Source organism: Lissotriton helveticus, chromosome 2_1 (genome assembly GCF_964261635.1).
Source record: "Lissotriton helveticus chromosome 2_1, aLisHel1.1, whole genome shotgun sequence".
NCBI classification, from domain to species: Eukaryota; Metazoa; Chordata; class Amphibia; order Caudata; family Salamandridae; genus Lissotriton; species Lissotriton helveticus.
The window spans coordinates 1,726,242,972-1,726,315,060 of NC_136059.1; positions in this window are offsets into that span (position 1 = coordinate 1,726,242,972).

The following is a 72,089-nucleotide window of genomic DNA, read 5'->3' on the forward strand; positions in this document are numbered from 1 at the left end:
AATATAAACCGTCCTACAAATAGTGTATGTGGTGTTATCATCCGTCATCATGACAGAAGCACATAGAAAATAACTCATGTAGATAACCATGCTCATTACTACAAAATAAAGAATTTCAAGCATCTGACATTTGAGAGACACTTTGGGGCATTTTAGCAAGGGGAAGTATCGCCGCTGTTTCGGCGATTTGTGCCGAGAAAGCGGCGATACTTCTAGAGCCCTATCCACAAGGGCATTTCAACGCCTGGCTCAAGCACACTTTGCATGTCGGCGACAAACATCGCTAATGACATGCAAAGTGGGCGTTTCCACGTCCAACCACATGTGAAATGTGGTTGGAGGTGGGAATACCCTATTACCCTATTACCAAGGCAGGCGTTGGGAGAGTGAGACCTGCGATAAACTTGTTTATCGCAGGTCTCCCAACGCCTGCTCTGACCAGGTGTTAGGGCATTGATAACATGGGGGTGTGGATCATAAAGCTGAATCCACCCCCCCATATTATCAAGGAGCACATTAGCGCGTGAAAACAAAGTTTGTTTTCATGTGCTAATGTGCCATATTGGCGACTATCGCCGGATTTCATTTTGCCTACGTGATGCGCATAGATAATTGCGCGCTATCACGGCGATGGAATCTGGCGATAGCCGGCGATGTGGGAATGTGCGTTGTGCGTTTCCTAACGCACTTCTAGGTAATATGCCCCCCATACCTTTATGTCTGTGTCATAAACACCTAATATTAAAGTTCAATAATCAACTGTTCAATCTTTAACAATAATAGCTAATGTACACACATATGTCATGGACTACCACCGCATTTTCGAAATTGGACTCTCTGAAGGATGAGCACAAAAATATTTAACTCCTCACCTCTCCTTTTCTCTCAGCATGCCTGTCATATTTTAGTGATATGGTTCTCTTACCTATGCAAATCAATTATGAAATAATTTGCAACACTCATTTGCGTTACACCTATTTGCAAAATCACCTTGACAGTTCCATGTCCAGGTAAAAGAAAATAAATCAAAGTAAGCAGGGCATGTGCATCTGATATCACTTGTGTCCTAGTTACAGTAGTTGTTGGAACTACTGAAGTATTGGTTCATTTTATAGGTCTTTTGCATTACATTACGGCCTATGTGCAGTGAAGTATAGAAATATGTAATCTGCATATCTCTAATATGTTAAAAATAATCCATTAATATACTAATATCTATTTGTAGCCTGACAAGAATATTGCATTTTGTTACAGTACTTTAGCAATGCCCTCAAATACTACGCAAATCCCAAATAAACAAATATGACCCCATGGGAAAAGAAGATTAGCGGTATCACGAAATGATGTTTTTTACACCACTTAGAAACTTAATATTAATACCAGAACACAGACGGTAAATTTAAACTTACAAATATATGAAGGCTGTACTCCTCATATAAAAGTTTGCAAAATAAATACATCCTGAACTATAGACCTGATTAGGATGGCATGCTGACTCACGTGGACATGCTGTCAGCAGTCCAGTCAGCCTCATTATGATGAGACTGCCTCCAAGGCGGTTGCACTGCCCAGCTCCTGTACTGCAGCAGGTGCTGCGTGCTGCAGCACACACCGCAGTACAAGATATAGACAGGGAACATATCCCTGCACTACATGGTAGGCACCATGAGATGCCTGCCACATGGTGCAGGGATATGTAGGGGGGCACCAACCAACATCAAGGGCCTGTGGGGAATACGTCCTGCTACAGACCCCAATGTCCCTTTCTGCCAGCCTTCCCATGGCAGGTAAACCGTCATGAAACAGCTGGCGGGGAGGGACATCGTAATCCCTACAGCGGTGCCAGGTAGGCACCTCCATCATTGCAGGAATTGCGAGGCCTTTCGCCACACTAGCGGGCTCAAGGAGCCCATCAGATGCGTTGCAGTTGGAGTTTCCAACTGCCATCACAGCCCCCGCCTTCCGAATGTGGTGGGTGGTAAAAATGGCTTTGATGGTGGTGAGACCACCACCGACAGCCTGTCGGTGGCAGTCTCGCCGCAATCGTAATCGGCCCCAATGTGTCTGGGTACAAAAGACGACTAAACAAAATAGTAAGTTAAAATGAATTCTAAAAGATAGTGAGATACTGCTACCCATATAAATAAATCAGTAAACTCATTAGGAAACAAAATAATGAAATAAAACAATAACACATACATCAAAGGATTGCCAAAATCTCACAACGGTAATCTTGCCTCCAAAGGCAATGAAATCCAAAGGAACTCTTCACAAAGGGGCATATGGCACTCTACAAATACAACAGGGAAGCCTTACACTGTGTAAGGTCAAACCTTGTGCACTACAATGGCGCCCCAGCAAGTAGATTGTTTGTAGAAAGTAGTAAACTCAAAATTTGTAGATCGTAATGTTATACTTTTAATTCTCAATGTTGTCATGTGAAATCAACATATTTCAGCATATGATTCAATATCCATGGTTTAATTAGATATATACATCAATGATTCAAAGTCCAAACTTTTTAAAGATTCACAGAAGTGAGCACTATCCCCTATGCATTTCGTGCATAGCACTTCATCAGGGGGAATCTGTGAAAAAATTACAAAAACAAAAGTCTCTCGCTGATCTGCGTTAACACAGAATGCACAGAAAATTATTCTTGCGGCGTATGTACATGTTAAGAAGAAACGAAAAAATGTGCACTAAGGAGTGAATGAGTGATAAAAGCTGATGAGTAAACGAAACGTGGTGAGTTAGTAATAATGGTGTAAAATGTACTCTGAAAGCGGTGCTGTAACAAGTGAGGGGTCTCAACCACGAGTGAAATACAAAATGCCCTCGAGCCATAAGAAGATACCAACTAAGCACGCTAAAGATTAAGGAAACTCAAAGGGGTGAAGCTTGGAAACGTAGGTAATGAAAGCAAACCCGCGTGGGCACGCTAGATAGTTATCCTTAACAATGCAGTGGGATATTAGTGAAAGGTAGTTAAAGGTCAGGCCAAAGTCACAAAGTACAAAAGTGCAATGGTCATTACCAGACTTCGCATTGAATTTATTGTAGAGATGCGTTTTATATGGCACTGTAAAAATAATTATGCAATGCAGGTCAAAGACACCCTATCGAATATTAACCTCTTCCATGCTCATGACGGAACGGTTCCGTCATGAGCTACGGTTGAGCTGTGCTCATGACGGAACCGTTCCGTCATGACCACGCCCGTTTTTATTACGGCCCAGCACCGGAGGGGGAAACGCGGTCGCACGGAAAAGGTTAAAGAAGCATCCTAAATTTATAATGACCTATCCCAAGCATTTCGCAGTTGCCTCAACAGTATATGTCTGCTGTAAAGACTGCTGATAAACATTATGAGACTGCTCTAAGGAACATCAAGGAGACTGCTCTATATAACAGGAAAGGTATTTGCGCGGGGAGAGCAAACTTGGTACCAGCAGACAACATCATCAAACGAACCTTCCCCCCTAGGGTGGCTAGGGCCTGGCTAGAGATCCTGGGAGACACATTAAGCGAAGTGGCTCAGTGTGGTGGGGGCAAGAGCATGGTGTTGCAAATGAAATTGAGGAAGGTTCATTTGACTAATGCCCCAAACATGATAAACAGACTCTTTACATATTAAATCTGCCAAAATATCGCTTAAGGGCAAGCGGTCATTAGGATTCATGGGAAGCGGGTTCGGGTTGGTTCGAGGCCCCGCATCCCGCGATGTAATCTTAGGAAGGGTAGCATAAGTGAACGCATTACACAAGCAAACGCTAAGCTGCAAGATGTAAAATGACCAAACAAGTAGGAGGTGGCTAACAGTGCATTGCGGAAAGGTACAAGGAGGGGTACAACAGTGCATGACAGGGTAGACGCCCAACACAAGGGCAACTGCTACGCAGGCAATGGTAGTACTGGGCAACTAGCAGAAGCTGTGGATAAGATAAGGGGCAGTTTCTTCAAGAACCGCGCATGAGATATGAGTTTACGGGTATTGTTCTCACAATTCGGGCTCCTTTGTGGGTTGGGTTGGCAATCTTACTCCTGATGCCTATTCTGGATACTTACACTGTGATGCATACCAAGTCACTGTATGAAGATTAGGTAGTGAATGGGTAGAATCTCTTTACCCCAGAGAAGGAACGTGAGAGGAAGGTTAGTGTACGGCCCCACTCAATCATGAGTTCAGACCTCCATATCCTCCACAGTCCACAATGCGACATTCAAAGGATTCCAGTGTGTGGAAGAAATAACTCAGGGGTATTAGTTCTGGATATCAGCCAGGAAGCGAGTTCGAAACCGAAATATGACAACCCCTGGAGTAAATGGGCTCCAATAGTTGGGGTAGGCGACAGGAATGACTGGTCGAACTCCACCCAAACACGCAATAGGTGCAAGGTGGTCCTGTTTTGACTGAGGGTAATGTACGATACTGAACACCTGTGGTGCATTACAGTTAATTCCGGCATCAGCAATCCCTATGCAAGGTCACCGAGACGACTGATGTAGCGGAAGGAATGGTGATGGTAACTAGCCCTGCTAGAATTTAGACCTGCCCATGTTATATATCCAAGGGCATGCAGCGCTTGGAAGGGGTCACCACCAATGCGATGATCTTTGGATCCATTAGGTATTAAACTAAGTTAAGGGGAAACTGTAGCCGTAGACCATTCCCTAAAGGAGGTCAACAGACCCATGATGATTCATGGGGAGAGGGATTTGGGTTTCTTTAGGCAAGTACCAATACGAGAGGAAAATCGAAGGGTGCTATGACTAAGACTGGGAACACTTGGCCAGTTGTGGAGTTGACATTTCCTCCTGGAAGTACAAGAGGCACGGAAAAGCGACCGGAAGTGGCTAGGTGGGTGGGGGGCTCTGTCATCGACTGGGGCCTCCTCCAGAGCTGTGGCGGAGTTACAGGGCGATCTGGAAGCAGACGGGTACAGTAAGGGTACCTCTGCGGCAGAAGGGTACAGTAAGGGTACCTCTGCCTGTCACAGTAGGGTGCCTGAGCCAAGGACCAGGAGCCGAAGGAGGTTCCTGGAAACCGCGACGGCGCCCTGTTAGTCCTTCGGGCGGTCGGGGGGCCTGAACCGACCGGGGGTGTGCCACACCGCTCCGCCCCGACAGGGGGGGTGGGGCGGGAAGATAACGAAGTTGGTAATGTGCTGCACCGTCTGAGCATCGACTCGCCGTGCAAGATGGCTCCTTAGGCATGTGGGACAGCGAGGGGCTGCCTGCTTGGATCGCCCGTAAGATGACCCACCTAAACGTCATACGTGTGTTGTATGAAATAAACCTGCAGCGGTTCTTCTCCATAAGCATGTCTCCAGAGTTTCATTGGGGAGGAAGTGTGTATATGTACAGGCGGGCCGGAGTGAATGGTGGTGTGGGCACTATGCCCGATGACCGCGTGACCCGCAAGGGAACATGGGCGGGACAGCGGTTTAGTCCCACCCGGCAGAAACTCCAGCCAACGCTGATAGGGTGCCCCTCGTTCACCAACCACAGGCCAGGGGAGGGCCTTCAGTTGGGAGGGGCGAACTCACTATATCCACCAAGGTGGCCCAGGCTCGGCCTCTCGTTCTCCCAGCCTCCCGCGGCTCAAGTGCTGTTCCCACCCTGAACACTGACCCAGCAGCTTGAGCGGCGCCGCGAAGTAATCGATGTTGTAATGTTCTTCTTTGTGTTGCAGGCGGAGTTACAGGGCGATCTGGAAGCAGACGGGTACAGTAAGGGTACCTCTGCGGCAGAAGGGTACAGTAAGGGTACCTCTGCCTGACACAGTAGGGTGCCTGAGCCAAGGACCAGGAGCCGAAGGAGGTTCCTGGAAACCGCGACGGCGCCCCGTTAGTCCTTCGGGCTGTCGGGGGGCCTGAACCAACCGGGGGTGTGCCACACCGCTCCGCCCCGACAGGGGGGGTGGGGCGGGAAGATAACGAAGTTGGTAATGTGCTGCACCGTCTGAGCATCGACTCGCCGTGCAAGATGGCTCCTTAGGCATGCGGGACAGCGAGCGGCTGCCTGCTTGGATCGCCCGTAAGATGACCCACCTAAACGTCATACGTGTGTTGTATGAAATAAACCTGCAGCGGTTCTTCTCCATAAGCATGTCTCCAGAGTTTCATTGGGGAGGAAGTGTGTATATGTACAGGCGGGCGGGAGTGAATGGTGGTGTGGGCACTAGGTAGTTGTGAACAGGACTGGAATTGTGTATGCTCTTCCGACGATGCAAGCATGAAGCTGAACAGAACCCGGAAGACGCGGGTTAAAGTAACGTGTGTACGATAGTGCCGCATTAGTGAAGATAGAAAAAGGACTGCAACAAAGTGACCAGGGTACAACGGAAAAAAACATTGGAAAACAAAAGACCTTTTTAACTGGACATATATCGATTCAAATAGTAAACACAGTACATAAATGATGAAATCAGAACAAAATCCTTAGAGCGGAGGACCCGCCCGCTCGGGTCAAGTTACAAGTGGGATAATGTTCATGTGTGCTTGCTGAATCGAACATGAGTAAAATGCTAAAAGAAAAAAATGAACAAAGTAGGCAACAGATGGTATATGAGGTTAGGGAGGGTAGTGAGGAAAAAAAGGAAAGCGGAGAGGATCATAAGTAATACGACACGGATAGGAGTGAAAGTGCAAGAAATGCAAATCAGAAATTTGAATAAAGTTATTTTAAAAAAAGAAAAAAATGTAAAAAGGTGTCAAGGTGAAAGAAGCGATGAAGGAAATGAACTTAAAGAAAACTAAGGAATATCAAAGTGATTGTAATGAAATGTGAAAGGGAGGTCTATAGAGAGTATTTAAAGAGTGACAGTAGAGAGAAGTAATATCAAAGGCTACAGCGAAGTAGAGTCAAATTATTGGAAGCAACTGTATTCTAATATCTCATTAAGTCCTTTCGGATGTAGGGCTCTCAGTTTGTGCATCCAGTATAGTTCTCGTTGGAGTAGATGCTTGTTATTGTCTCTGTTTTCTGTTTTTCAACAACTTCCAGAATTAAGAAACGGAGCTGGCTGGCATTATGTGAATTATTAACATAGTGTGCTGCTACACATATGTGGGAAAAACTGAACGCAAATTTGAAATCAGATTGACTACAACACTGAGAATTAAAAGTATAACATTACGATCTACAAATTTTGAGTTTACTACTTTCTACAAACAATCTACGTGCTGGGGCGCCATTGGAGTGCACAAGGTTTGACCTTACACGGTGTAAGGCTTCCCTGTTGATTTCTGTTTCGTACCTCAAGGACTAGGAGGTGATCACCTTGAGCACCCAAAGTTTAACAAGATTATAGTTTACCCTATTTCTGGAAATTTTGATTAAAAGAGTGCAGCTGTATTCACCATTGTTCAGTACTCTACAAATACACACATTGAACTCCGGCACTCATTTAGGAATTGGGAGGAAGGGTAGGCCCTTTCTCAGGGGGTTTGGAGGAGTATGGTTGGGTTTGGAGGAAGTGGGAATGGTGGCATGGGTGGATGTTGGAGGTGTGTGGAAAATAGAAGGTGCAGGAGAGATTGCAGTGGTGGTGGGTGGGTGTGTTGTTGTGCTGCTGAGTGTGTGTCTGAAGTGTCATGGTGAAGTATGGTTGTGCTTTTGGGGGGGGCATTTGGGTGTTTGGCCATTCTGAAAGGCCAGTTCCTGGGTTAACTTTGCCTGACCCCCTGGATGATACACAGTGCAGTCTGGCCAAATGAAATGGTGTGCAGCACTTCCAGAATCCTATCAGTAAACCCTGCTGGATGTACAGGGGTAGGTGCAGAGGTGCCTGGGGTGAAGAAGACCCCAGCTCATTTAGTGTTGGCCAGCATTGGGGGAAACAATAGGAAAGTTGCTGATCTTCTTTATGGTGTTTGACGATGTTCAAAGTCAATGAGAGAATGTAGGGTCCACCAACACTTGAGGCTGGTTTTCTGCAGACGACTCTGAGTCCGAGACCTCTTCTCCAGCCCCATCACTAGCCATGCTGCTAGACCCTTCGGTTTCAGTAGTACCACCTTCATACTCGCAGCTGACATCTGCTTCCCCAACTTCATGTCGAATGTCTCACTCACTTGTTCTGAAGCACGCTGATGAATAAAAATAAAACTTATGAGTCTACATGTATCTGAAGTTCATAACATAAATCCGATTCTAAAACTATTTCCCAACTTTCAACCATTGAGCTGCTGTGCATAGCACACATGTTTCACTTAATGCTAGTCATTAAGAGCACATTATATATACACTTTAACAATAATCTCAAATGTTAAGGATGCTTAGCTACCATATGTAGCAGAGGCAGTGTAAGTGACTCAAAATCTTTCATATGATAATAAAGGCATGAAGTATGGTATGAAAAATATGTTAAACCAGTCAGATTGTATAAAATTATGCTGCAAAATCATCATCAGCAAAACATACATTTAAGTGTAAACTTTACCTTCACCAACATTAATTATATAATGTCATTATACATTTTTCCACACAAAATTAGGTGAATTATTTTATCATAATGTGGTAACATTTATGTACTTTAAATTGATAAATGATGTTGCCACCATCATATTGTTCTGTTGTTGAAATATCTAAAGACCCATTTAAAATATTCTAGAAAATTATTATATATTTCACTATAAGAAGAAAATGTCATACAACACTCAATGTCTACATCACAGATTCTAAACAATTGTTTTGTGTTTGATCAGCAAATTATAAGCCTCTTAAGTGGTCATATGCTGCAAATGTCATGTATCATGATTTTGTGGACAGGATGACCACTGACCAGTGCTACAGTATTATAGCAACTTCTGCAACACCTACAAATATACCTAAACATGCTCCTTAAAATGTTAATTTGGCTTTATCAGTTACTGTTGTCAGTTCACATCTACATACACTTCTTTAATCAGATCCTGGGAGATGGGGTCTTAGGGTCGGCCTATGGCCCTTGGTTGGGGTCCCGATACCCTCTCTAAAAAGTGCAGGAGATGGGGTCGCTGGGGGCTCGGGAAGGCTTGGCTGGAGGGCCACTCACCTTTTCCCCATTATTTAACATATTGACCCCAGGGTATGGGATCTCTGGGGTCTCCAGAAGGCTTAGAAATGGGGGGCCACATGCCGTTCCTCCCCTAAGAACAAAATAGCACCAACCTCCTGCAAACCCAGGGGATTTACTTTTGAAAAGGTTGGAAGCCTACCTTTTGTTTTAATGACTAAATTAATCCATGGATCATTTGTAGATCTGATGTACCAATACGAAAAATATAGTGTTTAGCCCCATGGGAATTCCTCTGGGACCTTCCTCCCACGCTGATGCGATGCATCCTCTTCGGAGTTCCAAGTCCCTGCTGCTCAGCCAGTGAGTTCGGTCATTGAATGGTTGGAATGTTAGGAGTGTTTGTGTTTGGATGAGTGGACAGTTGGAGTGACAAGGGATGAGCAACAGGATGCTGCTCCTGGGGAGGGGGGGAGCTTTACCTGATTTCCTTGTAACCTGGTCTGATAAATGTACGTCTTTTATAACCTACAAGACCACATCTTTGATTGTAACACTGGCGATGAGCGGAAAAGAAACTACATGTGAAGAACAAGAAATAAAGAATAAATTAAAGTAACTAAGAAGAAACTCGAGTATTACAAAGAAAAAGAGTTTGAAGCCTGTAAGGAATGATTGATCCTGGTAGGCCCACCAGTGTTCTATTTTACATCAGACAGCTTGCCGTCCAGGGCAATTAAACAGGCCAGTGTACTGTGTGCAGCAGATCTAGAGGGTGGCCGCTGAGTTGAAAGGACTTTGCTATCAACATGACTGAAGTTGGTATGTACAAGAAGAATTCATGGTTTGGCTAGTCATGCCAGAGGGGAGTGAACAGGCAGAGCTGTGATACAAATATTGCATCAAGTTGTGAAGTGAGCGAACTGGCAGCATGACATTAACCTTTGTTGAGATCACTAGGAAGAGTCTCTACTACAGAAGGTGTATGGTGAATGTCAGCTATGTTGTAAAACTGGTGAGTTTTACCTGTGTTCAGATGCTGGCTCGAGCTGTGAGTGAATGTTGGCATCAGTGAAAATTGCTGCTCGGCTTTATTGGAACCTGACAAGATTACAGTGGCTCCCGATTTAGTCTAGCGGTGAGTGACTTTCACATTTTTTAAAAAGAATGATTATCGCACCACATCTACTCACTTTGGGGCAGTGGAGGCCCAAGCTTTTGAAGCTGAGGAGGGAGGTTACCACATGCGTGGGGGCACATACTGGAGCCGTTTTGAAGGCACTGAACTGCAACTTCTGATCGTCATGTGGCAACTGGGAAGGAATTGAACTGTTCCTGTTGGTCCTATTATTAGTTTTCAGGGTTGGATGTCAGGTGAGAAGTTGTTCACCTGAGTGGGGGTTTCTTGACATGTTACCTCAGTTTATGTTTTTAATTCCATGCTTAATTCTCTTCCCAGTCATTTTGAGTATGCAGAAGAGGGAGTGTGTGTATACGGTGATATGATGGTCCTAGAGTGTGATCGTGGTGTGATGTGTTGGCCCTTGAATGTGGCCATGTTTATAGAGTAAGATTGATGTGATGTGTAATTTTTACCACCCTTCCTAAGGGGTTAAGAGTGTAGGGGCAAATGTTTAGCCCAAGGTTCAACCCTTTCTAAGGGGTTAACAGTGTATGTGTTGAGTGACATTGTTGTGAAGTGTGAAGACCAGGAACCTTGAATGTTTATTCTGGAATCTTTGCAGTATCATAATTGAGCGTGCCTGTTTACTCCTTAGTACTCCTCTCAATGTACTGCCACGTTCTGATGTTTGTGTAAAATAATTATCTGCTAAGAGTATTTTGTTTATGGAGATCTGGATTTGCTACATGAGTTTGTTTTTGCTTGTGTGTCAGGGTGTGGGTGAGTGTTTCAATCCTGTTTGGTGAATGTGTCATACTGTATAGTGTATTTTGTGCTGCATTTGGGGGTCAAATGATACCTCCTGCTACATTTTCTGATATTTCCTGTGTTAGTGGGAACGTAAAGGGTTTATAGATACCCTGTGATTGTGATGGGTTTAATGATACCATGTTATGGTATGGGTTAAGATATACCCTTTGATGAGGTCCTGAGTTGAGACCTGGTCCTGCCTTGAGTTGTGTACGTGCAGTAGAGGGCTTGGAGTCCTTGGTCCTGCTGTGAGAGTGGATGTAGTACAGGATGTGGAGTCCCTGGTCCTGCTATGAGTTGAGTAGATGTAGTAGGGGGTATGTAGTCCCTTTTCCTGGCATGAGTTGTGTAAGTGCAATAGAGGATATGTGGTCCCTGGTCAACAGCGGTCGGTGCAGGTAAGCGTGGTGAGGCATGGGGCAGGGCAGGGGAGGTGCTGGAGAGGGGAATCAACAGACAATGGTATAGGGAAAATTAATTAAATAAATAATTTCTATTCAATCATCTGTCCACATCCCCCAACCCACCCCACCCCACCACGATTACCTGCTCAGACCACTGCTGTCCCTGGGACGGTATGTGTTGGGTAATACAGTAGAGGGTGTGAAGTCCCTGGTACTGCTGTATGTTTTTAGAGACACTGATTGATATTGCTTCTGTTGTCCTTCTTGTGTGGTTAAGAATCTAGTGTAGGGGTATGTGTATTGCACCCTTATGTTCGTGTTATCACTCCTGAGTGGTTAAGGGTGTGTTGCACCTTGATGTTGGGAGGTGAATGACTTAGGGGTGCTATTAGTTTTCTATGTTCTACTGAAGATTGCATGATGTGATTGTTTTTCTATGCATTCTAATTTTCATAGGACTGTTTTATCACATTGTGTAATCTCGTGTCCTTTTGATTTGATGTTAATCTAGAAGGAATAATTTTTCGGACTAGTGATTGTTTTATTTGAATTATCTATATCTAAGTCCCTGCTGCTCAGCTAGGGAGTGAGGTCATTGGATGGTTGGAATGTTAAGAGTATTTATGCTTGGATAAATGGACAGTTGGAGTGAGAAGGGCTGATCAGCAAGATGCTGCTCCTGGTGCGGCTTTACCTGATTTACTTGTAACCTGGCCTGAACCTAATAAACCTACATCTTTTATAACCTACAAGACAGCATCTTTGATTGTAACAATCACCCCAAAACTTTTAAAACAGAAGCTGAGGTGGCTGACCTTTCTTTTGGAAAAACAGTGCCAATGTTATAGGCAAAACAAAAAATGTTTTTCCTACAGAAACATGGTCCTCACTATAACTACCTGATATATGCATATATACAAATATCTGCCTATAATTTTCATTTCTTTAATTTGTACAAAACGTTTCTAGCCTTCTCAGACAGATGTTTGTTTTTTGCAGATCAGCTGCTTCCTTGCCACCAAAGTGAAAGATGTAGATCCCTGAGCTATCTCTGTCAACATCTACCAGAAATGAGACCCTCAGGCAGTGAACCAGAAACCTACATCTTAAATGTAGTGCAGGCGAAATGCTTTTTTTTAAAGATAGTTTTCCTATTGTCTCTGACATTCAATGTTTGTATCCTTCACAGTACTGCATATGCATGACTGTGTTATGGGGTCACTCGTAACCTACGCTGCTCCAAATCATAAAACAAGCAAGGTTTAAAAAAATACTGAACTCTTCTAAATTTCTCTTTCTTTAATTACATTTCATATCATATCTTGTTCTGTGATAAACGTGTTTAGACGGCATAAGCTCCCATATTTTTTTTTTGCTACATTAGAGGTATGCATTTTTTGCCATTATGCATGGCATGACGTTTCACGTCATTTTTTCCTGTGAGAAGATGGTACGGGTGGAATATGTTTACCGAGAGCCACTTTCTGCTTGTACATGGCATTTTGTCCTTGAACGTGTGTCCAGTAAGCCTCCCATTACTTTTTTATGCGGAGGATGGCGTCTCAGATAAAAGTTAGTCAATATACCGATATAACGTATTTTGCATATAACATGTTATTCTGCAATAACTCTCTACATTTCACAGAATAAATAGTACATTTTTCACATCCCTATCCTTGTAAATTGTGAACACGCGTGTTTATGGCAACAAGCACAGGCTTTGTAAATTCTCAAAAGAACACTTTCTTTAGTTAACAAGCATTTCATAGGTGTGGGTGAATAATGAAGCAGGTGCGATGAAATGTGTACCACCACTTAGACTGAAGTTGCACTGTGTGAAAGGGAGCACGTTTACATAATGCGACCTATTTCAACAGGGTTGCACATTACCTGAGTTTATGGCCCTATTTATAACCTGCTAGCTTGGTAAGGTTCCAGTGATATTATACCACTGCTTCTAACTCGGTAGTTAAGAGTGATTTGGCGTTCTCATTATGCTGTGAACCTTGAATCGAATCCCATTTCATATCTCACTGAGCTAAAGGTGAGTGTAAAAGTTATCAATTCTAATGCGATCTCTCAGCCTGTCTTTCTTTTACAAACATGCGTGAACAATATATGTTCAGACTGTGAAGCCATATTCCATTGAAACTTGATAACAGTGCTGCCATATAAATTAAGTTTAAGAAATTAGGGGAACTAACTGAATCATCAAAATGTGTGTTTTGCACTTTCTGACAACCTGCCACTCACGGTAAACCCTACAGCTGGTAATCCTAATTTATAGCAAGCCAGACATCCCAGGTTCTCCTGCTGTCTGTGATTCTCCCTGGCACACAGCTCTTTCGGAATGAGGTCAAAATAATGTTGACATATAGTTTGGAACTGCACCATTAAAGGATTCCCAAAATAACCGCGGGCAGGGGCGATCTATGAAGAGAATATATTGTTCCTGTGGCGTGTTGTCAGATTTATTCCTACGCCTACTATATTCTTCAAGCTTGATAGAGAACAATAGTTTGGATTTAGCAGCTTTCATGTGGGTCAGCCACAAGGTTTCCTTTCAAAAGCTGTATGTAGCAAGAATAACTGTAGCTAAAAAGCTTTAACAGTATGTTTGGTGTTAGCTTTTTTACATTTCAGTAACATATCCCCACAATGTCCAGACAGTGCTCCCATTGTTCATCTCACCAGTCACTTTTTAGGTCTCGCCTGTCAATGCGCTTGCGCATTGAGCTTGCGAGAATATAGGGGCTTAACGAGAGCTTAACGATCGGGCGATTTGATGCTGTGCCCGTGAAAAGCAAGCTCAATGTGCAAGCGCATTGACCTAAAATGCGCGTGCACATCAAAGCCATCTGCCTCCCTCCCACAGGCATCCCCCAGCGTGCGCTCTGCCTCTGGCATTTCTCCTCCCCTAATTTATTCACTGCCCACGGCCGGCTGGCCGAACTTTCACTTTGACGGCCGCCAGGCCGTCTCTCGCGTTCCTCCTCCCCCCTCCCAGAGTACTTTTATTTTTTTTAACTTGTTTAATTTCGTTCATTTCCCGCCCTCCCACCCTTTCTTGCCTTTCATTTCCCATTTCTTGTTTATTTAACTTTTTTCTCCACAGGGAAAATGTGTTTCCCATTGAGAAACCACTTCCACTAAACTCTCATGGAATATGGAGACATTACCCTTTTGTTTATGATTATGGAAAGGCGCTTATTCATGACTTTCACAGGAGAGGTTTCACATGTGTTTCCATGATTGTCAATATCCGCAAACTTCTAAGTTTGCAAATGTTTCCTACATTTACACTCCTTCTGTGGTAAGCCTCCTTTCCCGCTTCCAACTGTAAACTTACAACTATGGACCATCTGATGTATCGGCATACTGTCCACAGGAGTAAGTTACTCTGGTGTAGGAGTCTGCATATCCTGGTGCTTTGAATCAGATTCGAAGGGTGTATGCCCATAAATCACGTTTGTAGACTCTGTATGGAGGCCCTGAACATTTAAAAATACACATGGGAAGATGTCTTCTGAGACTAATCTACTCACTTTAAATTGTTCGTTAAATCCGGGTTCCGGGGCATCCAATACGCTCGTATCCAAATACGAATTGCGTGTTATGCTCTAACTTTGAAATGATTCACATTTCTTTCTTGCAGTATTCCTCGGGATATTACCTGAAGAGGGACACATTAACGCAAGTTAGACAGCCTACTTCACTCATTTCTTAAAAGTGCTCCTGTTCTGAACTCTGGGAGGTGACATCCCCCTGTGACATTCCCCTGTGGCAACACAAAAGGTGTGACAGCAGTTTTACTCCTGTGAGGCCAGTCTACCTCCCAATAATTTACAGGAAGCCATGGGACGTTGGGCGCATGCACACGACCACAGAGCGGAGATGCTTTTCTACCGAGGAGCCGTCCTCGGAATGTGTGCTGAGTCCTCACAAATGGCTGTGAGAAAGTCTGTAGACACAGCTGCTCGGCCTTGGCACAGTGACTGCAGAGGAGCATTTGTCAAACCGGCGTGCAGAAATACCTACCGGCAAGAGGGCATCACAACTTGCAGCGACTCCCCCTGTGTGCCAACCTCTCTGCCCCTTTCCTAGGTAAACACAGTGTGTCAGGGCGACGCTTTCTTGCCTGTTGTCCGAGTGAATATCGAGCTAGACAAAATGTGTGTCCTTCACTGACCAAACCCTCTTCAGCTGTCCCCCAGGCCCAACATATGCGGACTCCTTTAACCAAACACACTCCAGTTGTCATGTTGTGAGCTGCGTGCCACCACTGTGTCTTTACGGTGGACCTGAGCTCGAGCTTCTGGAGGCAACACACGAGCTTCACTGATATTATAAATGCACTCAAGAGTTCCTGTTAGTTTACAGCAAGATTCCTCAATTTAAAACCAACGTTATACCTGTATAGATTTATATAACCTTATGTTGTAGTTATTGGTGGTACAATATTATTCTTGTATAAAATGCCAAAGACGCTGTTGTTCAATTGTACAGTGAACTAATACCCATTGGTGAAAAGCGCTTGATAAAGATGCTAAATAAATACAATGTTCGTGCATTTAAAAGGATCATTTTCCAGTATTGTCCATGTGCGTCTGTGCCAGGTGGTACCTGTGTGTGTGTGTGTGTGTGTATGAACAGTGCACAGCGTGTGAACACAGCCCGTGTTGCTAGGCATGCAGACATGTCTTCTAACAATGTTCACCTAGCCGCCATCTCTTCATAACCATCTGCACGTGGAGATTTGAACTTCTGACCTCCTGCCAAAGGATGTCTCGTGTAAAACAAGACCTCTGGTGAATGTTAACTGGTGACCACCCACCCGAACGCTGCAATAAATGTTCTGATACATTCAGTGGGCACGATTAAAGGGGCATAAACATAGGGGCGCAACCATTCCTTAAGTGAATCACGGCGCAGCCATAAAACGCTGCAAGCTGGAGCAGTGGACAGCGCGGGAGGGGGAGGGGAGAGGGTCTTCTAGCCTGAGCACAGAGGCGCATGTCACTAAAAACAATGGACACCCCAGAGGTGCAGCACTCATGAGTGCAGCAGGAGCAGTGCACAAGGACCCGCGGGTCTCAGGGGTCCACTGCACCGCGGCAATGGCTGTTTCAATCACCACCGGGTGAGGTGTGGGGGGACTTCAACTTCCGTAGTTAGTGTTATATGAACCATGGCATCTTTGCTCGGCCAATGGACACCCGGGCTAAGAGCTCCGAGCACACTGGAAGCGCACGTGTGCTACCTGCAGTCAGGGCTTTAAGTGGGCCGGGTCTTGCCAGTGCTCGGCTCTGGCAGTTCTAAACAGCAGGTGCTGAGACGGGTCCCTATCAGGCTCTCCATTTTTGTCGTCACCCTCAGGGTGAAAACAAATCCTATCTCTGCAGCAGTGCCGCCCTTCACTGCCTGGAATGTAACTTCGTAGTTCTTTCAGTCTCATCATTTCAAAACTGAAGCATTTTCAATATTCTATACAACAAAGCCATAGTTGTTGCTTTGCTATCTTAGGCAACTAATAACCATTGACAAAACCAATAGTTCTGGCTTGTTGTAGGTGTAGTGTTACTTTTTATTTTATATCTGGATGCAATGGCAGAAGCAGCAAAATACCAGTCTGGGGACACACTATGCCAGACACAGATTTTTAGCTTACGTGTTTTAAACCACGCCCTTAATTGCATCTGCCACGCCCCTTGGAGAGAACCCCAGTTTTTAGGTCGAGCCTATCCCATTCCGCAGGAATGGATAGGGGAGAATTTTAGTGGGCAAAATAAGTTCTCAAACCATCGGGCGGATTTCAAACAGTTCACGTGAAATCACGTGAACATAAGCATGCGCATTTCCCCACATCAAAGCCATCAGCCTCCCTCCCACAGGCTTCCCCAGCATGCGCAGTGCGCGCTGGCCTCACTTCTCCTCCCCCTAATTGCTTGCACTTTCACGGCCGCCAGGCCGTGAGCTACATCAAAGGGTTCTGCTGCCCCGCTCCCTGCTTCACGGCCGCTCACATTTATTTTTTTCCTTGTTTTTCACATTAGTCTCCATCCGATTAGCTTCCCGCCTCCCCCTCCTTCCTTCTCCGTTGCTTTTCCCGTTAGTCTCAATCCGATTAGCTTCCCCCTCCCGCCTCCCCCTCCTTCCTACTCCGTTGCTTTTCACGTTAGTCCCCATCCTATTAGCTTCCCCCCTCCCGCCTCCCCCTCCTTCCTTCTCCGTTGCTTTTCACGTTAGTCTCCATCCTATTAGATTCCCCCATTCTCGCCTCCCCCTCCTTCCTACTCCGTTGCTTTGTCAGGTTAGTCTCCATCCGATTAGCTTTTCCCCCTTCTCGCCTCCCCCTCCTTCCATCTCCGTTGCTTTTCATGTTAGTCTCCATCCGATTAGCTCCCCCCCCCCTTTATCGTTGCAGCTATACTTGGACGAGAGCCTAAGTCCCATTGTCACTGGCTTTGTTACTTAAATCTGTGTAGATTGAGTGCTATCGGGACACGCCTCCAGATCTATTTACAGACTGCAATATTTGTATTGGCATTTTGGGGGATGAAAGGTGCTTTATAGAAAAACAGCAACAAACCAATTTCGCCCCAAAGTTTTACCTGGTTATGCAGTGAACATTACTGAATGCAACAAGGCTCGAGTGCAACCGATCGTGGTCAAGTCAGGCCACAGTCACGCCCTCACTATGACTCACTAACTCGCCAGTACTCTCTACCGCCTCACTGCAATGCCCTACCACTCCACCACTCACTAACTCCCTCACTGCAGCACACTCCCACTCAAGTCCTCACCACAGCCCTCACTGCAACATCCTCCCACTCCAGCATTCACCAGAAGCCTCACTGCAACACCCTACCACTCCACCACTCACTAACTCCCTCACTGCAGCACACTCCCACTCAAGTCCTCACTACAGCCCTCACTGCAGCGTCTTCCCACTCCAGCATTCACTAGAGCCCTCACTGCAATGCCCTACCACTCACTAACTCCCTCACTGCAGCACACTCCCACTCAAGTCCTCACTACAACCCTCACTGCAACATCCTCCCACTTCAGCATACTCTAGAACCCAGCATACACTAGAACCCTCACTAAAACCAATTTCACTCATTACAACCCTCACTGCACCAGACTCCCACACCAATGCTCACTAAAACCATCACTGCAACACCCTGCCGCTCCAGCACTCTCTAACCCCTCGCTGCAACACTCTCAGCCTCCTGCACTCACTAAACCACTCACTGCATGACACTCCCACTCCGCAACTCACTACAACCCTTCCTGCAACACGCTCCCACTCCACCACTCATAAAACCCTCAGTGTGACACCTACCACTACCAGCTGTCACTACAGTGCTCACTGCAACAACGCTCACTCTCCAGCACTCAGTAAGCCTCTCGCTACAACACACTCACCTCCAGAACTCACTGAATCCTTCACTGTGACCTCTAGACAGATCTCTGCACTGGCGCGCCTCAGCTCTAACTGCACCCGCTTTAGTCCTTTCTGTCCCTGTCCAACCCTCATTGCACCCTCCTAGCCCTCGCTCTGCTTGCTTCAATCGCCATACTCAAGCTCACTGCATACCCCTTCCTTCTTAAGCACCACCACAGCACCACTCAGCACCACCACAGCATCACTCAGCACCACCACAGCATCACTCAGCGCCACCACATCATCACTCAGCACCACCACAGCATCACTCAGCACCACCACATTATCACTCAGCACCACCACAGCACCACTCAGCACCACCACAGCATAACTCAGCACCACCACAGCACCACTCAGCACCACCCCAGCATCACTCAGCACCACCACAGCACCACTCAGCACCACCACATTATCACTCAGCACCACCACATTATCACCCAGCACCACCACATTATCACTCAGCACCACCACATTATCACTCAGCACCACCACAGCACCACTCAGCACCACCACAGCATCACTCAGCACCACCACAGCATCACTCAGCACCACCACAGCATCACTCAGCACCACCACAGCACCACTCAGCACCACCACAGTACCACGCAGCGCCACCCCAGCATCACTCAGCACCACCACAGCACCACTCAGCACCACCACAGCACCACTCAGCAGCACCATAGCATTGCTCAGCGCCACCCCAGCATGACTCAGCACCACCACAGCATCACTCAGCATCACCACAGCACCACTCAGCACCACCACAGCACCACTCAGCACCACCACAGCACCACTCAGCACCACCACAGCATCACTGAGTGCCACCACATCATCACTCAGCGCCACCACATCATCACTCAGCGCTACCACATCATCACTCAGCACCACCACAGCATCACTCAGCACCATCACAGCATCACTCAGCACCACCACAGCACCACTCAGCACCTCCACAGCATCACTCAGCACCAACACAGCATCACTCAGCACCACCACAGCATCACTCAGCACCACCACAGCACCACTCAGCACCACCACAGCACCACGCAGCGCCACCCCAGCATCACTCAGCACCACCACAGCACCACTCAGCACCACCACAGCACCACTCAGCACCACCAAAGCATTGCTCAGCACCACCTCAGCATGACTCAGCACCACCACAGCATCACTCAGCATCACCACATCACTCAGCGCTACCCTAGCATCACTCAGCACCACCACATTATCACTCAGCACCACCACAGCACCACTCAGCACCACCACAGCACCACTCAGCACCACCACAGCACCACTCAGCACCACCACAGCACCACTCAGCACCACCACAGCATCACTGAGCGCCACCACATCATCACTCAGCGCCACCATATCATCACTCAGCACCACCACAGCATCACTCAGCACCACCACAGCATCACTCAGCACCAACACAGCACCACTCAGCACCTCCACAGCATCACTCAGCACCAACACAGCATCACTCTGGAACACTACAGCATCACTCTGGAACACCACTGCATCACTATGCGCTACCACAGCATCATTCTGCGCCACCACCGCATCACTCAGGGCCTCCACAGCATCACTCAGGGCCTCCACAGCATCACTCAGGGCCTCAACAGCATCACTCAGGACCCCCACAGCATCACTCAGGGCCTCCACAGCATCACTCACGGCCTCCACAGCATCACTCACGGCCTCCACAGCATCACTCACGGCCTCCACAGCATCACTCACGGCCTCCACAGCATCACTCAGGGCCACCACAGCATCACTCAGGGCCATCACAGCATCACTCACTAATGGGCACCACAACATCACTATGCGCTACCACAGCATCACTGAACGCCACAGCATCACTCGTCGCCACCACAACATCACTTCGCGCCATCACAGCATCAATCTGTGCAACCATTCAACAACAACTGGTTCAAATATGTTCTCTCAATGTTTCAAGCTTTAATACAAATGTCACAAAAAGATGTTAATATTTCACTTCTGTTCTTGGATTTTCGTCACAATAAAATACACTGAACATAATCTTCACAAAAGTTATTTACAAAAGTTTAAGCTATTGCCATTATAAATTACAATCACTTTTATTTAAGTATTAATTATTTAAAAAAATTAAAAGCCATTGTTATTTGTAATATCAATACATCTAAGTCACGTAAATACAAAACATGTTGCATTACAAATGCTATAGGTGTCACATTTGCAAAAGTTATAACTATTGGCATTGTAAATGACAAAGCTATTAATTTAGCTATTTTCAAAACCAACACATAAATAAAAAAATTGTCATTTACAAGACCAATAGCTCAAACTTTCCTAATGCGAGACCTATTGCATTGCAAATGCTTGTTTTCCATGGACTTTGCCGTTGCACGAACAGCCTAGCCATATCAAAGAAGAGATTGAAGGTGTTCCCCCTCTAGCCAGGTCACTGGATGCCAGAAATTGAATTCTTGGTTGCCTGAGGTATGCACCCAGGCCAGGCACGAACCACCACTCTAATCAGGGTAAGCTAGATACACACCAGAAGATAACCTGTGCACAGCCTATGGTAGGTTGGCACAGACCAGTTAGACATATCTAAACAGGCAATGTGTAAATTATGTGTGCAACACGCATGCACTCAACAACACAATGAATACAACCCAAAAAGACTCCACACAGAGTTAGATAAATAAATAATATTTATCTGACCACAATGAGACCAAAACGACAAAAATGTAATTAGTAGAAGTCAAGATCTGAATTTTTGAAGGATAAATGCAAAAACAGTGCTTAGAAGTCACTAGCGGTCAAACGGTTACTTGAGGTTGTGAGGGACTGGTACAAATCCAAAGTTCAGGCCGATGGAGGACAGACTGGCTACAGGACCCGTGCAGGGCCCACTGAGAAACTACCTTGGATGGAGCTAAGAGTGGATGCTGAGGTCACAAAGTGTCGATCTTTTCCACGCAGTCGGGTCACTGTGTTTTCATCAAACTTCACTAGGGTGACGGCAAAGCGTCGTGAGTTGAACCTCTGAGAGCATCGTCGCCGGTCCGCGCAGGCTTTAGAACTGCTTGTGTCGAACAGCCTCTGTGTTGGCGTTGAAGGGCGATGCATCAGTTCCGATCGGTGGAAAGCTGATCATGCGTCGGTTTTGAAGAAAAACTGTTGCAGAACCCACTTCAGAGGACTAGAACTTGAGGAGGGCAAGTCAGGCAAGGGTAGGACTCACAGAAGGCGGAGTCCCGCAGCACCAGCAGAATTGCAGGAAGTCTTTTGTGTCCCTGAGACTTCATAAAACAGGAGGCAAGCCAGGAAGCAGTTGGAGATAACTTGTAGGGAGGGCAGAGATCAGCTCTCCTTCAGAAGAGTCAAGTAGCAGCAGGCAGCAGAGCAACACGTAGAACAGCAGCAGTAGCAGCAGTAGCAAAACCAGTCCAGTTGAGTCCTTTAAGTAGCATAACAGTCCTTCTGACAGAGGTTCAGTTCAAGATTCAGGTGTCTGATTTTAGGGGGTCAGAGACCCAGTGTTTATACCTAAAAGTGCCTTTGATGTAGGGAGTGACTTCAAAGCAGCTCTCTGAAGTGCACAAGGATTCCTTTTAACCCAGGCATGTCTGCCAGGCTGTCTGGTGGGGGTAAGTCAGTGCTTTGAGTGTGATCAGGACACTACCTATTGACGTTTAAGTGTCAGCCCTCCGATTCCTCCCTGCCCATTAAGACCCATCAGAATGCAGATGAGTGATTTGAATGCAGATTAGCCTCATCCTCTTGTATTTGTGGCTGTCTAGAGGGAGTGCAGAAAGAGTAGCTGTCACCCACCCTAGACTTACATTGGTAACAGGCTGTCAAGCACATAGAGCAGTAAGTGCAGAGAAATGTCCACTTTTTAGAAGTGGCACTTCCAAAACAGTAATATTAAATCCAACTTTACCAGTAAGGAGGATTTCTCATTACCATTCCGAAGATATGAAACATGAAAGAGCTGCTCTGCTCTGATCAAGAATTACAGCTTAAAAGCGTACTAAGTGTATTAGAATTCCCAATGCTGGCCTATGAGACACACAGTAGCCTACTCCCACCAATAAAGTGAAGAACCTTGGCTTCTGGCTCAATTCCACCATGTCTATGAAGCCACAAGTGGACAAAGTAGCCTCCACATTCTTTGCTATCATGAAATGGCTTAAGACGATTCTGGGGAAACTTCCTCTCTCTTCCCAGAGTACAGTCATCCAGGCCATAATATTATCTAGACTCAATTATGGAAACATCCTGTACTTAGGGGCAGACAAGGCATTATTGAGATGCTTACAGGTGGAACAGAATTCCACCGCCAGGCTCATGTTTCACCTCGCTAAACATTCCTCAGCATCTAGGCTTCTTCATCAACTACACTGGCTCCCAGTGGACAAGAAAATACATTTCAAAGCTCTCTGCTATATGCACAAAATCCATGCCTGTTTAGGACCGCGGTACTTGCAAAACTTGGCGTTTCATTACCATCTTGCTCGTATTCTGCGCTCAAGCAATCTATCTCTTTTTGTAGTTCCGAGAGTCAAACTTACCCATAATGTTGGCCGATACTTTTTCTTCCTTGTCCCCAAGTTAAGCAACTCCCTTCCTTTGTCCCTGGGATGCAGCGTCTCCCTTTCCAACTTTCACAGAGAACTAAACATTTTGCTTTTTTAGCTCCATCAGACAGAATACACAGCATAGCATTGAAACAGGTCATGCTTCTTCTTCAGTCCATCTGGAAATTATCTGGTAAACCCTTTTAGCACTTCTACCTGCTTAGAGTATATTCTTTAAGGCAGGACGTAACAACAAAGTTTGCGAGCCGCCATATTAAAAATTTTGAATGTTGTAGCAAAGAACGTAAGTATACATAAATTATTAAAAAGCTATAAACTCACCCAAATAACAAGTAAATCTAAACGTATTGACCTCAACTGCTAAAAACTAACAACAAATTAAAAAGAAAATTCATCCAACAGAAAATATATCACCTAGTCACCATTAGAACACCTCCAAAGGAAAAGCTGCAAACCCATGTGAAACATCTAAACAGAACATACATGAAAATATACAAAATAGAAATAGTCACATCATTTTATATGTAAATAATACATTTACAAAATTTAAAATATTGTATCAATTTATACTATTATACTACTTTCAGATACAATGATAGAGGCATCAAAATACGTAGCTTTGCATAAAAGAAAGCAGTTACTAAATCATATGGGCTAAACCTACAGCCAAGAAAGTGCAGCAACAGAAATTATAAGTTGAAAATGTACCAAATATTATTCTAATGCATACTATTGGAGGGCACCTACAAAAGATGATGTTGTAATTCATCTAAGTGATCACCGCCATCCTCCAAATGTAACACAAATAGAAGTAGGGGTGATATTGCAGGATGTAAGTGAGTCAGGCACTAGTTACCAGGAACCCACAACCAAAATCCTTAAAGACATACTGTCTAAAGTCCTCAAACACATCACAGACCATCTACCACCTATATCCACTTTAAAAGGTTTAATTGCACAAACTAAAAAAGATACCAGCTATACTCCTCCTGCCCCTAAAAGATATATAGACATTCAAATATCAGGCTTTTAATCACCCTGTACTTAGTGGTCCTCATCCTTTCCATTGGCCTATACCATGCATTGTAACAAGTAATTAATAGGTAGCGACTGGTTCTTCAAACTTTGAAAGGATGTTGTTCCAATCTCGTTGGATGCCTTACTACAATCCTGCAGGCTTTAATAAAATGTTTATATCGATTCATAATAGCTGTTTTTCCTGTAAATATAGGATTGAAGGGGGGGGCTTCATACCTTTTATACATGTCACATGTTAGTACCTTTTCGGCAGGAGCTGTATTTAATTTTAAGTTCAGTAATGGCAGTAATAATTAGTTTCAATCCTGCTTTGTTACTTTTTGACCTTTTAAAGCACGGTCATTCAGCAACAATGGCAAAATCAGCACAGGGGTTCTTGTCAATGGTCTTTATTATTGCCAGCTCTTTGAATCTATAACAGTGACTAACCTATAGCCTTCCAGCAAACCAAGAATGGCAGAATAAGATGAATATATCAAAGAAATTTGAGGAAGCCTATGCCAAGCGGGTTTAAAGAGATTTAATGCCACTTGGCAGTATTTTGATTCAATTAAAAGATTGGGCTCTGTGGTTCAGTATAGTTTGGGTTCCCATTGGGGTAACCTTGCTTTAACCTCTTCAGTGCTGCGCGAATTTCGCTGCAGTGCTGAAGGGTCATAAATCATATTGGCTCATGACGGAAATGTTCCGTCATCAGCACCGGAGCACCGACGCTGATGACGGAACCATTCCGTCATGAGCATGGGAGGGGTTAAGTCTTGTGCTTTAGGTTGAAGGGCAGGGCCATGGTATATTTCTAATAATATACTATTGTTGATTAGCCGACCAAATGAATTCTGATTATACTTGGCTTTCTTTTCTGGGTTTTTTGGCACGTCTTACACTTTAGTACAGGGCTGACTTGTAATGCACTCATTATTATGCCTGTGAGGATTATTGGTTTTGGATACTATGTTTTATCCACCTCCACTCTGGAACCCTCTCAAACCCTTGCCTGCACCACATCTTCCACAGAGCTGCCACCTCCATCACCCCAGAGCTACACTGCACAATCAACTGCTCCATCGAGACCACCACCTTACCCGATGAATGGAAACACACCAAGATCATCCCCTGCTGAAGAAGACCTCTGCTGGCCCGACACACCTCAAGAACTTCAGACTCATCTCCCTGCTCCCCTTTCCAGCCAAGGTCATCGAGAAGGCCATCAACACTTAACTCTCCAAGTACATCAAAGCCAACTACATTCTGGACATCTCCCAATCTGGCTTCTAAAGCCACCACAGCACCAAAACCTCCCTTTTCCCCATCACCAACAACATCCGCTCCCTCCTTGACAGGGGCGAAAGAGCAGCCCTTATTCTTCTGGACCTCTTGGCCGCATTCGGAGCCATCTCCCACCTCACCCTAAGCATGAGACTCCATGACACCGGCATCCAAACCAAAGCCCTGGACTGGATCCGCTCCTACCTCACGGTTCGGACACAGAGAGTCAGACTACCACAATTCCTCTCAGAACCCACAGTGCTCATCCCCAAGCCCCACCCTCTTCAAAATCCACATGGCCCCACTCACAGCCATCGCCACAAACTACAGACTGAACATCATCCCCTACGCTGAGGACAGCCAGCTGATCCTCTCCCTCTCCAATGAACCCAAAGCCCCCAGAGACAACTTCCTTGTCAGGATGAAGGCCGTCACCACCTGGATGAGAGACAGCTGCCTCAAACAACTCAGACAAGACCAAAGCCCTTATCCTGGGATGCACCCCCTCCACCTGGGATGACTCCTGGTGGCCTGCCGTACTAGGAACAGCCCCCACACCCTAGGACCACGCACTAAACCTCGGCATCAAACTGGACTCCTTGCTTACAATGAAACGCAAGATCAACTCCAGCTCCGCTTCCTGCTTCCACATGCTTTGCCTGCTTTGAAAGACCTTTCAGATGAACACCCACTGAATCCAGAAGGACGGTCAACCACAACCTTATCAGCAGCAGGCTCTACTACGGCAACACACTCTATGCCGGCGTCCCCCAGAAACACCTCAGGAAACTACAGAATGTTCAAAACGCAGCAGCCAGACTGGCCCTCAACATCCCCGCCCCATCCTCATCACTGAACATCTGCTAGAACTCCATTGGCTCTCAGTCAACAAAATAGTCACATTCAAGCTCCTCACACATTCCTACAAAGCCCTCTATGATGCAGGATTAGCTTATCTGAACCACCGCCTCACATTGTGCTGTAAAGCATTTTAGGACCCTAGTGTAATTTTCCCGATTCATGCCCTTATATAGGTATAAATCACCATATCCTTATATAGGCATAGAAATCATAACCATATTTAGACATAGCTCATGCAATCCAAATACGGCATGGCTACTTCCACTAGTTCCGAAAATCCACAACGATTTCTTGGAAAACTCGGCTTCCGCAGTGAGGGACTTCCCCTTGCTTGAATATTGATTTGTCCAAGAACTCATGGAGTTTTCAAAGAACTGAGACTCTGTGATTACATTATTATGTCCAACTTTACGTCAAACTCGGCATATTCAAGATATAAATATGCCCACACTTGCCCAAGCAAATACACTGTGGTTTGGAGCAGTTCGACTGTCTACTTGCCCGACGCATCTCGCTACAGCAAGGGCCGAAGGAAGCTGACCCTTCAGCAGACACACTGAGAGAGACGCTGTCTTTTCTCCTGCTGAGAAATCCAGCTCCAGTGTTTTCCAAGCTCCCCTTGCGGGGTGTTTGGGAAATCGAGTCCTGAGACAGAGAAATACCAGACCTCCTTCATTCTAAACCAAGGTATGGAGCTGATTAGACCCTAAGAGAAATCTTGGATAGATTCTTGGCAAAAGAATACTGAACTTATGCTACACCACACTTACTTCTTCCCTCGTACAAGACTTAGGTTAGGTACATCGGGGTAGGTGTATTTTAGAAGCACTAGTTGAGTACTTTTAGTCTTTATTTATTCATGTACGTATTGTATGGCTTAGAAACCATACCATGCTTTTACAGTATTATTTCATAATACTCTTCTTGCTGTACGCATTATACTTTACAGCCAGTATTACGATTGTAGCAGTTAATTTCTTCTGCATGAGAAAGAAGACTGTTCAATAAATACTTTTATTGCAAACGCCCGTTTCTCTATTTCTCTGCACCTCTGATGAAACGAAGCATGCACGATTGACTGAGTAAAATATCTATCTATTGTTTCCACGACTCTGAAGATCAGTTTTACCATGGGGAAAGAAAGTTGTCATGTTTATGCGGTTGTCAGAAACGAATTCCTACTTGTTTATTCAAGAAAGTTTCTAGTGACCTCTGAGCTAGGTCGCACTCACAATTAAGTCTAATATATTCGATAGACCTAGTAGACATAAGTCCTATGTCAAATCTATAGGATATATTATTCCAATGCGCAGAGCGTATTGGGAATTTAGGAACAACACTACATGGCGCCCAACGTTTGGTAAGGCACTAATTTACCACTAGATACTAGAGTAACTCAGTCTTGCTTTTCACAGAGACCCCTTTTTCCCGTAAAATACTCCAATAGACGCCTGGAATGGGTTAAAGGATAAAATATACGCCATACCTGAGTAGGACGAAAATCCTATGTATTAGTTTTTGGTTTGATTTAACGTTGAAGGATACAGTGTTGCAAAAATATTGTGCACCTTATCTTTGTTTCCTTGAAACTTGCTCTGCAAGACTATCAACAAAATGTCGGATACCGACTTACCAAGAGCATCAGCTCTGGTTTAAAGGTGCCCTACAACATCAAAATCACATTACCAAGCTCGGGCCATTAGGTAGACCAGGAGCAACATGGCCGATACTAGCCAGCTATACACCACATCCTGCCATTGAACAAATGACAGGTCCAGAATTGTTAGCTCAGCTAAAACAATTAATTAAAATACATAGACAATTGGTTCAATATGTTATACAGTCCAACCTGCTATGAGAATTCCTTAGCACACCCCTCATCAGGGGAACACAAACAAAATACACCACAGACTATACAATCGGTCATCGGTAAATTACCCACAAAAAGGGGACAAATTCCATACTGGTTAGCTCAAAAATTACTCAGATCGAGGCAGTATTTCCCGATAGTACACCTCATGAGAAACACAGGATTCTAACAATCTGTTTACCAATGGGGATCGCACCACACCTGGAGGACTGTGACACTTGGGGTACAGTGCAATCTACACAAAAACACATGGTGATCCGTCCATGGCGGTGATACCAGATGTCCTGAAACAGATTCAAAATGAATACAGGGCAGAGCCTGCTTTAAATCTTGGTATGAAATTACTGAAAGATTTCAAGCAGGTCTCAGCTATAATATTAGCTAATATTAAAGGTGAAGCAGCATCAGTGGCAATCCGCCAAAAATTAAAAGAACTTGATGTAACTGAGCAACCATATGAACTTGCCAGAATAATAGAAAAATCCTTTGGAGAACTAGGTAAAGATAGTTTTGGGAGGGAAACCAGTAAAACCCGAACTAACAGAAAATCCTGAAAAGTTTTTATTAAAACAATCTCACCACTCCTAAAAAGAAGTGGGAAAATACTAGACAGACTTCCTAAAGAGAAGCGTTCTCAAACCAGCGGTAGGTCTCCTCAAAAGGAGCACTCTGAAAAAAGATATAATCTCAGAAATAGGGATAATTTGAGAAAACCTAATAGATATCAAGATATTGATACACGTTCCTCTCGTACCTTTCAGACTTTCTGGCAGAAATCCGAAAGAAGAGGACGATCGGAACACAAGGAAGAACGCATAAAGTCCAAAGAGGATCACCACGTTCTAAAACATAAGAAAACTCAATTAACGAAAAAGAAGGTAGCAAGTCTTAAAATCAGACATACTGAGGATCTTGAGGACACAACTCAAGAACCGGGAGTGGGCCCAGACAATGCTGGACAGCGCAGCAGAAGTAACAATAGCTCACAGGATCCTGAAGGATCACCTGGAGACAGTGGACCTGAATGAATGCATTCAGGTTGAAACTGCCAATACCAGGGTTAGTGTACCCCATACGTTATATGAAGTAACACTCCAGATAGAGGAGGACATGGCTAGAAAAATAAAAGCACTCTTTTGGGAGAAGCTATCAAAGGGTTATGACATTCTTTGGGCTGAAAAAGACTGGCCCCCTGAATTTGCTCACATGGCAAAGAGATCATTATGCCAGCCTTCTCAAATCATATTCCTATTCATAAAAAATACACCTATGCCAGAAAAGGGGCTGTAGCCCAGGCTCCAGCATTATATACAAATCATGTGGGATGGGATGAGGACTCTCCTCACCATAAGATCCAGTTAAAAAATCAACCTACTGCTCAGAGGCAGTATCCAGTTAAGCAAGAAGCTAAAAAACAGGTCAGGGAGATCCTAGATCAACTTGAATACCAAGTGGTGATTGAAACATGCACCTCATCCATGAACAATCCTTTGTTTCCTGTCTCCAAACCAGAAAATACATATCGTCTAGTTTTGGACTACAGACATTTAAACTCTTGTTGCAAAACTTTTGCAGTACAAAATGCACACAGTGCAGCACTGATGAATAACATAGTGCACAAAAAATATAAAACCACATTAGATATTTCAAACGCTTTTTTTCTGTCAAAACATTGCACCTGAAAGCAGGTACTTGACCGCTTTCTCAATTATGGGGACTCAGTGTCACTTCTGTCGTCTCCCACAGGTATTCAAAAGCAGTTCTGGGTTATTTTCAGCCAGAGTAACAGAGTTACTACAAACGTATGATGATGAGGCATTATCTTATGTCGTTGACATCTATCTTACAGACGATGATTTGGACAGGCACTTGAACAGGGTGAACACCATAATACTTGGTTTCGCCTCTGAAGGGTACAAATTCAACTTTAAAAAATGAAGAATTGCCCACCTCAATGTCCTATTTTTAGGATACGAACTTTCAAGTGAAGGCAAAAGCCTGGCAGCAAACATTTTAGAGAAATGTGCGCTGCTCCAACCTCCAAGAACACTGAAAAATGTACAGTCAATTCTAGGATTCCTGAATTTCGGAAGAACTTACATTCTAAATTACGCAGAAAGGGTTAAACCTCTCTACGAACTAATCAAACCTGATTTCAAATCAACTAATTGGATTTAAAAACACACAGAAATTTTGTGTTCCGTGCAAACAGACATGTTAGCAACAACCCATTTACAGACACGCGAAAACGTACGCAACCTTGTAATCCGAATCATCCCAGGGAGATGCGGATTCACATACCTAACATTTAATGAAGGTGAAAAGGTACCAATAGCTTACAAATCACACTTGTACACACAAGCTGAAATGAAATTCACTTCAACAGAAAGAATTCTGACAGCGGTTCAAACTGCAGTAACAAAAGAGAGAGCCCTCGCGCAGGGAAAACGCATAAAAGTTGTTACTCCTTTACCCGCCTTGGACGCAGTGACAAAGACAAGCATTCCGAAAGCAAAAGCTTTACATCCAAGGTGGATACAATGGGTTAATTCACTTGCTGCAATAGACGTTGAATACGTTTTTGACCCCTACTTGAAAACTCAAGAATTTCTACAATACGAACAAGAATGTCCTCTGCCCACTGAGATTCTGCCTCTGGAACATTACGGATGTATAATATATACAGACGGATCAGCACAACCCGCAATTGGGGGTAAACAAGCTTATAGTGCTGCGTGCGCGATTGTTAAAGGTCGCTAGCGCAATGGTAAATTCAGACTGATGGTCACAAAAACTAAATCACTAGGAGACTGTAAGCTTAGCGAGCTGAACTACAGGCTTTCAAGATGGTGCTTGAAAATACTGATCGCGAATTCCCCACACTCATAGTGTGCGATTCGTATTACTGCATCCAGTCTTACAATGAATACTTGCAGAACTGGGTTCAAAACGGTTTCAAAGACGCAAAAGGTGGCACAATCAAGCATAAATTGCTTTGGGAACAAGTAGTTCTACTACAGAAAGAACTACAAAAGACTCACGTGATCCATACACTGAGTCATCAGCGTGATGGCGTTCATGTTGCAGGGAATTCATTGTCTGATAAAGCCGCGAAGGCAGATGTGCAAACGGCTTCCGTACCTGCAATCACTCGTTCAAAAACAGAAATAGACGGTGAAACAATGCTAGCTGTCAATGTCATGAGCAAAGGCAGTGGTGCAGTGTTACCTCTAAACTATCCACTCGAATATACATACATAATTCATGCCAACTCCATTCCTTTTGCTCGAATCCCTGGAGTGGGGGATAGGGTAATTCCAAACAAGAATCGGACAGGTGCTTTGATTCAAGAAGCACATATGGGAGAGGGTCTGATACATCAAGGGATCTCAAAATCTCTACTAGAATTTAAAGAGATGTACTGGTGGCCAGGGATGAGTGCCCACATTTACGAATTTGGGATTGCGATGTCTGCTACAGAGATCACAGCTTGGAGCGCCGCCAGATACCTGACTACAGTATAGCCAGCCCAGTACAGACACCATTGTTAGACAGCATTAGACTTTCTACACGCAGGCGTCACCGTGGACAAATGCGGTCCCACAACAATTAGGACAAGATTAATTTACGAGACTTTATCGGCACATACGCAATCGACACGCGACATTCTGACCAAGGTCCTGCGTTTAGCTCTCGAGATTACAAGGAGGCCATGGCCAGCTTGGGCGTTGCATTGCAGGTTTAGAGTCCATTCCATCCTGAGGGAAATTCTGTAGTGGAAAGAAAAAACCGTGACATAAAGCAATCTATAACAGCTAGGGTATTAGGCTCAGGTGACGGGTGGGTCAAACATCTAATAAGTGTCCAACGTAGTCTTAACAATTTGCCAAGAAATTCTCTGGGTGGAATCACTCCATATGAAATCTTTTTTGGTACTAGAATGATGGTCGAAGACCTTAATCGTCATACTTCAGTGGTAGAACAAAAACCCTTTGATATCAAAGACCGTTTGGCTGTTTTGCAGGACTTAACTGAAACAAGAAGAAGTCTAAGCAACACCATACAGAAGCCAACAACCACTGAAGAAAAACCACCTATCCCAGCAAGACCTGTCTGGATTCCAAAGATTGAGGATCTAGTCAGAGAGAAAATAGCGGATAAGAAGGAATTTGGGCCTTCTTACAGAAAACCAGTACCTGTACTAGCAGTCCACGGATCAAGAACAATGTTACTGCCGCCCCTTGCTGGAAGAAAGGAGAACAGGTCTGTATCAATTGACCTGGTAAAACCACATCATGTGGCCGATAATAAGTAGTAGGCCCAGTGGACTCCAAAGATGTAGCAGACAACCAAATCTTGCTACTATCCAAGAGGTTCACACTGAAAGACTCATCACCTTTGAAGAATCTGCAGTAAGAAAAGAAGGACTATGCAACAAAACCATGGAACTTGTGCCTCTTGAAACCCAAATAACTGTTCGTCAAGACACTCCTCTCTACAATGATGTAGCATCTGACTATACCAATATGTCAAGGGAACAAGCAGCTCCAGCGATTTCGAGTAATCCGGATACGATACCAACAATTGACCGAACTGCCTCTGACTATTTCATTAACTTTGATACGTTTTCTGAGGATCCCAGTGAGCCTGAAACAACACCAGCAAATAAAATTTTCAAGGAACAAGTAAAAGAACTTTGTCACTAGCTTGCAAATAGATATCTAATTTCACTATGAGTTGAATTTTGGATTGTGTTAGGTGTACTTTTTCTCCTACTATGGCTCATTCTTGTTTTAACTTTGGGAAAGCTGATAGATGGAAAATATAGTAAAATGGACACAGCAAGTAAGAACATCAACTTGCTCCTGAAGCAACACAAATCATCTCATCGTGAACATAGAGACCTGTCGTCAGTGAATATCACAGCCGTTCCTCTACCTGGTGGTATAGCATGGGACAGAACTGATTATGACATGTATGGTCCCGTAGAGCTGTTGAAGATTCCACACCAATTTAAGGTTTCCTTTAGGGATTTTGTTTCACCCAGCACCTTTTCTGATGATTGGGACGTTGAGACTGTTAATAACATGATGGCAGACTTAGAAATGTCAGCAACATTTGCAAAACATGAATACTTAGAAGGTTCATCAAATTATGAAGAAACGTATTGTTTAAATCATTTTGGTCATCATTTTTTGTGCAAATCTACAAACCCTAGAATTATTTTAACTTATAATCAATGGGAACATTGTCCAACGCAACCAAAGGGTAGCTCTAAAACATTGTATGAAAAATGTCCATACTTCTCAGGTTTTAATGTCACAAATCCAGAAACATTGTACTTAAAAAATGTTAGTAAGACTGGCATGAAAAGTATGTTGACTAACCCTAAGCAAATGTATTCTGCGGCCTTTTATGCTTAATTGTCCACATTAGGTTTTGACTTTTGGAATGACAACATTGAGACAAAAACTGTCTGGGGCACAAAAGACTGGCAGGTACAAGGTTTAGAAGCCTTATTTAGAGCCTGCATCATCCCAGAACAAATAATGTTTTTAAATGAAACTGTTCAACAGACATCTTGTCTTCGCCCGGCTAAGATAAAAGACTTAAACAAACCGTCCATACCTAAACCCACACCTGATAGTAATGGAACTTCAGATGAGGAGGTAGACGTAAATTATATTTTGCAACAGAACAGAACTAATACTGATTGGAAAAAATGGTTAATCTGGCCACAGACAGAATAACTGTCAAGATAGATTCCTGAACAAGACACAAGGGTTTACAGTAACTAGGCCAGATTCAAGATATATCCAGAGACAACATCCAGGAATAATAACAACTTACAGTGTGGGAAAACTGTGCCTTGAGTGGGTACAAAAATCCGCACTCCCAGATATAAAACAACACTTAACTTGACATAAAGATGGCATTGATTTGAGAGAATTCTTACTGGGACCTCGCAAACAACGTCAGAAACGTTTCATATACGCCGATATATACGCTGCTTATATTGAAGCATGGAAAGTCACGCAAATGGAAACTGCAGAACAAACACGAGAAATTGATCGTATTAATTTAGAGAAAGCTCTCTCTGTAGTTGACAATGGTTTAACAGCTCTGTCATCCAGAATGTATTCTTTGGGCAGCATTTTATCCTCTGCAATAGACATAATGGCACAGGACTTGCTCATGTTACAACATGGCCAGTCTCAACTACGTTCTATAATCCTGCTAGGCTGGACGTTACGAAATCTGCGTTCGGGCTATGTGCCTTGGCGTTTAATCAACACCACGTCATTGGTTACTGGATTTAACCTTACAGATAAACAAATCTCTTTGGACTGGGGGGGCAGACTATACGGTGCTGAGCATTGAAAAACTGGAAAGATTACCATTAATCGTTTCTGAGAAGCCAGCCGTTGAATGGATAATACATGGCACCATCACAATACCAGTGACGATTTTCCAGTTTCAGTATTGCTTAAAACACATACCAGCAGGCCTGTATGAAAGGTTGGGTAAAGACCTGGGATTTACCATACACACACAAATGCTGGAGTGGGGAAAAGGAGGTATTTCTTAGTGGTAAAAATTGCAAAACCACTCTGAGCGGTACACTTCTATGTCAGGGCATTATTTTGCATGGAGCCTGTGATGGTTCTTCAAACAACTTATCATGCCACCTGCAGGGTTCCCCGACAGCAGTGATAGATCCAATTTTTAGGCAGCTTTTCAATGGGAGCTACATAATGTTGAATGATCACAGCTGTTGTGGAATGATGCCAGGAATAGCCTATCTCTTTAGTGTTTCAGCCAGGGTCACTTGTTGTATGCAAGTATTGTTTCCTAAAACTATGACAGACGCTATGGCCTTCACTGAACATCTCTTCTATACAAATTGATACTTTAAGCAGAATGAAAGCCATTCTTTTACAAAAAACTGCCACTGACCTCGTCCAGAGAGAGGTATGATCTGCAAGTTTCAAGGTCCTTTGCAGAGATACATGCCCTATTATCAACAAGCCGCCCAATACATTTCGCAGAAATGTTAGGTCGTATCTTAAACATGTCTGATACCAGTGGTATTGTACATGTATTTAAGACAATTTTTTCGGGACTTTTAGCACCTTTTGAAGCAGTCCTAGGCATTTTTCCAAACTTCATGCACTCTGTGCTCGGCGGCCTGCCTCTTGTTTTGGGACTCGTAGCAGGGATACTATTTTTGTTCCTTTATGGCAAGTCCAGTCAGCTATACCCAGATTACCATGGAAAACACTCTTCTGGCCATGCAGTATCGTGAACATATAACACAGATTCTTGGCTTGGCTCGTTTGAGAGATCTGAATACTACATGGTTCCTATCATTCACACCAATCTGGCAAGATTGCATCTTACCTGTTCTACGATGCCTGCTTTGTGGAGAGGAATGCGTGTTGGATATCTGTCTAACACTTCTATCAGCTCTGCCAACGGATGTTGACGCTTTGCTTGGTTCGGTAACGGCTCATGCATTGTGTTGCCCCCAACGGCTACCAATGCTGATGACGGCATTCATTGAGGTCTTGCCGGCAATTCCAGCTGAGGGTGAGATACGTGGATCAACAGGCACACAGGTACAATCTACTGCGAACATTGCTAATGCCACTGACGCTGACGGCGATGCTTCTCATATGTGTACGATTGATCTACTTAATGAAGTGGTTCAACTCTCACCTACTGTGGTAGACAATTTATTTGCCAGCTTAGAAGAATTAATGTTTTCTCCTGACACCGAGGATCATTTTTGAAATTAGCACACAGCGTTCTATGAACTCTGATGTTGACTTCCGCTTTTTCAAAACAAAACTTCCAACTTTGGAACTCTATTTTTCTACGATTTGATTTGACTTTTTTCCAAAACTGAACTTTGGCACAAAGTAATCTGCTTAAAGCTGAACTATCCATAGAGATCAAGAATTCTTTGAATACTTCCTAGAAACAATATTGACCTAATCCACAAACAAAAAAAGGTTGATTTATTCTGCTATGGGATGGTCTCGACTTTTTCTTCTGTAACTAAGAGCCATTTCATAAATGTAATTTTTGTGATTCATTCAGTTAGCATTGCTAATATCATATCATATGCTTACAATGAAATCATTCCTTTTAAATGCGTACTGTACAAATGCTCATTTTATATGTACAACCATTTTCAAATGCATTTTATGTATTTTTGGGTGGGATTGTAAACACATGCTTTAGATATGTTTTAGTGCTTAAAATTTAGTAATGTCGAACATAATAAAGTGGAGTGGGTGTTGTCTAGCATTTTAGGACCCTAGTGTCATTTTACCGATTCATGCCCTTATATAGGTATAAATCACCATATCCTTTTATAGACATAGCAACCATAACCATATTTAGACATAGCTCATGCAGTCCAAGAACGGCATGCCTACTTCCAGTAGTTCTGAAAATCCACAACAATTTTTTCGAAAACTCGGCTTCAGCAGTTAGGGACTTCCCCTTGCTTGAATATTGATTTGTACAAGAACTCATGGAGTTTTCAAAGAACTGAGACTCTTTGATAACGCTATTATGTTCAACTTTACGTCAAACTCAGCACCTTCAAGGTATAAATATGCCCACACTTGCCCAAGCAAACACACAGTGGTTTGGAGCAGTTCGACTACCTACTTGCCTGACGCATCTCGCTACAGCAAGTGCCGAAGGAAGCCGACCCTCCAATAGAAGCACTGAGAAAGACGCTGTCTTTTCTCATGCTGAGAAATCCAGCTCCAGTGTTTCCAAGCTCCCCTTGCGGGGTGGTGGGAAATCGAGTCTTGAGACAGAGAGATACCAGACCTCCTTCATTCTAAACCAAGGTACGGAGCTGATTAGACCCTGAGAGAAATCTTGGATAGATTCTTGGCAAAAGAATACTAAACTTATGCTACACCACACTTACTTCTTCCGTCTTACTAGACTTAGGTTAGGTACATCTGGGTAGGCGTATTTTAGAAGCACCAGTTGAGTACTTTTAGTCTTTATTTATTCATGTATGTATTTTATGGCTTAGAAACCATACCATGCTTTTACAGTATTATTTCATAATACTCTTCTTGCTGTACGCATTATACTTTACAGCCAGTATTACGATTGTAGCAGTTCATTTCTTCTGCATGAGAAAGAAGACTGTTCAATAAATACTTTTATTGAAAACGCCCGTCTCTCTATTTCTCTGCACCTCTGATGAAACAAAGCATGCACGATTGACTGAGTAAAATATCTATTGTTTCCACGACTCTGAAGATCAGTTTTATCTTGGGGAAACAAAGTTGTCATTTTTATGCGGTTGTCAGAAACGAATCCCTTCTTGTTTATTCGAGAAAGTTTCTAGTGACCTCTGAGCTAGCTGGCACTCACAATTAAGTCTAATATATTCGATAGAGACCTAGTAGACATAAGTCCTACGTCAAATCTATAGGATATATTATTCCAATGCGCAGAGCCTATTGGGAATATAGGAACTACACTACAATTGCAAGTACCCACCAGACACCACCGCTCCACCCAACTGGCCCAGGGCACTGTCCCACAGATCTGCGAGACCAGGACAGGAGGAAAATCCAATCTAATCCAAAAAGCTTTATTCAACAGTTATGTCATAAAAGAACAATATATAAAATAAAAATATTTCATAACGCACTACACAATAAATAGACGAAGTTTAAAACATTATTAAATATACAAATGGACTGTCGTAGCAACTGAAAAAACATAATTTAGATGAATTAAAAGACTGGAACACATAAGATAGGTAAAGCTGTTACAGTAAATGGGATCAAGTAAGAACAATTGTATATGTATCTCTTCCACGGGCCTTGCAGATTTGCGAAGTATCAAACTTTAATTCATTACGGATTAAAACAATTGTCAACTTTGTATATACAGTCGCCAAGATGATTAGTATGAATTAAGAGGCTGAAACAGATAAAATAAGTAAGGCTGTTACAGTACATAGCATTAAGTAAGAACAATGTTACATGTATTTCTTCCACGGGCCTTGCACATTTGCGAAGTATCAAGCTTTAGTTCATTACAGATTAAAACAATAGCCAACTTCGTACATACAGTCGCCAAGATGACACCAAACATTCTTCAGTTTGCAGGGAGTGAACGTGATCTAATGACCCACGACCAGCTCAAGAATTTAGCAATTGCAGTAGTAATACACGGTGATGTATCTGAGCGCAGTATTCTTAATGCATCACCACACCTTCTAGTACCTAATGACCTACAAATTGGCTTGAGCCACATTCAACGGGGGCAGCATATTCTGGACAAACAAACAATAGATGTGCCAGTGTCTCCAGCTGGTCCAGACACAGAGGACACTTGTTATTGCCAGTTGGGACCCATTTTGCTGTACAAGATCTTATTGGCAGTGTACCCACCCTAAATTGGAAGAGCAACTTCAGATCATGCGGCCTAGTTATCAGATCCCAATACTGCTCTAGATTTGGCCGGGGTTTGACTTCCAAAATTCTCCCGTTAGAGAAGATGTTTTGCTGTTTCTATAAATGTTAAGAAGCACTGATTCCCAGTGTTAGAAATGGGATCTCTGGTTGGCTAAAGCTTGCTCCAAAGCCAGGCAGAGACTACCACTCTAGTCAGGGCTGGGGAGTCACACGCCAAAGATAACCCCTGCTCACCCACTTGGTAGCTTGGCACGAGCAGTCAGGCTTATCCCGGAGGCCATGTGTAAAGCATTTGCGCACACACACATCCCAGGTACACTACAAAAGGAACGCCACACAAGGTTAGATCAAAAATAGCCTTTGTATTCTCAAAACACATTAGAATAGAAAACACATAATGTACACTGTGCTAACTGGCACTGGGCAATGTTTACAAGGGATTATGTACACCTGACAGGGTCACATGGACCACTGTCAGCACCATCACAAAGTGAACTCAGTAAAAGTAAACACTGGTAATCACTGTACTTTGCATCAGTCTGTGACATAAACTACATTATACACAGTATCACACAAGTCTAAATACATTAGACCCTAACCTCCTAAGTATAACTCACATTAGGGGCGTAAATCACACAGTGAAGCATAATAACACTAACACAAACTGTGATATGCAGAACAGCCTCATAATCATAAAACTACATTTAGAGGTATACGACAGGGTGCATAAAACATACTACATACAGTACATTTCCTAGCACCACAATAACATTAGGGCCTGGCGCCCTATATATCTACCCGTCCCCCTGGCCAATTGGCCATCCAAAAAGGGGGCTGAAATGCCCTATGTCCACAAAGTCAGGGCTGCTGCCTAGGCAGCGAAAGTCAAGGGTGTGCCACTGCGCAAACCTAAATGTAGCAGCTGCCCTCTACTTGCTGGGCAGCTGAGAACCATAACATGAGGGCCTAAACGATGCAGCTGGCACTAATTGCTGTGCTGCTGGGGAAGGCCTGGCACCTCTGTGCCACTTCTGTCCCCCTTAGCGGCTCTCGCAATAATCTGTGCAAAAACACGGCAGCTGCCCATGCTGGTGCAGCGCATCTGAGAGTCAGGTAAAGGGCCCTGGCACCACTGTGCCCTCTGGGCCTGGCTGGGGCTTTCAATAAACTGTGCCCCTGTTGGAGCCATCAAGGCTCTAGAAATAAGCATGCCCCCATCACAGAGGCATCTCACAGGGGCGAACACGGGCCTCTTTGGTCCCTTTAACAATCATTGACCTTTAAGTCACTAGGCCAAGGCAGAACGAGCCCCCAATGAACTGTGGGCCCCACGGGTACTCCCAAGAGGCGGTTCAACAACGTTGAGGCGGCCAGCTGCCAGCCGGGGCCGCTCTGACTCTGCCTCTCCCCCGGAACTCCCTCTAGCGCCACGCACCGGGGCTTCACAGGCTCTCTGCAGGCGCTGTCTCCTCTACACACGCGGTGGGGGAAGGCACCGGCAATGTGCCTCAAACGCCCTCCACCTTCAAGCTGCACTCGGTAGCGCCTGTGGGGCTCTCCTTCAGTCATGGGAGCCCCGCGCAGGCAGGCGTCATCGTTCTCCCTCCGGGCGGCCCCAGACGACGTTTCCAGGCTGCCGGGCGTGCGCAGGACTTCCTCCTCAAAACCAAAAGTACCGCCCACCATCAGGCACCTGGTGGCCTGACTTTTCGTTTTCGCCGTGGGCCGGGGCAGTGATTTCTTCTTTGGGGCAAAATGAGGGGTAGGCTCCCTCGAGATTAGAAATGAATGAAGAAGCGGGGTGGGCACCCGCGTTAGACTCTAATAAGCGGGGTGGGCACCCTCAGTAATTATAAAATAAAAACAAAGACGCAGGGTGGACACCTGCTCACTAAATACAAACAAGCAGCCATCATGCAGGGTGGGCACCTGCAACTAAATAAAGATAAGCGGGGTGGCACCCGCAATCATGGCATGATGGGGGAATTCCCGAAGGGGGCTGCAGCACAGCACTGCTTAGCCCACGCTTTTCCCTTTCAGGGGAAAGTAGAATACAGCACTCCCTAGGCGCTGGAAGGCTCCATCAAGCCTTGGCACAATAAAAATAAATAGCACAAGGTTCCAGAATTCCTGGGCACCAGGGGGGCAATGTAGGGCCCAGGGGCAAGCACACAGGGCACTCCAGCAAGGAGACAGCCCCCATGGCTGTCCCTCCTGGGCCCCACCAGCAGCAAGCCCCCTCTATCAGGATCCAAAAAAGAGAACAACATCATGGGGTCACATCCCCTATATTTATATCACATTTTCCTTTGTCTACAACTGAGGGGCAAGGGGAGAACCAGATACAACTGGTTCAGGAGCACTTTGTTTTACTCAGCCCCCATCTCTATTCATAGGACAGGCCCGGGACATCAGAGGCACCACAGGAGGTGGAGCCAGCATTGTGGAGGGAAGGCACAGCCCTATTCAGGTCCCAGATGCAACTCCTCCCTCCCATCTACATGCAGATCTCCCCATACACCACCGGGCAGACCCATCCTGGCTCCTGGAGCCAAGCACACCCGCCAGCCCCTGTCAATCACAAGTCAGACATGCAAGTCACATCAGGCAGGCAGACACTGCACACATAAATGCCTACTTCTAAAAATGGCACTTCTCCACTAGTCACAATAAATCTGCGCACACCATTGCGCAGCATTTATTCCCACAAGTTTGCACATACTAAACTCGCCCCTGCACTCCTCTCACATCAGGAATTACCATGGACACTCATATCCCCCATGCATTCCTATGGGAGGGCAGGCCAATCTCACCACACCACTCAGAGAGTGCACGCATTTTATACTGGGCCACAGTGCTAAAGTACGCAAAGGCCATAAACTACTAGTCTCAGGTCATATTAAAAGGCAAAAAGTTCAGGGGTGAACCTGCCAAAAGGGTGTACAGTCAAAATATCAAGTTTTTAATATCGAGTAGCAATAATATCGAGTAAAAAATATAGAATAGACATATTATCGACTAGACAGAATATAGACTACCAAAATATCGAATAGAATAGTATTAATATCGAATAGAATAACATTAATATCGAATCAAAAATATAGAATGGACAAAATATCGAATGGACAGAATATAGACAACAAAAATATCGAATTTGAGGTAAGTTAATATTATTTTTAATTTTTGTGTAATATAATTCTGTAGCGGGTTGTGGGTTTATAGGGGAATAGGGTGGGAAGTCATTTAATTATAATTAAGTAAAGTTGTTATTTTATTTATTGGTATTTATGTTTAATTAATTGTTAATTAATTATTAATTGGTAATTAATTAAAATATAATTGGTAATTATTTTTAATTGATGAATTGATGAATATGTTAATGTTAGTAATTTATTTTCTGTAGCGGGTTGTGGGTTTATAGGGAAATAGGGTGGGAAGTAATTTAATTATAATTAACTAAATATGTTAATTTATTTATTGGTATATATTTTGAATGAATTGTTAATTAATTGGTAATTAATTAAAATATCATTGGTAATTAATTTTAATTGATTAATTGATAAATATGTTATTTTTTGTAATTTATTTTCTGTAGCGGGTTGTGGGTTTATAGGGGAATAGGGTGGAAAGTAATTTAATTATAATTAATTACATATGTTAATTTATTTATTGGTATTTATTTTGAATTATTTGGTAATTAATTATTAATTGGTAATTAATTAAAATATAATTGGTAATTTATTTTAATTGTAGTCATTTATTTTTTGTAGCGGGTTGTGGGTTTAGAGGGGAATAGGGTGGGAAGTAATTTAATTATAATTAATTAAATATGTTAATTTATTTATTGGTATTTATTTTGAATTAACTGTTAATAAATTATTAATTGGTAATTAATTAAAATATAATTGTTAATTAATATTAAATAATTGATTACTTGATAATTATGTTAATTTAATTAATTTATTTTCTGTAATGGGTTTTGGGTTTATAGGGGAATAGGGTGGGAAGTAATTTAATTGTAAGTAATTATATTTTTAAATTTTTTATTTTTTAATCTAATTTTTAATTCTTTTTAAATTGTTAAATAATTTATTAATTTAATTAAATTTATTTATTTAATTTATTGTTAATTGGTAAATAATTTGTATTAGTAGGTAAATATTAATACAAATTAATTTTTATTTGTATTTTTAATTGATTAATTAATATAATATATAAAAATATTAATTATTTAAATTACTTTGTAATTGGTATTAATATTTATGTTATTTTTATTTATATATGAAGTATTTACTTTCCCTACTGTTGCACTCACTGGAGTGGGAATAGTAATTTTTACCCTCCCACTGTCTAACGCATTCCCTACTGTTGCACTCACTGGAGTGGGAATAGTAATTTAAACCCCTACGCTATCCAATGCTTTCCCTACTGTTGCACTCACTGGAGTGGGAATAGTAATTTTTACCCCTACGCTATCCAACGCTTTCCCTACTGTTGCATTCTCTGGAGTGGGAATAGTATTGTTTACCCCTACGCTATCCAATGCTTTCCCAACTGTTGCACTCACTGGAGTGGGAATAGTAATTTTTACCCCTACGCTATCCAACGCTTTCCCTACTATTGCACTCTCTGAAGTGGGAGTAGTAATTTTTACCTCTAAGCTATCCAATGCTTTCCCTACTGTTGCACTCACTGGAGTGGTAATAGTAAATTTAACCCTCTCGCTATCCTACGGTAAAAATATTGTATATGTTTTGTTAATAATATGTATATATATATATATATGTATTACATTTTTTTTTTTTAAGTTACATTAATTATGTATTAATTTTAAGTTTATTTAAGTATTTTAAGTATGTTTAAATTAATTGTATTTATTATTATATTAATGTTAAATTACTTTTAAGACATTAAAAAAATTCGATATTTTGACTGTCTATATTTTTTACAATCGATATTTTGGAGTCGATATTTTTGTACTTACCTGTTTGTAGATAGGAAGTTGATATTCTGGCATTCTATATTTTCTCCACGATATTTTTGCAGGTCGATATTTTGCTCCTCGATATTCTGTCAGTGATCCTGCCAAAAGGGCCAAGTATTTTTCTTTCAGGAACTCCTTTGGAGGGATTGATACATTCAAAGGATTTTCCCACAAGGTAGCCATGCCAAGACTAACCAGGGAGGCTCTAACCTCCCGTAACCACCGGATTTTATGATAGCAATCAGCCTGGATTATATAGTTGAGGCTGGCAGCGCAGGTGGCCAGTTCTGGTGTGCACCAAATACTTCGCCATTATAATATGGGGCGTAGTCTTTCAATACAAGCCAGTGATTTTCTGCCTAACTCGTACAGCATTGGGCGCACTGGGGTACTCTGTGGGAGACTAGTGATCCTGCTTAAAAACCTGTTTACTGCAACGGCTAACAGGGACAGGTTCTCAAACCCCAAGAACTCTGCTCCATATAAGACAGAGCTCACGACTTTCATACTGTAAATCTGGAGCACCCGACTAACTGCCTTTGTAAAGGAGGTATGAAACTCAGTGTATAGGGCACCGGATAGTTGCCAATGTTTTAATATGGCCGTATAAAGTTGTCGATTCCACCTCAAGTCGTTTTGCAAAATAACCTCTAGAAAGGTAAAGGCCCTAACTTGCTCCAGGGGTCGGTTATTCATACGTATAACACCTCTGAATGTTTTATGCTGGTGAAAGGTCATGAGTTTCATTTTGGATACGTTGATTTCCAGACCAAAAGATGGCAAAACTCCTCAAAAAGTAATAGAGCACGTTGGAGACCGTTATGAGTTTTTGAAAAAATTAGCGTGTCATCCACGAGCATTTAAATAGGGATATGTATTCCCACTAGAACATGGGCATCAGTGGGAATGTACAATAAAAACTTATCTATCTCAGTGATAAAGAGAGAGAATAGTGACAAGCCATGATACAGCCTTGACGCACTCCTTTATCAATGGGAAAAGGTTTAGTGATGTTTCCCTGTAGGCCTCACCGTATTTGGGCGAAGTTATCCTCGTGCAAATGAACAATGAGAGATACCAATTCTGGTGACATCCCCAATTCCTGTAACACTGCCCAAAGTTTGCTGCAGGACCCGAGGTTGATGCTGACATTAAGGTCAACAAAGGCAGCATACAAACAAACCTTACCTAGGACCACTGTCCGCCAATATATTAATAAGAACCGTAACGCCTGATCAATGGCACTAATATGGGCCTGAAAGCCTACCTGTAAAGGTGATAGTATACCGTGCTCTTCTACCCAATCTTGGACCTTATTTATTACTAACAGCCCCATCACCTTTTGCAAGGAATCTATAAGGCTTATGAGCCTGTAGTTACCTGGGTGGGATTCATCTCCTTTTTTATACACCGGGATGATCTCAGCTCCTTTCCAAGAGTTGGGCACTGGGGGACCATGGGTGATGACATTAGCCAGCAGCAGTAATATAATGTACAGGCAACATTTGGGTTTGTCAAACAGGAAGATGAAAGCCGGGATGCCATCAAAACCCTGAGCTTCTCCCCCTGTTACAGCACCAAGGGCAATACTGACATCAGCCAATGTGAAAGCCGTGTCTTGATGAAACAAGTGCAAAGGCTCAACAGGGTCTCCCTCAACAGGGCTAAGAGCATATTGGGGTTTAAAATGGCTGACCTATTGGTCCTGGGCTATGTGGGTTTGTGGTGGCAATGGCAGTCCTCCCCTGTCTCATTTTACTATGTTCTAAAACTGTTTAGAACTGTTGCTGGTGCATGCCAGTCTCAGGACCAACCATCTGCTATCATCCCATTTCTTCTCAGCCTTTTCCTGGGTCCTTCTATAGTTACTCCTGGCTGCCCGTACTTTGCCTGTTGCCCCTGCTTTAAGTGCATCACCCAAAGTTCTACGTGCCAACCTACTATCCTCTTTAAATCATGGACTTATTTCTTTCTTTGGGTACTCTTAGCTCTATACTATTTGAAGAAGTAGGATGAGAAAAAAATGCGTTATGAGTGGCAGTAATAACCTCTGGGAACTCGGGGTTTCAGAGCAGGCCTCTAGGTCAGCTATAATAAGGTCAATGTCCTTAGTGATAGTGGCTAGGAAATCAGGGTTCTCTACTAGCTTTGCCCATTTTAGTCGCCTTATGTCATTTGAAGGGATAAGATCAAGGGTGATTAGTTCATGGGCTGGCTGTATAGATGCTCTCTGTGCTTGTAAATCTAAAGTTGAACATAGGGGATTGAGATTGCTCTCTAGGCAATACATCACAATCATATCCCTAAGGGCAAGCCATAGCTTTAGATTGATCAGTAGATAGTCTATGTGGCTTGCATTAGGTGACTGCTAGCACCCATAGCCAATTGTGTGAGGTGGCTATGACTAGAGTATATTCCCATTGAGGATTTAACCAGCTCCACAGCTAGTTGCACCTTGCTTAAGGAGTCACTAAGTTTGTAGACTGACACTTTAATAGCTCTAATTTCATTCATCAGGGCTACTAGCTGACTGGACACTGAACTTTGGGAAGGATCTTCTGTGGGCCTGCCAGGTTGCTTGTCGCTGACATCGGGCACTGTACTATCCTCTCTACCTTCACCTGAATCAACTAAACCCATGGTATTATAGGGTGTACTACTCTCTGTGCTTTCCATGCCCATGATATGTCCCTGAATCCCATTATGGTGACTCAGGCTGGTCTGCCAGGGTAGAAAATCTACTACTGCAGGGAAATATGGCAAGGGCTTCTCGAGTATCTGGTTGGGACTGGGAGAGACCCTCTACTGAGTTATTTGCCTCGGGTACACTCATGGGATTGGGTTAAGGTGTCTTTTTAACTGACTTTTTAAACATTTTGGATAGGTGCCCTTTACTACTCGGGATCTGTTACGTACTATCCTTAGATGTTGCATTGGGTGTGGATAATCCAGAAGGCCCTCACATTCCGATAATACATTATCTATTCTATCCATAACACCACCCTCAGAGTCATTATGTCCAGGGCCTTTCCTTTTTCCCTTTTTTGCCTTCCCTTTTTCGCCTTCCCATATCTCCGCCACAGGATTTCCTCTTCCCCATTCTAGCCCCTGCGATTTCAAATTACAGTAATGCACTTGGGATCAGAGTCCCCTGATGGTAGCAACAGGCAAACAGGCAAACAGATGCGGGCTCCCCAGGAAGATCCTTTTCCTACCTTGCCACCAAGATCTGGAACACCCTGCCTCTCCACCTCAAGCAAACCCAGTCGCTGACCCAATTCAGGAAGGATCTCAAGACCTGGCTCTTTGACTGAACCCCAGCGCAAAGTCGTATCAGCAGCCCCTTCCCCCAGCGCCTTGAGACCCTCACGGGTGAGTAACCACACTGTATAAGCCATAATTTATTGAGTGATTGTTGTTTTCATCGATTTGTGATAATAGCTACCTCTGGCCGATTCTATTAATGAATGCTTGAGCAATTGTTAACTTGTAATTTACTCTGATTATCGTTGATGATTGTAAAGTTCTATAATTGTCTTTTTGAAATCATGTTTCTTTTTTCCATTACACAAATTCTGCTTAAAGAAAACAACAGGAGGAATAACCTACGAGTCTTAGGTATCCCGGAAGGGGCGGAAGAAAGTAACATCCGACAATTTATTCAGGAGCTGTTTTCAGAAGCTTTCCCTGAACTAACGCAATGGAGGTGGGAGGTGGAACTACAAAGAGCGCATCGATTCCCCTTCCATAAGCGGAGTGGCACTAGGCCTTCTGATGAGAAACCTAGAACGATCCTGATATGCTTAAATAACTTTTTATCACGTGAAGCTTTATATGATCTAGCTAGAGCAGACCGTAAGAGGAAGGGGGTCGAGTGTTTTGTATGTCCTGATTACTGCCAGGCTACCGTCCTGCAGAGGTGGCATCCGCCGCAGCTTATACCACTGTTCCAAGCCAAGGGAGCCCTAGCTTATTTACTTAATCCTTCCAAGGTCAAGATTGTTTATAAAGATAAAACAATTTTTTTTTTGTGTCTGAGACCATTGCCAGGGTTTTTTTAGATACAGTTTAGTCTAATGATTTTGTATGATCAATGTAAAATTATGTTTTCATAGTGTTTTCAATTCTTTTGTTGTTCAGGGGGGTAGGGATGATCGGTAGGAAGTAACCAGCCTTTTCTTCATCACCAATGGGGACTGCTCAGTCCCTTTGTCTCATTTGGGTGGGTTCTGGGGTGGGTGAGGGTGGCTTTCAGGGTAGGACGGGTGGGGTTGGAGGGGTGGTGTGTGGGGCAAGGAATAGCAGAGAAGTGGTATCAAGCACAAACTACAGCCAAGATTTGTTTAATAAAGACTTTACAATCGTATACTTATTCTTCGGTCTGTTAGGTAATATCATGACCAAAAATTTTGATCAAGCCTCGTTTAAATCACTCTAAGAATGGGTAAATTCACGGTGTGTTCATGTAATATTTGTGGGTTAAATGATAGGAGGAAAAGGGGAATAATGGCCCAAATGCCTAAATCTATGAAAGTTGATTTACTGTGCATACAAGAGACTCATATAGCATGGAATAATAGGAGCTGGCTTAAAGATCTGGGTCTTGAATTAGTAGGGTGTACACGGCAGGGCACAACCACAAGAGGGGTGGCTGTCTTGAAAAGACATGGTTGGGGCATGTAAGCGTGTGAAAGAAGACTCTTTTGGTCGCTGGGTAATCATTGAGCTGTGTCTGGAAGGTTCGTTATTGACCATATGTACTATCTACAGTCCTAATCTGGACGATCCAGACATGCTGAATCAGCTTAATATGGAGCTTGCGGCCTGGCCTTCCCCATTAATCTCATGCGGGGATTTTAATCTTCATCTGGATGGAAAGGCTGATATAACTAGCAATTATGTTTATGGGGGGAAGAAAAATAAAATTCAGGGCAACCAGAGGGCTTATTAAAGAATTTGGGTTAGTCGATGTAGGTCATTTAAAGGGAATGGGAGCCCCAGGGAGTACTTTTTTCTCTGCCCCTCATCAAGAACATTTCCACTTAGACTATTTCTTTGTAACTGCTGGATATGTCTACAATGCCAATAACGTCAGGTTCGATATTTTGCCTAAAATAATCTCCGATCCTAACCCTATCATCTTAGAGTTAGATATTAATTTTAGACCTCCTCCGAGACCCTGGACTTTTGAGCGCAAATTATTATTTGATCCCCTGTATGTTGAGCAGATGAGGAAATGGATAGTTGAGTTTTTTAAAATTAATCATGGGTCTGCTCCAGTTCAGGTGGTGTGGGATGCTTTTAAACGGGGGTTCGGGGAGAAACATTGAGCTATTCAATTAATAAACAACGTGAAATATTAAAGGCACATGATATTGAGATGGGAAAATTACGAGATATTGAAATCCAGCTGATGTCGGCATTTGGTAGAAGGGTGAGTACTGCTCAAATTTTAAGGGATCTAGCCATTCAGAAAGCAACAATGTACCAGAACTTTGCCACAAAATTAGCTGCGCAAACTGCAGTTTATAGATCAGAGATCTATGAGGTGGGAGAAAATTCGGTGCGAATATTAGGTAAAAGGCTACGTCAGAATGAGGTCGCTAAGAAGGATAGATAGTATTCCTGAGGATTCGGGGCAAATGCATGACAAACCTTCCAAAATACTGGAGGTTTTTCGTAAATTTTATAGTAAATCGTATACAGAGGAAATTACTTGTGGTACTGAGGATAATGTAGCAGATTTCAGTACTAATATTGAAAACTCCATATAAACACTTGAGCAGACTGAGGAATTAGATACATCTATTACATGGGAATAGGTCGAAGTAGCCTTAATATCACTGGTGGCGGGTAAGGCTGTTGGCCCCAACAGCATTCCTCTGAAATTTTTTAGGGTTTTTTGAACAGTCTTAAAAGAAGAACTAATGGCAGTCTTTTTGGAAGCTCAGAAAGGGAATGCACCTCTCTCGTGGCGGAATTCAATAATCACAATGTTTATTAAAAAAGACAAGTCACCTTTAATACCCTCTTCATATAGGCCTATATCGCTTATCAATGCTGACAGCAAGGTATACTCCAAGTTCCTGGTTTCGCGTCTCTCTGGCATAATTACACCTCTTGTGTCAAAATTCCAGCATGGATTTATTCCTGGACGCGTCACAGCTGATCATGTTCGGCCCTTGATCGCCCTTTTGGATTGGGCGCAAGCAACTAGCCCCACAATTGGGGTAACCCTGTTGGATGCTGAAAAAGCATTCAACAGGGTTTCCTGGTCTTATATGTGGGAAGCTCTAGGCAGGAAAGGATTTGGTCCTGGTATCTTACTCGCTTTAAAGGCTCTTTATCATTCCCCCACCGCGTGTATATGCTTGGCTGGTCAAACATCTTCCTTGTTTTCAATTTCTCGTGGTACATGGCAAGGGTGTCCGTGTTCACCACTCTTGTTCGCCTTATATATTGACCCCTTTCTGAATAAGCTAAATGTAGCTGGAAATATCAAACCCATCCGCTTATGTCATATAGATTATCAAGCTCTCGCTTATGCGGATGATATTGTAGTAGTTACAACAGACATCGGTACTACACTCTCAGCCATTAATGAATTAGCGGCCCAGTTTGGATCATTCTCGGGCTATAAGCTGAATATCTCCAAAACCCAGACTCTTTATGTCGGTGAAGATCCCCCGTCTAACATAATTACTGTTCCAGAAGTCACCTATTTAGGAATCAATATCTTACTTCCAGTATGTAATATTGCAGAACTAAATATGAACCCTGCATTGACTAAAATAAATTCAGTATTAGAGAGGTTAGGTCACCTCCACTTGTCTCTATACGGTAGATCTAACGTGCTAAAAATGTTGGTACTACCCAAACTTTTATATATGTTTCGCACAATCCCGATCGAATTCCAAGCTATATGTTTTAAAAGACTAGAAAGGATCTCCTCTAGATTTCTGTGGGGTTATAAGCGACAATGAAGATCTTATAAAAAGATGGTGCTGCCAAAAGATCGAGGGGGTTGGGGAATACCCTATTTTTTGTTTTATTATGTTGCATGAACTTATAGAGGGTTTCACCAACCTTCGGGTCTATAGGAGAACCATTTGAGGCCTCATGAGCACATTAGGGGTCGACTCTTGGAATTGAATCAATTGATCGTACACAGGAATTCCCACAAGTTGGAATAGTGCCCTGAAGAAGTCCCATGAGAACAGGGACAAAATGCGTAGGCTGTCCCCACGTGCACTTGTCTTTTTGTATTACTATACAATTTGAGAAAATAAAGAATAAGGAAGATGAAAAACAATCTGACAATTGGAGTGTTATGAGAGTAGTACACGTTTTCCTGCTGTTATTTAACTGAGCTTAAGAAAGGCACTTGCTGTCATTTTGCTTGAATGCAAGTGGAATATAATCCTTGATTTATTTTGGATTAATTCTGGACTCTTGGTGCAAGAAAGAAATATATAGTGCTCCTTAAAATTGTGGAGTCTCCAAGTATCTATCATGTTAAATCTATTACAGAGGTACTTAAGGGCCTTGTGTGATTTGTTTGGTTTGAATTTACAAGATGAATTCCTATCTATTTTTGAGTCCAGTGGGAGATTAAAGTCCCCCGTAATGACTGAGGTGGCTGTCTGGGATCAGGTTAATATTTTCCTCCAGCTCTTCCCATAATTCACTCTCATCATTCGTGGGTGCGTATATATTTGTTACAAAGAGGACAGAGCTCTCTTTTGTAATTTGGAGATAATCCATCTCCCTTGTTTATCTGTAGAATGGGGGACTAACTTTATTCTGGACTTCTTTGAGACCATTGTTATGACCCCGTTCTTTTTCTCTCTAGAGCTTGAACAGAGAACGTCTGAGTATAAGGTACCCTTGAGTGATTCCGCGAGCCTGCTGTCTATTTTTGTTTCCTCCAAAATTATGATGTCAGCTTTTTGCTTGTAGATATAGTCCGGAACTTTTTCCTTTTGACCTGATGGTTCAGGCCCTTTACATTCAATGATACCATTTTAATATGTTCAACAGAAGGATTCATTCTTTTTGGATTTAATTGATGTTGCCAGAACCGTATTCACCCATAAGCAATGACCGTTTTGCAGAACCGAAATACTGGCCCTCAAATGTCGAGTAGTTCTGAGCGTTAGGAGAGCTAGGGTTAAGTTTAATGTTCCGTTATTGGGATTGAGACTTACGTGAGTGTTGAGTACTTGTACTCCCTTGAACACAGAGTGAAAAAAGAGAAATATATATGTGGAATGAAAACATAATCCCGAAAAAATTAAGAAAACAATTTAAAAAAAGACAAAGTCTTAAACCAACCTTTCCCCTCCCATTCCTCTTTCCCACACTACCTCCTCCTTCTAAGAATAGTAGAGATGGCGATTAGAAGAAAATGACGACTCCCTCTCAGGGGCATGTTATATTAGTTGAGAGGTCTATCATAACTATTATAGACGGTAATCGGAAACAAGTATAGGCCTTAACAAGATTGTCACCGCCAGGCTGACGTTTCATATAGGGATCAAGATCCTCACATTGTTTGGTCTTATTGAACCACAAGGTACCTATGTAGTGGGTCAGCGTGTCTGAATATCGGAATGTGGTATATGTAACAGCAGGTAACTATAACAGGTAACCTATATGGTGCTATAGGAGCATGTGAATGTATATACAGAGTGGATATGAAGTGCATGCCAAGTCTTATAATCCGTTCTAATTTGTAGTAGGAGTTGTAGCCTCCGTACGTTTGTGTGGGCATGAGACTAGAGTGGTAACAGGGAAAGTATGTAACCCAACACCAACCACCAGTAACCCCAGTAAAATTCAGGTGCCTGACCCCCAGATCTGAGAGCAACATGATATGTTAAGCTTTTTTACCTTATTCAGGGGTTTTTTGACATCTAGTTGACATAAAACCAGCCATACAGAGGTTGGTTCAGTGAATATCTCACCAATACCGATCCAACAAATACAACAAATAAAACGTTGGCTATACCTATATAGTAAACAAACAGATTCTCTTGCTCTGAATCATATAGAGCCACAAATTCGCACATCAGCGTTGCTTGTAGGACAAAGGACCAATTAGTGTAGAAGTGTCCATCAGTGAAGAGATATGGGGTACCATGGGCAACCATCGATACCTCGAAGGCCCCACAAAGTAGTATTGGAAACCCAACTCTTTCATCCTGGATCGAAGGGCCAGGAAGCTTTTCCTCATGTCAACTGTGGATTTGGAATAGTCCTGAGTGCTAAAAATCTTGTTTCTGTTCCATAAAAAAATTATTTACTTTCCTCATAAATGAGTATGAGTTTGACATGTTGGTATCTCAGCGGTTTACATACAATGGGTCTTGGTTGGAATTGATTTGGATATTTCCTGGTAAGCACCATGTGTGCCCTATCAAGTTCCAGAGGCTTGTTAAAAGTCAATTTGGTCACCTGTGGTATCCATTTTCTAGGAACGTGATGCATGAGCATGCTTCAGCCTCACTTCCTTCTGGGATTCCGAATATATGCAGGTTTCCCCTTCTGTTCCTGTCCTCCAATTCGGCAATCTACTTGGGGAATGACTGAGACTTTAGTTTGAGGCTCGATACTGATTTCTTTGTAGTGACCAATGTCCTCCAGCTGGCTAATTCTATTTTCAGCTTCAGTATTCCTACTATTGCCGTCTTTGATATCTTCACGGATTGTGGATATTTCAACTTGCATGAAGTCCATATTTTCGTTGGTAGATTTAGCCAGTTTGTGCACTTCTGCAAGTTTCGCTAGAATGGTCTCCATTGTCGTGTTGATGTCTTTTTTGGCTTTGACCGGCGAATCAGGGTTCGGTGGGTCTGCTTTAACCCTCTTTAGGTTTGTTTTATTTTCTTTTTCCGCCATTTTTTGAGTGGATACACTTCGTTGTGTTGAGGTTTCTCATGCACTGTTGTACTGAGAGTAGGGCAACTGGATATTCAAGATTGGTACTGCTGTGGTATTCTTCCTTCCCTAGTCTTACACTGCTATGAGCAGTATATTTCATATTGAGCGATATTCAAGACTTGTACTGCCATAGTTTATTTGCAGACCTTACACTGCTATAGGCAGCTGTAGGCGGCTGTAACACAATGGCTGATGTAGGCTGCTATAATCTGTTACGTTCCTCCACCCAAATATTTCCTGAGCTGTTATTGGTTGCTGTAGTCTCTTCTTTGCAGACTTTGCACTGCTATAGGTTGCTAGAGGCAGTTGTAGGCTGCTATAGGTTTTCTCGATCCTCCACCCAGATATTACTTATTGTTTCACTCCCACTCTCAATTCTACATTCTACACTTCTTTCTACTTGTTCCTCCTTCCTTAATACCTTGAATTAGATCCTTGTTTTAATGCACATTAATTTGCTGTTGGCAGTAGTTGGGAATAGTTGGCTGTAGTTGCTGTGTCATTAATCGCTGTGGCCGTGTGGTACCAGAGTTGTTCTCACTTGTTCAGTGTTTTGCTTCTTGTCTATGAGATCTGCTGATCGAGAAACATCGAGAAAATCACATTTTCTTCCGCATGCTGCGGCCATCTTAAGGTCAGACATCGTCCTACATTGTGGCTGTGAGTGGGTGTGGACAATAAGCACTCATGCAGACCTTAGAGTGTTAGTTATCTCCGCTATACTAGCTCACTAGCTGTTATAAAACACCTTTCTTATTTAGTTTGTGAGCTACAGGTAGCCCCTCGTTAGACCGCAGAAACTCCCGCCATCCTAGAGTCAGGGACTCGGGTTTTCAATCACGTAGCCAATTGAGAAATCAGGGAAATACAATAAAAAATATTGACAGGCTTACTGTTTCCGAAGCCAAGGATATTTGTCTCCGTTGGTGTGTATATCCGGTCAAATGACGGAAAAAGCGGTTACGGTAACGGTTTCAATGATACCAGCTGCATGGATGAACTCGTAATGATGCCTGTGGCGTTTCAGAGGCCGGATCTTCTTTGGATGATTCCCTGCTGATCCATCACCTTAATTCCAGGTATTCTTCTGCCCTGCTGTAGATTGTGCATACTTGTTATTCTGTATAAATACAATGGGGTAAGCCTGTGTCCCTCAGAACCTGGGTAAGTATATAGAAGGCTACAGTGGCTCTGTTGGGGAGAACCAATTACATAGCTGTTAAGGAAAATTCCTATTGAACATCTTTTTTGTGATCAATATGCAAGAGAGTACCACACATGGAATAAATCTCAGCGCGCAACAAAGGCAATTTAGGAACACAATATAGGGCAATGACTCAAAGTTGCCTGCAAAGATTGTTATTATTTGTTAATTTTTCAATTTGTATAAAACATTTCGGAGATACTTTTTCAAGGGGCTGTCAAGGTGAGGTGCAATTTTCTAGTGACAAGTGTGTCAAAGTGACAATGGGTGCTCAGTGCTTGTGGTGCAGTGCATATATACAGGAGTGAAGCTATGTACAGATATATACAAATTGAAGAATGGTCAGAACAAACACGGTAACAATATTTCTTGTGGTGGCAAGACCACTCAGTAGTAAAAACCAAGAGATTTGTTAAGGCTGAGCTATATATTAGCATCGACATTTCAACCCTGACAATGCGTTAGTGATGTGTCATGGCGGGTCTTCTTCAGGACAAAGGACAGCCTGAAATGGAGAAGAGAAAGTATCAGAGTGTGTTCCAGTATTGGAAGGAAGCATGGGGTGGGCGTGGTGATGCCCAATACTCAGCCAACGTGTGGGAGGTATCCGTTGGCCCTTGCTGTGTGGGGGCTGCCAGACAGATCTAAAAAAATTAGATTCAGAAATGTACCCAGGCACACTTTTTTGTGTTCCTAGATTGGCTTTGTTGCGCGCTGCGATTTATCCCATGTGTGGTACTCTGATTGATTACTTATTATTCTAGCAGCCTTGGGTGTCCGATAGACGGAGTATTTCCCATGAAGGTGTCCCGTCAAGTCAGAGTGAAGAGCTCACACCGCCATCTTCTCTGCTCTCTAAACCACGGCCACCGTATATAGGGTTGTTTTGTAAAAGTATTCCCTTCATTCTAAGTCCTCATGAGAGGGATATTCATCTAAATCCTTTGCTAAATTCCTGTCAACCCTCGATCCGTCGGAGCACTTGACATTAATAATATGGGCCAGAATTTAGTCATATAAGTAGAAATTTATCAAGTGTATTAGCACGTGGTATAAATATACGCTCAGCTTTAAAAGAATTTCCACCTTACCATACCCTTCCGCTGTGCCACTCACTATCAGTTTTTGGTAGCTAGATTAGGATGGTTAGTGTAGATTGATTATATTGGCAATTGATTAAGTTGGGAATTATCATTTGTTATTAATCCTTTGTAGTTATTGGTATATGTCGTTGTTGCACAGGTTTTGACCTTAAAGGAAATTTGTTAGCAGGTCGGAAGGGTTCTAAGATCCCGGGATAAGCCCAAGGGCTTGTCTTAGTGTAGCATCCACTAAGTAGTATAGCCATGTCTGCTGTTGATGCAAGTATTGAGCAATAGTCGTATTGCCAGTATTGCTCAGGGAACGTTGGAGTTAGTATATTAAAGATTTATTTGGGTACCTTTAGAAAGCACATCTGAAGAAGTCCCGAAAGTCTTCACTTGAATGAGAATAGAATGACGCTGGTCGCACATTTTACAAGTAGCAAGAGTATTCTTGGAGAGTTTGTATCTATCTTCTTGTGGAGCAGACAAGCTGGAATGTCTATGTGTTCTAACCTTGTTTGTCTAAAAAGTTTGTAAATAGTTACTGAATAATTTTGTAAAGGGAGGGTCAGTTGCAGGAGTTATACTGACTTCACAGAAAGCCACACTGCAATTGGAAAGCTAGTGTGAATCATCACAGAGAAACTGCACTACTTTTGGTTTATTAGTAGGAATCATCACAATAGTGTTGTCTTGTTATTGGTTGGTTGGTGTGAATTGCACTGGTATTGGATTTGAATTTGTTAGAAGAACAGAAGGAGTTATTGAATAGAGTCTTTAGTAATCAAGACAAAAAATGAAATTGCTAAAATCTTTGAAAACTTTGTTTAGAAAGGATATACCTATTAGAGAGGGAATTCCTGTAGCTCCTGAGGGTATGCCTGCTTCTTTTAGGTCAATAGAAAGGGGTTACCACACTTGTAAATTTTTGGAAAATCAGGAGAAGTATACCAAGGGAGATGGTTATGTGGCATTTACAGAGCATGGTACTTTCAATACTAACATTTTAGAGAATTTGAGATATCAAATGAATGAGTTAAAACCAAGTCCAAGACCTATGCATGGCTTAAAGATTGGGAAATTCACAAAGGCAGTACCCAGTTAAGCAAGAAGCTAAAAAACAGGTCAGAGAGATCTTAGATTAACTTGGATACCAGGGGGTGATTGAAACATCATCAACGAACAATGCTTTGTTTCTAGTCTCCAAACCAGACAATACATATCGTCTAGTATTGGATTACAGACATCTAAATTCCTGTTGTAAAATATTTGCAGTGCAGAACGCACACAGTACAGCACTAATGAATAACATTGTGCGTAAAAAATATAAAACCACATTAGATATTTCTAACGGTTTCTTTTGTCAAAACATTGCACCAAAAGTAGGTATTCGACCGCTTTCTCAATCATGGGGACACAGCATCACTTCTGTCGTCTCCCGCAAGGATTTAAGAATAGTCCTGGGTTATTATCAGCAAGAGTAACAGAGTTACTACAAACATATGATGATGAAGCATTATCATACGTAGATTACATCTATCTGACAGATGATGACTTGGATAGGCAATTGAATAGGGTGAATACCATTATACTTGGATTCGCCTCTGAGGGTTACAAATTTAATTTTTTTAAATCTAGAATTGTCCATCTCAACATCCTATTTCTAGGATATGAGTTATCAAGTGAAGGGAAAAGCCTGGCAGCAAACTTTCTAGAGAAATGTGCGCGGCTCCAACCTCCAAAAACACTGAAAAACCTACAGTCGAATCTAGGATTCTTAAATTTCAGAAGAACTTACATTCTGAACTACGCACAAAGGGTTAAACCTCTCTACGAATTAATAAAACCTGATTTTAAAACAGTAAATTGGACACAAAAACACACAGAAATTTAGCGTTCTTTGCAAACAGACATGTTAGCAACCAACCATTTGCAAACACGCGTAAACGTACGCTACTTAGTGATCCAGATCATTCCAGGACAATGCGGATTCACGTACTTAACTTTTAATGAAGGTGAAAAAGTACCAATAACTTACAAATCACATTTGTACACACAAGCAGAAATGAAATTCACTTCTACAGAAAAACTTCTGACAGCGGTTCAAACTCCAGTAGCAAAAGAAAGAGCCCTGGCACAGGGGAAACGAATTATGGTCGTGACACCTGTACCTTCTTTAGAAGCAGTGACAAAAGCAAGCATACCAAATGCTAAAGCTTTACATTCACAATGGATACAATGAGTTAATTCTCTTGCTGCAACAGACGTTGAATATGTTTTTGATCCATATTTGAAAACACAAGCATTTCTACAATGCGAACAAGAATGTCCTCTGCCTACTGAAATTCTGCCTCTTGACCAGTATGAATGTATAATTTATACTGACGTATCAGCTCAACCTGCTACGGGGGTAAACAAGCCTATAGTGCGGTGTGCACGATTGTTAAAGGTCGCTGGCGCGATGGCAAATTCTAACCAATGGTCACAAAAACGTAATCTCTAGGAAATTGTACAGCTCAGCGAGCTGAACTACAAAAAATCAAGATGGCACTTGACAATACAGATCGTGAATTCCCCACACTAATAGTGTGCGATTCGTATTATTGTGTTCAATCTTACAATGAATGCTTGCAAAACTGGATTCAAAACGGTTACAAAGATGCAAAAGGTGGCACAATCAAGCATAAACTGCTTTGGGAACAAGTAGTTCAGTTACGACAAGGACTACAAAACACTCACGTGATACATACGCTGAGTCATCAACGGGATGGCGTTCACTTTGCAGGGAATTCATCGGCTGATGTAGCCGCGAAGGCAGCTGTGCAAACAACTTCGGTAGCTGCAATCACTCGTTCAAAAAGGAAAATAGACAGCGAAATAATGCTGGCTGTCAATGCAGCATGGAAAGGCATATATAATTGATGCAAACAGCGTTCCTTTTGCTAGAATCCCTGGAGTGGGGGACAGAGTAATTCCTAACAGGAAACGCATGGTAGCTTTGATTCACGAAGCACATCTGGGAGAGGGTCTGATACATCAGGGGATCTCTAAGACTATATTAGAATTAAAAGACATGTACTGGTGGCCAGGAATGAATGCACACATTCACACATTTGTAATTAACTGCAAAAGAGATCAAAGCAAAGAATGCCGCCAGATTCCTGACTATTGCATAGCCAGCCCAGTACAGCTACCATTGTTAGACAGCATTAGACTGTCTACACGCAGACGTCCCTGTGGACAAATGCGGTCCCCCAAAAGTTATGAAAAGGTTCCTTTGAATGTGGCCTCAGCGCTCAGGTGACGCTCAAACTGTTATACCGATTTGCGAGTCTTTATCGGCACATACGCAGTTAGCACGCGACATTCTGACCAGGGTCCAGTGTTTAGCTCTCGAGCTTACAAGGAGGCCATGGCCAAATTGGGCGTTGCATTGCAGTCCTCTAGTCCATTCCATCCTGAGGGAAATTCGGTTGCGGAGAGAAAAAAACGGGACATAAAGCAATCTATAACAGCTAGGTTATTAGGCTCGGATGACGGGTGGGTCAAACATCTAATAAGTGTCCAACGTAGTCTTAACAATCTGCCAAGAAGTTCTCTAGGGGTTATCACTTCATATGAAGTCCTTCTTGGGACCAGAATGTTAGTAGCGGACCTCGATTGTCAGACTTCAGTGGTAGACCAAAAACCATTTGATATCAAAGACTGTTTGGCTGTTTTACAGGACTTAAATGAAATAAGAACGAAACACAGCAATGTGTTCCTGAAGCCAAACACCACTAAAGAGAAACCAACCATCCCAGCAAGGCCTGTCTGGATCCCAAATCTTGGGATTCTAGTCAGAGAAAAGATCACTGACAAGAAGGAATTTGGGCCTTCTTACAGACAACCAGTACCTGTCCTAGCAATCCACAGATCGAGAACAGTATTACTGCCACCCCTTGCTGGTAAAAAGGAGAACAGGTTTGTGTCAATCGACCGAGTCAAACCACATCATGTGGCCAATACTAAACAGTAGGCCAAGTGGACTCCGACCAAGTAGCAGACGCCCTAATCTGGCTACTATCCAAGAGGTTCAAACTGAGAACTGCCTCAGGCTATTTCATTAACTTTGATAAGTTTTCTAAGGATCCCAGCGAACCTGAAACATCGCCAACAAAAAGAACTTTCAAGGAACAAGCCACAGACCTTTTTCAACATCTTGAAAAGACTTATCTGGTTTCACCATGGATTGAATTTTGGATTATGTTGGGTATGCTTTTTCTTCTACTTTGGTTGACTCTGGTAATAACTCTGGGAATGCTGATAAATGCAAGATATGTCAAAATGGACACAGCAAGTAAGAACGTCAACTTACTACTCAAGCCACACAAATCATCCAATCGTGAACAAAGAGACTTGTCATCAGTGAACATCACAGCCGTTCCTATACCTGGGGGTATATCTTGGGACAGAACTGGTTATGACATTTTTTGGCCCGTCTGAGCTGTTGAAGATTCCACACCAATTCAAGATTTCACTAAGTGACTTTGTGTCATCTAGTACCTTTTCTGATGATTGGGACTTAAAGACTGGTAATAATATGATGTCAGACTTAGAAATGTCTTCAGCGTTCACTAATCATGAATATTTAGAAGGTTTATCAGACTATGAACAAATGTATTGTTATAATCATTATGGTCATTATTTCTTGCACAAATCTGCAAATCCTAGAAATGTATTAATGTATAACCAATGGGAACATTGTCCTACGCCACCAAAGGGTAACTCAAAAACGTTTGCCAATAAGTTGCCATACTTTTCAGGGTTCAATGTATCAAATGCTGAATTATTTAACTGTAAAAATGTAAACAAAACAGGAATGAAAAGTATGTTGACCAATACACAACAGATTTATTCCGCAGTCTTTTATGCCCAACTGTATAAACTAGGTTTCATATTTTGGAAAGACAACATTTAGACAAAAACTGTTTGGGGTGCAAAAGATTGGCAAGTACAGGGTATAGAAGCTTTATTTAGAGCGTGCATCATCCCTGAGCAAATTATTTTTTTGAATGAAACTCTCCAACAGACGTCTTGCCTTGGGTTATCCAAGATAAAAGACCTGAACAATCCGTCCACACCTACACCTGATAGTAATAACACTTTAAAGGGGGAGGTTGACGTATATACAATTTTGCATCACAACAGAACAGATCCAGATTGGAAAAAATGATTGATTTGGCCCACAGACACAAACAACTGTCGAGATAGATTCCTGAACAAAACACATGGTTTCACATTCACTAGGCCAGACCCAAGATATGTTCAAAGACAGCATCCTTGAATAGTAACAACATACAGTGTAGGGAAGCTCTGCCTTGATTGGATACATAGATCTACACTTAGGGATGTAAAGCAACACTTATCTTTACTTAAAGATGGGGCTGATCTTAGGAAATTCTTGCTAGGACCAAGAAAACCGCGTCATAAAGGTTTTATATATGCCGGTATCTATGCTGCTTCTATTGAAGCATGGAAGATTACACAAGCAGAGACTGCAGAACCAATACGAGAAATTGATTTTATCAATTTAGAGAAAACTCTCTTTGTAGTTGACAATGGGTTAACGACTCTGTCGTCCAGGATATATTCATTGGACAGCATAGTGTCTTCTGCCATAGACATCATGGAACAGGGCTTGGTCATGTTGCAACATGGTCAGTCGCAATTACGTTCTATCATGCTATTAGGCTGGACGTTGCAAAACCTTCGTTCAGGCTATGTACCTTGGTGTTTAATCAATACTACGGCACTGTTTTCAGAATTCAATCTCACTGATAAACAGATCAAACTGGCACAAAGAGGAGCAGACTATACGGTGCTGAGCATTGAAAAACTGAAAAGATTGCCATTTACGGTAGCAGAGAAACGAGCTACTGAATGAATTATACATGGAACAATCACTCTGCCCTTTACAATTTTCTATTTTCAGTATTGCCTAAAACGCATACCAGCAGGCACATATGAAAGGTTGGGTAAAGAATACATCAAGACATCCTGGGATTTACTGTACACACATAGATGTTGGAGTGGGGGGCGTGAAGTGTTTCTTAGCGGTAAAAACTGTGAAATCGCGCTAAGCGGTTCTCTCCTTTGTCAGGGTATAAACGTACACGGGGCCTGTAACAACTTATCCTGCCACCTGCAAGGTTCACCAGCTGCAGTGATTGATCCAATATTTTAGACAACTTTCAAATTGAAGTTACCTCATGTTGAACGATCACGGCTGCTGTGGCATGCTGCCAGGCATACCATATCTAATAACTGTGTCAACCAGGGTCACTTGCTGTATGCAAGTATTGTTTCCTAAAACCAAGACATACAGGGAGTCACCATTATGGCCTTCACTGAACATCTTTTCTATACGAATTGATACTTTAAGCAGAATGAAAGCCATTCTTTGCAAAAAACTGTGCCACTGACCTCGGCCAAAGAGACCTATGATCTGCAAGTCCCAAGGACTTCTGCCTAGATACATGCCCTCTTAACTACAAACTGCCCCATGCATTTTGCAGAAATGTTAAGTCGTATCTTAAATATGTCTGATACGAGTGGTATTGTACATGTATTTAAGACCATATTTTCCGGACTGTTAGCATCTTTTGAAGCAGTCCTAGGAATATTTCCGAACATCGTGCACTCTGTGTTTGGCTGATTGCCTCTCCTTTTGGGACTCAATGCAGGGATCCTAATTTTGTTCCTACTGCTACGATATGGCAAGCCAAATCACCAACGCCACTCCAAGCACCATAGAGAGAGCTCTATTGGAGATGGAGTGTCGTGAGTGCATCGTCCAAATGTTGGGACTAACTCGTTTACGAGAACTAAATACCACATGGTTTCTGTCATTCAGACCAATCTGGCAAGATTGCATCTTACCTGTTCTAAGCTGCCTGCTATGCGGAGAAGAATGCGTGCTAGACATCTGTCAAACACTCCCATCAGTCATGCCAACATATGTTGATACTTTGCTGGACCCAGTAACAGCCCATGCGCAGTGTTGTCCCCGGCGGCTACCAATTCTGATGACGGCATTCATTGAGATCTCACAGACACAAAATGCAGATGGTGAGGTACGAGAGGAAACCTCAGGCGCACAGGTACCTTCCAAGTTGAACATTTCTAATGCGACCAATGCTAAGAGCGATGGTTCACATATATGTGTGGTTAATCTTCTAAACTTGGTAATCCAACTTTCACCTTCAATGGTAGACAACTTTTTTACAGACTTAGAAGATTTAATGTTTCTCCAAGCGCTAACACTGACTTTTGAATTTTGGCACACAGTGTTCTGAGAGACTTTGAATTTGACCTTCATTTTCTAAAAACAAAGAACTTTTCCTGTGATTAATTTTTTTTCTTCAAATTTGTATTTTTCATTTTTTGGCACAAAGTAATCTGCTTAAAGTAGAACTATTCATAGAGAATAAGAATTCTTTGAATACTTCCAAGAGACAATATTTGACCTTGTCCACATACAAACAGTCTATGTAATCTGACATGAAATGGTTTCGGCCTTTTTTCTTCTGTATTTACGAACCATTTCATGAATGTATATTTTCATGATTCATTAATTTAGCATTGAGATATCAACATATATGCTTAGAATGAAACATTGCTTAAATGCGTACAGCACCAATGCATCCTTTATGTGTACAACCAGTTCAAATGCATTTTTATGTATTTCGGGTGGGTTCTTCACACTTCATGTGTAGATATGTTTTAGATATGTTAATCATGTTTAGAATTTTAGTAATGTCGTACATAAGAAAGTGGAGTGGGTGTTGTATGACGTTTTAGATTCCGAATGCATTTCCCGATTCATGCCCTTATACAGGTACAATTCACGTTGCCCTTATATAGACATAAAAATCCAGTCCTTATTTAGGTATCGCCCATGCTACCCAAATACAGGCATGGCTACTTCCATCCGTTTATCTACATCACAACGATTTCTTGGAAAACCAGACTCTTAAGCAGAAGGGACTTCCCCTAGCCTGGATATTGATTTCTCCAAGAAACTCATTATTATGCATGAACAACTATTCCTTAGGGGTTCATCGATGACGTTCGGATGTATGAGGTTACAATGCATACTTTTACATCGCATGCCTTTACAACGCGGTTTTTACATCGCATACCTTTACAATGCATAGCGCTTTGGGGTGCTGGATAGTGAATAGTTTACTTTACTATTCCAACTCCAGTCCCCGTGGACACTAGGGAAGGTGTTGGACAGTAAATTAAACGTATTCCCTATCCTAGAGCGCCCCCCAGCGCAATGCGTTGTAATGGTTTGCATTGTAAAAGTTGCGTCGTAAAGGCACTGCGTGGTAAAAGTTGCGTTGTAAAGGATGTTTCCAATGACGTTCATATGCCCAACTTTACGTCAAAGCTGGCATTCCTAAACACTTTCAAGGTATAAATATACCTACACTTGCTATGGCAAAGCACGGTGTGGTTCCGTGCTGTTCGACTACCTACTTGCCTGATGCAGCTCGCTACAGCAAGTGACGAAGGAAGGCAACTCTCCAGCTGATGCACTGACAAAGAAGCTGTCATCCCCGTGCCGAGAATCCAGCTCCAGTGTTTCTGACTCCCCTTGCGGGGTTTTGGGAAATCGAGTGCCGAGACAGAGATACCAACCTCTTTCATTCTAAAGGTATGGAGCTGATTAGAACCTAGAGAAACCGTTGCCAATTCGTGGCAGAACTAAAATTTATGCTAAGCAGCACCTACTTCTTCCCTGGTACGAGACCTAGGTTAGGTAAATTGGGGTAGGCGTATTTTAGAAGCACCAGTTGAGTATTTTAGCCTGTGTTATTTATGTATGTATTTTTACATGTCATAGCAACAGACAATGCTATTACAGTATTATTTGATAATACTATTCTCCCTGTACGCATCATATTTTGCATTCTGTCTAACAATTGTAGCAGTTCACCTCTCTTGCATGAAAAAGAAGACTGTTCAATAAACCTTTTATTGAAAACGCCTGTCTCACTAGAAGAACAAAGCAGTAGCGACTAATCTTTATCTGGAGAACACGTAATCTCGCGTCTTTGCCACGCCGCCAGCCACGCAGCCAGTAGTCGGATTGCCGATCACCGATCACAGCTCTCCGCCGCTGCCGCCGCTTTCTCTGCCACGGCTCTTCTCTGCTTTCCTGACGGCTGCTGACACCGGTACCGACCCAGCCGCATCCCCGCAGCACCTTGACGACGGGCGTGTTTGGCGTTTGGCGGTCTCTGGTGCTCGGAGCAGGACTGGTGACAGGCAGGCAGGCTTGGAACGCCCGGGAGGTGAGCCGCTGCGGCGTTAACAGAGGTTTTTACACTCTGCCTTCTGGAGTAGCCCAAGGCAGGGGTGAGGTGGGGGTGAAGAGCGAAGGGCACCCCCCTAGAAGCCTAAAAGCGGAAGAGGTCTGGGGGAAAAGGAGCAGCCCGTGGAGCAGCGAGAGCTCTTAACCCCTAACTCTCAGCTCTTGACTAAATGCGACCCGGATTAATAAAAGGACCAGAAGTCCCACTCGGCAAAATTCATAAGGCATCCACTTTTTGAGCCTGTTTGGGAAAAATTCTAAAGGGCGTCTGAGAGGAGGGTGAGCCTTGCTGGATTGTTCTTTGGCTGCCCGGACTGTTGCTGTATTTATCGGCAGTTTTGGACTTTGCTTGCTGCCTCTTGCTGCCTCTTGTGCCTCCTGTGCCGGACACCGCGCCACACCTCGCGGCCCCCGCTTCGCGGGAGCCGCTCGTGCCGCCACCTGAAGGGGACTCTACATTGAGGTCGCTATTGCTGTTACAGGCGCTGCCAGCCCCGTCTTTTCCCCCGCAAGAGCCAGGCGGGACTGCGAGGACCAGGATTCCGTGCGGCGCTGATCGCCTGTACCTGGTCATCTTCCCGCCTCCTCCTGAATTAGTCCTGAGAGGAGGGTGAGCCTTGCTGGATTGTTCTTTGGCTGCCCGGACTGTTGTTGTATTTATCGGCAGTTCTGGACTTTGCTTGCTGCCTCTTGTGCCTCCTGCGCCGGACACCGCCCCACACCTCGCGGCCCCCGCTCCGCGGGAGCCGCTCGTGCCGCCACCTGAAGGGGACTCTGCATTGAGGTCGCTATTGCTGTTACAGGCGCTGCCAGCCCCGTCTTTTACCCCCGCAAGAGCCAGGCGGGACTGCGAGGACCAGGATTCCGTGCGGCGCTGATCGCCTGAACCTGGTCATCTTCCCGCCTCCTCATTATCTGTGTACTTAATCTGGGTATAGAAATCCCACGTTAGCGGGACGAAGCCCGGACAAAGGGCGGACCCTCTGAGACCCTCAGAGACCGAAGTAGGGCGGGCTGGGCCAATTTATATTCATCTTTTACAAATTTATAATTTGTCCCTACATATTTGTTTGGTACCCTGCTCTCTATTTGCACAATATTGCTGTGTCAATGTTTGCAATTGCATAGACTTTATTATCAGCTTTTTATTTTCCTCTATATGTGTCATATGTTTGACTAGTACCTTTTGCATTTTGTCAATACCATTTCCCCGCGCATATACTGTTCCTCTCCTCAAATTTACCTATATTGACTTCCATATCACGCTATGACTGCTAGAAAACTACGGTCAGGGAGAGTGTTGGTAGGAAGGACCAGTACCAAAACTAAATCCAACCCTCTCCGCAACAAGAGTATTCATGCATCACAGCTGAAGGGAAAATGCCAACTATTTAATTTGTGGGAAAGGGCTAAGGAAAAAAACCCCGCAGTAGAGGTGTGCTTGGAACTTCCTTTGGGGAAAGGCAATACTGATGTACGCAAATCGCTATTAATGGTCGATGAAAATTTAAGAGAGGGATTTGCAGGGGGAACTGGGGTTGTTGAGAATCTGTTATCAACTAAGATCCCAAGTAAATCTGTATCGCCTACTACTGATGTTATTGTAGAGAAGTGTCCTAAAATAGTGAGTGCTGAATTGCACAAATCTATTCAGACCTCTCGGGATACATGTCTATATGATGTTAACGGTCCTACTCAGATGAAGGTAGTAAGGAGTGGGGATAATATACTGACAGATTCTGATATGGAATTATGTAGGAGATATATGATGGAGGAATCTAGGCAGATCTGTGAGCCTCCTAAGACTCCGTGAGCTGCTGTCCCCTCTGGGCTTCATTTGTTTAGCAGCACACCCTCTATTCAATCTCAATGCATGACTTCTCATTCTAATATCTCTATGAGCCCTGAGATGAACCTTACCGGTATTACTCCTATTGCCGCAACCAAACTAGATAAACCCGTCTCTGACACTCTATTCTCCTTAGAACGGCTACTTTCTTCGATTTTATCTCTATTAGAAAAATTTGTAGGGGGATCGGACTGTGTCTTACAAACGGTCAACGAGATATTGAAGGTTTTACTGAATAAAGCCTCTGTCAAGCAAACTGGAGGGACTGTTGATTTAGGGCTGTTTAGGGCCGGAATGAATGTAGATTTGGCAGAGGGAAAAATATCCCCTGTAATTCCTACAACTTCAGATCAAATTAATCCTGTTGGAAAAACTCTCCCCATTGTTGGAAAGGTGAAATCTTTGTTATTGAGCCCCCCCTCAGGAAACTGTGTAGCAATTCCTGACCTGGAAATAAAAGTAGTGGAGGTGCCTATGCTCAAGATAAATGAAGTTTCTTCCTCTGTTCTCGTACCCTCGGTCCCAGATAAGGAAATTGTAACTCGTCCCCATTCAAGGGTAGATAAAAAATTCTTTCCTATTTTTACCCTGGAGGCAGAGGTTAAGGAAAAAAATTGTAAATTGGGTGACCCAATAAAGATTAAAGGTAAAAAGAGGAAACCCACTCGTAGAATTGGAAGAAAGAGGCAGAGAAGCATTCATTTTGAGAAGCAGGATGTTAGAGGTGATATCTCCTCGTCCAATTCGGAAGGGAACCATGAAGAAATTCTTTCACTTTAGGAAAAAATTCCCTCGGTGTTGGATAGGGAGATACCGGTAGGGCATTGCGATTTTTCATCTAGATGTGTGGTTTCCAATCTGGGAGTTCCCAATGCTGATGAGGGGAAGCCTTGTATGTCGGCCCCTATCCTAGAATTAATTAAACCGGTCTCTGGTGCTCCTACCGATTTTATTCCTTGTATAAAAAAATGTTTTGGTATGGCGAGAAGGGAAGAGGTTTCTAAAAGTTCCCAAGTTGTCATTGAAAAGAAAAGCGTTGACACAGTTACTTTGGATTTCCTCCCGTTGTTTGACACTGATTTGATTTTAAATAGGGGCCTTCTCCTTAAAAGTTTTGAAGAGTTGGAATGCCTGAAACTGATTTCGACAAATGACATTGACCTGGTAACAATCCGGAAATTGGAAACTGGAACATTGACTAGGGTGAAATTTTATTCTAAGCTCATTGCTAATCTTGTTGTGAAGCAGTCTGAGTTCTTTCAAAGTCGAGGGATTGATGTTATTCCCTTCTTAGGGGGCTCACGGAATGGTACATTAGCAGGGGGAAGTTTTTTGTCTCCCCTTAATCGACCGGGTGGTCTGGCTGGTTTTGACGACCTAAAAATTTGTGTCTCTAAAAATACACTTCTTGTGTCCAGTGTAAGTCCCCCTCCTGTTATTTCCCTTAAAAATAATGTTGAGGAGAGCGCTCAATGGAATTGGTTACCTGGTGTCCTTTCTAATAGGACAACAGATAACATGATTTCCCTTTCTCATCTTTAGTTGTGACTTAAAGATATTATCGTGGAATGCCGCAGGTGTAAAAAATAGCCCAGATTAACTTCAGTTCCTTCACTCTTTTGATGCTAGCGTGATTTGTCTCCAAGAGACTTGGTGTGTGGATAGAACTCCTGTTGGAGGGGCCTATATTTCCTTGGAAGGTGGAGCCATTCCTTCCAGGAGAGGTCATGCCAAAGGGGGCATTGCTTGTCTCTTATCTAATCGGATTAAGTGGAACTTCACCCACTATTTGGATCCAAGTAATCTTTTTCAGGTGGTAACATTGTTTGGTCATGCTGAGGTTGAGGCGGCCAAATCTATTACGCTGATAAATGTTTACATCCCCCCAGATGCTTGTTATAATGTAATTGTGAAACAGGTCTTTTCTTACATAAAGAGTATCAAGGCCAAAGTACCTGCAACCCACATAATTTTAGTGTGTGACTTTAATTGTAAGGTCTCTAATTCGAGTCTAGCTCTGTTCAGAAACAAATATAAAGAGGAATCATTACAGATTCCACAGGCTCTTTACCCTGGTAACATCAAAACAGATAAGAGAGGGAAATTGTTTCTGGAAGAACTGGCTGAACTGGAGGGGATCATCGTAAACGGTAGACTTTCCTCTGACATTCCAGCAAGTTTCACTCACAAAGCAAATCAGGGTGAGTCCATTCTGGACTACGTGGCTGTGGATAATGATTCTTTTTATCTTTTAAAAGATCTGATAGTCACCAAAACCCTAAACAGCGATCACAATGTGATAACCCTAACTGTTAATATAAATCCACCTAAAACGGATCCATGGTCGCTTGATGGTGACCTGGTTAGTTTCTACGGTAAAACAGGGAGATGTTTCTGGAATACAAGGGCCCTAAGGGGCTTGTCCATTGTACTGGTGTGAGACGGCGTCCCGAAGAGCCCGAACCGGAGGACCCCCTCCCCCGCACGTACCTCGTCCGTTTCCACCTGAACTTCAGCCCCGCTGCCAAAACGCCATAGCCGAGACCGGACTCGGGACACCAGCCATAACCAACGACACCCCGCCCTTCTCTCTCCCGCAGGGACCAACCAGAGCACCATGTCCGGAGGAAGCATATCACACTGACCCCGGAAGTCCCGCCCCAGCGGCAGCGTCAGCACAGGATAAAAGCGAGGATCGAGGACAACACGCCGTCGGAGTTTCGTGGCAGGACCCTCTGGCTGGAGACGGAGAAGGAGAGCAGACGTGCGACGAAGACGAGTGGACCGAAGAGTGGTGGAGTCCAACGGAGGTGGCTGGAGAGCGGCCGTGACTCACTGGAGAGTTACGGCGGACCGCGTGAGTGCCTTTAACCTTCTTGTTCCTGCTCATTAGGAGTCACTGTAAAGTCCCTGTAAAAACCCCCTTTCTCCATAGTCTCACCTCCCCTGCACTGTAGAATACTTGTATAGCACTTCACAGTAGCCCCGACCCTCCCCCTCACGTCCCGCCTTGTCACCCTCTCTATTCCTCACCCTTTGTTCCCTCCTCCCGGTACCCTCCTTTCCTCACTGCCTCTTTCCGCCCTCTCTCGCACTTTCCGGGTGACAGTGTACAGTATATGCTACGTTGAGTACTGGATAGGACTAACGGTCCCTTGTTTTTCCCTCTCTTACTGCCCTCCGTGGATCCTCCCCGTCATCGGAGCCGTCCTTGGAGTGCCGGAAGACCCGAGCAGGACCGAAGACCAGGACCGGGCTTCATCGCCTGGAGCCTCCTTATCTGCCCGTTGTGACCTTCCTTTTTGTTCCTCTGCAATAAAAGTCCAGTATTGCCCACTTCATACGGCCTCCTCGCCTGCTTTTCCGGCCCGCTACGCTCACTCCACCACATCTGGTGTCAGAAGTGGGATCTGCTGGAAGCATGGAGGCCGTAGTCCGGAAGATGGCGGAGTCCCAAGAACAGTTCAGTAAACTGATGGAACAGTTCCTAAAAACCGCGGAAGACGACAGAGGGCAGCTTCACGACGTCCTGAAGGGCCAGGGGGTGGCCCACGAGCAAACCATGGTGAAGCTAACGGATGCCCTGGGGCAACAAAGACCGGTGACCTCTCTCCCCTCCGTAGTCCTCCAAAAGTATGTCCCAGGGGAAGATCCGGACTACTTTTTCACAAACTTTGAAAGAATAGCCCAAGCCGCCAACTGGCCAGTGGATCGTTGGGGCCAATACTTGGGACCACTCCTCACTGGCGACCTACAAGCCGCCTATCAACAGGCTAACATACAAGGCAACACCCCCTATGCGGACATTAAACAGTGTATATTAGAACGTCTTGGAATTGACGACGATACCTATAGGGTGAAACTTCGCCAAGCCAGGGAAAAACCACAAGAGAATCCAAGGGCCCTCTCATTCCGGATCCGAGATCTCGCAAACCGATGGCTACGGCCCGAGACCTCCACCAAGGAGAACATCCTGGAGAAAATATATCTAGAACAATTCCTTACCTCCTTAAACCCGGCCACACAGCACTGGGTGAGACAGCATTCCAGACTCACCCTAGAGACGGCCATAGAGATTGCTTCTGCCTATAGCCGTGCTCAGGAGCTCCAACGGGGGAAGGAGGAACACCCCCACAGGGCCCCGTCCGCTGTGACCACTCGCCATACCCGGCCCCCACCGGCCCGCCGACCTGAACCAAACCCCCCTTTTCCCTCCCGGTTGTGTTCCGAGCCCCTACTCCTGGACCCCAGTGTTATTCATGTGGAGGGTTCGGACACATCGCCCGGATGTGCCCGCAGAAGGAGGAGCCGATGGAGGTCGGCTTTGTGAGGAACTATCTGTGCACCCCTCCTGGGTACACACCCCCGCCGTTCCACTGCCCTGTGTCAATTGACGGTCAAAGCCTCATGGCCCTTGCCGACTCCGGTTGCCGTCAGAGTGTCCTAAGACCACAAGACCTTAACCCCCCGGTCGGTAATCCTACGGGAGTCGTAGCCATCCAATGTGTCCATGGCGACACCAAACAGTACCCAACGACTCAGGTGCGAGTACAACATTCCAAGGACCCCGGTACTTGTCTCACCGTAGGTCTCGTACCCGCTCTTCCAGAGCAAGCCATTCTAGGGAGCGATTATCCGGGACTACCTACGCTCCTGCAAGACACCTCCGATTCCCTGGCCCAGTGGTGGAAAGACGCTCCGTATCCCGGACAACCCATTCCTGTGCAGGCTCCCAAACCCCACAAACCTAAAAGTCAGAAAAGAAGAGAGAAGAAGGAGT